Here is a 72,089-nt window from a genome sequence, read left to right as displayed (position 1 = left end):
ACAGGGAATAGATTCTGGCAGGTCAAAATAGTAGCTGTCCATTACTATCATGCTGGCTTTTATTCCTTCCATCACTAAGTCCATTTTGCCCCATGAGTAAATATACCTTCTACAAAAGATTTTTGCTGCCATCAATTAAAATGACACTTTGTTTTCACTTTTGCTTTTTTTCTCCCTAGAATATCCTATATCCTATCTTCACTTGACCTAGTCATTCCCATCTTACAAGGCTTAAGAGTGGCTTTTTTTTTTTTTTCTAACCTGTGATCTCCCTAGCCTAGGGTTTTCAAAATCTGTTCCTTTGAACATTAGCTCTTTGAGATGCTCTGTTGTTTTTTTTTTTTCTTTAAGTATTCTATGGTCAAACAGATTTGGGAATAGTTGCATGATTTCTTTTTTTATATTTCTCACAGTTGAATTTTATTGTTTTTAAAAAAACTGAAGTACGGTTGGTTTACAATGTTGTGTACATCAAAGTGATTCAGATATATATTATATATATATATATATATGTATTCATTTTCAGATTCTTTTCCCTTACACCTTATTGCAAAGTGCTGAGTACAGTTCCCTCTGCTATAGAGTAGGTCCTTGTTGATTATCTATTTTATATGCAGTAGTGTATATATACCGAAGAAGGCAATGGCACCCCACTCCAATACTCTTGCCTGGAAAATCCCATGGACGGAGGAGCCTGGTAGGCTGCAGTCCATGGGGTCACGAAGAGTCGGACACAACTGAGTGACTTCACTTTCACTTTGGAGAAGGAAATGTCAACCCACTCCAGTGTTCTTGCCTAGAGAATCCCAGGGACAGAGGAGCCTGTTGGGCTGCCATCTATGGGGTCACACAGAGTCGGACACAACTGAAGCGACTTAGCAGCAGCAGCAGCAGCAGTGTGTATATGTTAATCTCAAACTCCTAACTTATCTCTCTTCCTTCCCCATCCCTTTTGGTAACCATGTTTGTTTTCTATCACATCTGTCAGTCTCTTTCTGCTTTGCTAAAAAGTTCATTTGTGTCATTTTTCTAGATTCCACCTAAGTGATATTACATGGTACTTGTCTTTGCCTGGCTTACTTCACTTAGTGTGATACTCTATGTCCATCCATGTTGCTGCAAAAGGCACTACTTCCTTCTTTTTATGGCTGAGTAATATTTCATTCTATGTATATGCTGTTGTTGTTCAGCTGCTCAGTCATGTCCAACTCTTTATGAAATGGGCTGCAGCATGCCAGGCTTCCCTGTCCTTCACCATCTCTCTGAGTTTGTTCAAATTCATGTCCATTGAGTTGGTGACGCCGTCCAACTGTCTCATCCTCTGTCATCCCCTTCTCCTCCTACCTTCAATCTTTCCTACCATCAGTATATACCACATCTTTTTAATCTATTTATCTGTCAATATTCCTATTATTACTTCTGGAGTTGGGAAGTTCCACTGTGTGAAAATAATCGTTATTACACCAGGCTGTTTAATTGCTATATGTATCTTATGTTTACCTTTGCTACAAACTCTACAGAATATATTGATTTTACAGATGAGGAAACTCTAAGTTAAATAATTCAACAAAAATTTCACTATAGATAAGAGAGTTTTGAGCTCAGACACTCTTACCTAGACCTCAGACACTCTTACCTAGGTAAGAGAGAGAGTTTTAAGCTCAGACACTCTTACCTATCTAATTTTATTTAAACCAGAGCTTGCTAATATATTCCCAGGCCCAGGTCCAGGCCTCCTTTCTGCAAAACCCTTATGAGTTGAGTTCAGTTCAGTTGCTCAGTCATGTCCAACTCTTGGTGACCCCATGGACTGCAGCACGCCAGGCCCCCCTGTCCATCATGAACTCCCAGAGTTTACTCAAACTCATGTCCATTGAGTTCATGATGCCATCCAACCATCTCATCTTCTGTCATCCCCTTCTCCTCCCGCCTTCAATCTTTCCCAGCATCAGGGTCTTTTCAAATAAGTCAGTTCTTTGCATCAGGTAGCCAAAGTATTGGAGTTTCAGCTTCAGCATCAATCCTTCCAATGAATATTCAGGATTGATTTCTTTTAGGATGGACTGGTTGGATCTCCTTGCAGTCCAAGGGACTCTCAAGAGTCTTCTCCAGCACCACAGTTCAAAAGCATCAATTCTTCATCACTCAGGTTTCTTTATAGTCCAACTCTCACCTGCATACATGACTACTGGAAAAACCATAGCTTTGACTAGACAGAACTTTGTTAACAAAGTAGTGTCTCTGCTTTTTAACATGCTGTCTAGGTCAGTCATAACTTTTCTTCCAAGGAGTAAGCATCTTTTAATTTCATGGCTGCAGTCACCATCTGCAGTGATTTTGGAGCCCCCCAAAATAATCTGACACTGTTTCCACTGTTTCCCCATCTGTTTGGTATGCAGTGACGAGGCCAGATGCCATGAGCTTAGTTTTCTGAATTTTGAGTTTTAAGTAAACTTTTTCACTCTCCTCTTTCACTTTCATCAGAGGCTCTTTAGTTTTTCTTTGCTTTCTGCCATAACGGTGATGTCATCTGCATACCTGAGGTTATTGATATTTCTTCCGGCAATCTTGATTCCAGCTTGTGTTTCCTCCAGCCTAGTGTTTCTCATGATGTACTCTGCATATAAGTTAAATAAGCAGGGTGACAATATACAGTCTTGACGTACTCCTTTCCCAATTTGGAACCAGTCTGTCGTTCCATGTCCAGTTCTAACTGGTTTTTTGTTTGTTTGTTTGTTTTGTTTTTTGTTTTTTGTTTTTTTTTCCAGAAAAACATCTATTTCTGCTTTATTGACTATGCCAAAGCCTTTGACTGTGTGGATCACAACAAATTGTGGAAAATTCTTTTTTTTTTTTTTAATTTTAAAATCTTTAATTCTTACATGCGTTCCTAAACATGAACCCCCCCCCACCTCCCTCCCCATAACATCTCTCTGGGTCATCCCCATGCACCAGCTCCAGTTCTAACTGTTGCTTCTTGACTTGCATACAGATTTCTCAGGAGGCAGGTCAGGTAGTCTGGTATGCCCATCTCTTGAAGAATTTTCCATAGTTTGTTGTAATCGACATAGTCAAAGGCTTTGGCATAATCAATAAAACAGAAATAGATGTTCTTCTGGAACTCTCTTGCTTTTTCAATGATCCAGCGGATGTTGGCAATTTGATCTCTGGTTCCTCTGCCTTTTCTAAAATCAGCTTGAACATCAGGAGGTTCATGGTTCACGTATTGCTGAAGCCTAGCTTGGAGAATTTTGAGCATTACTTTACTAGTGTGAGATGAGTGCAATTGTGTGGTAGTTTGAACATTCTTTGGCATGGCCTTTCTTTGGGATTGGAATGAAAACTGACCTTTTCCAGTCCTATGACCACTGCTGAGTTTTCCAAATTTGCTGGCATATTGAGTGCAGCATGTTCACAGCATCATCTTGTAGGATTTGAAATAGCTCAACTGGAATTCCATCACCTCCACTAGCTTTGTTTATAGTGATGCTTCCTAAGGCCCAGTTGGCTTTGCATTCTAGGATGTCTGGCTCTGGGTGACTGATCATACCAAATAGTTATCTGAATCATGAGGATCTTTTTTGTATAGTTCTGTGTATTCTTGCCACCTCTTCTTAATATCTCTGCTTCTATTAGGTCCATACCATTTCTGTCCTTTATTGTGCCCATCCTTGCATGAAATGTTCCCCTGGTATCTCTAATTTTCTTGAAGAGATCTCTCGTTTTTCCCATTCTATTGTTTTCCTCTATTTCTTTGCATTCATCAAACCCTTATGAAATCATCCATATAAATAGCAAACTTCACGCACTTCAGTTGCCCCACTCCTGAGGCCTATTCCCTTCTGCCTCCTAGCAGAGCCATTTGTGTAGCTCTACCGTGTCTTGCAGTAGGTTGTAAACACCTCTAAAGAAATCTTTATCTTAGTCATCTTATCCCCCAAACCTGTCATGGTATCTGACACACAATAAGCATTCAATACATATTTGTGGACCTAATACTTATTGATAGCATTTTAACCTTCCCCAACTTGCATTTAGTTTCAAAAAGGAGAAATCAAATCCAATAAATTAAATGCCAGAAAGCAGAAACTAGGAGGCTTTATACAACTTTTCTAAATTCTTCAGGTGTTTACCAAGTGAATAAGGAAATTTAAAAAGCAGCTACAAGCTGTTTTAATAGTCAGACTTGAATTCAATTTGGAATCAGGACAGAGATATATTATTTTTGAAGATCCTTAACTGAAAAAGAATGGAAAATATGTTAAATAAAACTCAGAATCAATTATAGTCTGATATGTGCAGCTTTGAAAGAGAAAACAAACAACAGCATCTTAATAATGTCTAATGATTCCCACAGCACAGGGACATAAAAAAATATTCATTCTGATAGACAACATTTCAATTCAGGTTCTTGTCCTTCAACGTGATAAACAAAGAGCACCCTCTGAATATCCTATTTTTAAGAGTGAACTGTGCAAAAGGGATCTTAATTTCAGAATACTCAAGTTCAAATCATGAGTCATCTTCTCCATTTCAATCACAATTCTGGTACACTTTTTGTTGGCTAAAATGAATATTTCTTACTGTAGGGAAAAAAAAATAATCTAAGCAAATTGGCACACTCACTTTCAAAAATTTAAACCAAACACATTTTGGTACCAACATAAACAGGCCTTACCCAATTTTGCAGTGTCTTTCAAGACAACAAAATGGCTTTTCTTAAAACTTCCTTAACCATATTATGAATATATCACATATCACAAATCCATACTACATTATTTTGATTGTAAGAATCCAGTTCAAATATTTAATGTGGATAATTCTGAAGAGCAAAGTTCTCTGCAGAGAGCAACATGATGACCATAGCTGCCTGCCAGGTAGGATCCCAGCTGTGAAACTAAATCCAATCCCCACGTGACCGCCAGAATGTCCTTGCCCCTTTCAGCTTTCAGTTGTTCAGCGGCTCTCTAGTACCTTCAGAAGAAAGGACAGACCAACAAACCCTTTCAAGGCCTGAATTCCTCTTTTCTCATTAGCTTTATGTTTATCTCCACATAGAACTACTCCAAATTTCCTGTATATGCCTTTTCATTTTATATTGGGTTGAACAAAAAAATTGACATTTCCTTGTGGAAAAACCTGAACCCAGTATTGCCATGGTTTTGGTCAAAATGCAAAATAGCCTCCCAATTCTCACCCATTCTTTCTCCCTCCTCTGATTCTCTCTGCCTCTTCAAAACAAGGCGTAGTCACACAATTCCGCTCCCAGGTATACACACCTGAATGTTTATAGCAGCTTTATTCATAATAGCCAAAAAGTGAAAACAAACCATTTCTACATAGGCTGATAAATAGATCCACTAAATGGGAAATGCCCATGCAAAGGGATATTACTTGATACTGAAAAGGAATGAAATACTAACACATGCTACAACATGGATGAATCTTGAAAACACTACACAAAGCAAAAGAAGCCAGATACAAACATTGTAAGATTTCATTTACATTAAATAGTCGGAACAGGCAAACCTATCGAGACAGAAAGCATATCAGTGACTGCACAGGGATGGAGGAGTTGGGGGAAATAGGAAGTAACTGCTAATATTTACAGAATTGGGGGTAAGGGAACAAAAATATTCTAAAATTGATTGCAGCAATGGCTGCATATCTCTATGAGTATACTAAAAGCCGTTGGATTGTATAGTTTAAATGAGTGAATTGTGTGGTATATAAATTGCCTCTCAATAAAGCTGTTATTAAAACAATGCTCACAGAAGGATAAACTAGGACTTTGGAATTAACACTACTGTAATAAAAAACAGATAATTAACAAGAACTTACTGTATAGCACAGGGAACTCTACTCAATACTCTGTGATAACTTACATGGGAAAAGAATCTGAAAAAGAATAGATATGGGTATGTTGTTATTGTTGTTGTAGCTAAGTCATGTCTGACTCTTTGGTGACCCCATGGATTGTAGCCCACCAGGCTCCTCTGTCCATGGAATTTTCCAGGCAAGAATACTGGAGTAAGTTGCCATTTCCTTCTCTACGGCACCTTTCCAACCCAGGGACTGAACCCCTGCATTTCCTGCATTGGCAGGCAGAATTTTTACCACTGAGCCACCAGGAAAGCCCAGGTATATGGAGATGGATAATGAAATCACTTAGCTATATTTCTGAAAATAACACAACATTGTAAATCAACTATCCTCCAATATAAAATAAAAACTTTTTAAAATAAAACAATGTTCAAGGAAACTCCAACATATCCCTGAACAATCTGTAACTCCATCCTCTGATTACCTCTATCCCTGGCACATGAATTTTCATCACTAATTTATAACAACTAAGAGCTGTCATTTTTCCAAGTAATTCATAGCCAATATCTTACTTAGTATTTCTAATAAATCTAAGATAAGTATATTATCATATGACTTTGCAATTAGACACATTTTTAAGTGCTATGTCATTCAGTAGAACTGTTTCTTAAAGACATAAGCTGCACATATGTGTCTCACTATGATCAAGCGGAATTTTTTTGTTTCGTCCAAAGTCACAATGTTCTTAAAAAGCTTTAAATTAGTTGATGACATTTTAAAAATCTGGATATTTTATATAAAAATCCATTTTGCTAACCTATCTTACAGAAATTCATACAGCCTAATTATGAGATTTGACCAAAGCCTTTAAATCTGGAGAGCCCTCTCCAACTTGCCACAGTCTTTAGCCCTCCTTATTGTCTTATATTTATCTCACTTTACTAATTAATGCTACCTGCATACGGTATCATAATGAATTTATAAACCACAACTACCGCTGGGCACAGACTTTGCATTCCTTCTATTCATCTGTGCATTCCTGTGGTGCCTGAACAGTACCTGATAAGTAGTATGGGCACAGTAAATAACCCTGAAATGTTACCTCTCTAACATTATAAGTGAGTGGTGTTCTAGAGCATGATTCTGCACCTCCTCTGCTCTTTTTTCTTCATTTTACCAGCTAATAAATTCTCAGAGCACCGCCTTGCATTGGACTCTCGGTTGAAATCAGTTCTACCAAGTTCAAATTCTAGCCTTCCAGGGAAACAAAGAGAAGTAAGATCTTACTCACAAAACCATCAGCGAATGGTACCAAACACTATTAACAAAATGCAAGCATGGTATACAGATTATAGAGACAGATTTCTCTGCCCCCATCCCAAATAGATTCAAGCTGAATAGCTTTAGAAAAAGTACATATATATGAACTCTTAAGATCTTACTAACTTTGATTACCTAACAAAGACTGGAATGGTCCAGTCTGAAACTGATATATGAATTTTCTAGGAGGGTATATTTTGCCAAGTAATTTAACAGCATAAACAAAACTTATAGTAGTTTGTTTAACCTACTTATCAGGAAAGAAAAAAAAATTAAAGGTTTATTAACACTATTATTGTTTATATGCAAATTATACTGACTAAAATGAATGTTCAGTTACTTAAAATACTTTCAATAAGACCCCCTGAAGCATTTTATTAGCACCTGGTACTGACTACAGTGACAATATACTGAACTCTGAGTCAAGCTTTCACTGGTTCACTGGTGGTGCAGAAAAGTAGCCCACTTTTATATACAGTTATATTAATCATATACACAGTTAGTCATGTATGTACTATATATAAATATAAGCTAAATCTTTCATCTGCTAATAATGTAATAATGCTTTATTTATCTTTCTAATTTTTAAATATTCATACTCACAGAAAATTAGAAGAAATAAATATTAAATGTTTAATAATACCAACAACCCAAAGACTAATATTTAATATTTTAGTATCTTTCCATAGTCTTTTTTGTTTATTTTTGCATAATTTTAATGATAAATTGCTTTTGCACATTGCTTCTGATTCTAAATTATCACTCAAAATTATTTTTCTTTTTAAAAAAATTTTTACTTTATTTTGCTTTACAATACTGTATTGGTTTTGCCATACATTGACATGAATCTTCATTGTGTGTATGTATCCAGATTCACAATAACTATTTCCCTATTATTAAACATTTAAGTTATATCTAATTTTTCTGATTTATTAAGAATGCTGCAATCATCATTCAGTAAAAAATGTTTTTTCATATTTCAAGTTATGTCCTGAGACTAGATTCCCCCAAAGTAGAATTACATTGTTAGCATCTTCATCTGTATTTACCTAAGTTCCATGAAGGTTGGATTGATTTCCCTTCCTAACAGTTGTGTAGGTTCACCAACCCCTTCTCGGCGAAGACTGTTTTCTTCTGCAGTCGTCTCAATTGTGACGGATAGGGCTGGCCGCAGACAATCTGCAGAAGTCAGAGGAGAATGTCCTTGGGGCCGCATCATTTGCTTTTCACCCCTGTTCATGCAGCCGCCTTGATCCATCTCTGTACTGCTCCCTGTGTCCCCTCCCCTTCAGGCCTATAGTGCCTCTGCTTCTCCACCTGATTTCCAGTGGGGAGTTAATTGTTGGAGCCACATTTTTTTTTTAATCTAGAAATACATACAAGGGAAGGTATGCTCATCTTAAAGAGCATCTGCATCTGCCACAAGGAGCTACAAGGCTGATGGAAGACCTTTAGGGTAGCCAGGAACTTCCTGGGGCCCTTGAATCTGACCTTGCAGAAGCTGCTCGCCTGTTTTGAAAGAATTGTTTTGGAGGAAAAAGAAAGAAAGAAAGAACTGCTTTAGTTTCAATGACCTTTATTTATTTGTCCTGGCTGTAAAAGTAATATGTGCTCCCTATTAAAAATCTGAAAAATACTATCTACAAAAGAATTAAGAAAAAAAACAAAAAAACAAAATTACCAGGATCGCATCACCAGCTCAGTGCATTTAGTTAGAAGCCTCTGTACCCTCATCTTGTGCCCCCAGGGCATCTGCAGCCCAAGGGAGAAGCTAGTTCCTGCCTGTTCCTTTTTGATCAGCTCCCAGAAATTTGTACTTAAACAAGTCTCCAGAATTGGAACCAGAAATGGTGGTTTTATCTCATCTTAGCTCAGAGGGCTTTTGACAGCTCAGACTAGCAGTTTCTCTCCCTTGTCACCTAGAGGATAGCACGCTTCCTGTCTGTGTTCCAAATCGAGTGGCGTTTCCTGGAATTCAATTGCCTTCCTCTCTCTGCAGAGGAAGTGAACAGCTTAGAAACCCAGGCTGTCCAGAAAGGGAACTCAATTATTGGCATAAACATCTTTATACTACTTCCCATGAGTGTAATTATCAAATGCCTTCCGTTTTGCTTCTTATTTTTAGTACTTCTTGTCAGACATTTGACTCAGGTTAACTTTCTGACCTTTTTTTAAATTTTTATTGGAGTATAGTTGTTTTACAATGTTGTGTTAGTTTCTGCTGTACAGCAAAGTGAATCAGTTATATGCATACATGTATCCACTCTTTTTGAGATATTTTTCCCATATAGGTCATTGCAGAATATTGAGAAGTACTCACTGTGCTATATAGTAGGTTCTCATTAGTTATCTATTTTGTATATACATTGTATATATAACAGTGTGCATATGCCAATCTCAACCTTTCTGACCTTTTTGTTTGTGACTTAGTTTTCCTTGGACTCAGCTTTCAAAGTAATTTGTCCTTGGGAGACAGTATGGTGCAGTGGTTAAGGTGGGTCTAATGACAGCACCCTGAGTGCCACCATAGAGAAACAGGCACTTGGCACATAGCTGGTGGGGATGGTAAGGGGTCCAGGTTCCTTGGAAGGCATTCTGGCACTAGCTTCAAAGTAAAAAAATGCATATAGCCTTCAATTCAGTAATCCCATTTCTGGGAATGTATACCACAGATAGATCTACACACATAGGAAATTACTATGTGCCCAATCCTTAGTGTAGCATTTATATTATCATGTTATTCACGATAATCATATATTATAGTACAATGGTATATTTTAATTAAGGATCATAATAGAACAAAGTAAGCATATATTATTATACTCTTTTTATTGACATTATTGATACTATAGTATTTATTTTATTTTGTTATAATTATATATGACAATGGTATATTATGGTATGTTATATATATGTATTTATTGGTATGTTAACATAAGTATAATTTAATTATATATGTTATATATATGCTTATATATATGTTATATATATAAGCATATATTATTCTAGTCTATATTATTATTCTTACTACAGCAACAGATTTAGAAATAACCAAAATATCCATTAGTAAAAGACTGGTTAAATAATTACATGAACATAATGGAATATTATATAGATGTTTCAGAAGTGAGAAAGTCCTCTACATACTGATATACTATTTAACACTATACAGAAGATACATAATTCATATTATATGAAAGTGAATGGATTTTTTTATAACATGTGATCTATATTATATATTCATAATGTACCATATATAAGTGTTTTATATATATATATATATACATATATGAGTAAGGCAGCTTGGAGAGAGGTTAAAAGCACAGACTCTGGAACTAGACTACCTAAGTCAGAAGCCTGTCTCCACCTCTTTCTATCTGTGTGATCTTGGGCAAGTCACTTAACCTCTCTGTGCCTTGATATAATCATCTATCAAACAGAAATAATAATAGTACTTATCTCATAGAGTTGGTGAGAGTATTAAATGAGTTAATATGCACAAATGCTTAGAAATGGGCCTGGCACACAGCAGAGAAGAACCATATGTGTTGCTGCTGCTGCTGCTGCTAAGTCGCTTCAGTCATGTCTGACTCTGTGCGACCCCATAGACAGCAGCCCACCAGGCTCCCCCGTCCCTAGGATTCTCCAGGCAAGAACACTGGAGTGGGTTGCCATTTCCTTCTCCAGTGCATGAAAGTGAAAAGTGAAAGTGAAGTCCATAGTTGTGTCTGACCCTCAGCGACCCCATGGACTGCAGCCTACCAGGCTCCTCTGTCCATGGGATTTTCCAGGCAAGAGTACTAGAGTGGGTTGCCATTGCCATAGTTATTTTTATATTCCACTAAGCAAAAACAAGCCTAGGAGCTGATTGTGGCTCAGATCATGAACTCCTTATTGCCACATTGAGACTTAAATTGAAGAAAGTAGGGAAAACCACTAGACCATTCAGGTATTACCTAAATCAAATCCCTTATGATTATACAGTGGAAGTGAGAAATAGATTTAAGGGACTAGATCTGATAGACAGAGTGTCTGATGAACTATGGACAGAGATTCGTGACATTGTACAGGAGACAGGGATCAAGACCATCCCCATGGAAAAGAAATGCAAAAAAGCAAAATAGCTGTCTGAGGAGGCCTTACAAATAGCTGTGAAAAGAAGAGAAGTGAAAAGCAAAGGAGAAAAAGAAAGATATACCCATTTGAATGCAGTGTTCCAAAGAAGAGCAAGAAGAGATAAGGAAGCCTTCCTCAGTAATCAGTGCAAAGAAATAGAGGAAAACAACAGAATGGGAAAGACTAGAGATCTCGTCAAGAAAATTAGAGATACCAAGGGAACATTTCATGAAAAGATGGGCTTGATAAAGGACAGAAATGGCATAGACCTAACAGAAGCAGAAGATATTAAGAAGAGGTGGCAAGAATACACAGAAGAACTGTACAAAAAAGATCTTCACGACCAAGATAATCACAATGGTATGATCACTCACCTAGAGCCAGACATCCTGGAATCTGAAGTCAAGAGCTGGTTTTAGAAAAGGCAGAAGAACCAGAGATCAAATTGCCAACATCCACTGGATCGTGGAAAAAGCAAGAGAGTTCCAGAAAAACATCTATTTCTGCTTTATTGACTATGCCAAAGCCTTTGACTGTGTGGATCACAATAAACTGTGGAAAATTCTGAAAGGGATGGGAATACCAGACCACCTGAACTGCCTCTTATCTGTATGCAGGTCAGGAAGCAACAGTTAGAACTGGACATGGAACAACAGACTGGTTCCAAATAGGAAAAGAGTACATCAAGACTGTATATTGTCACCCTGCTTATTTAACTTATATGCAGAGTACATCATGAGAAACGCTGGACTGGAAGAAGCACAAGCTGGAATCAAGATTGCTGGGAGAAATATCAATAACCTCAGGTATGCAGATGACACCACCCTTATGGCAGAAAGTGAAGAGGAGCTAAAAAGCCTCTTGATGAAAGTGAAAGAGGAGAGTGAAAAAGTTGGCTTAAAGCTCAACATTCAGAAAACGAAGATCATGGCATCCGGTCCCATCGCTTCATGGGAAATAGATGGGGAAACAGTGGAAACAGTGTCAGACTTTATTTTTGGGGGCTCCAAAATCACTGCAGATGGTGACTGCAGCCATGAAATTAAAAGACACTTACTCCTTGAAAGAAAAGTTGTGACCAACCTAGATAGTATATTCAAAAGCAGAGACATTACTTTGCCAAATAAGGTCCGTATAGTCAAGGCTATGGTTTTTCCAGTGGTCATGTATGGATGTGAGAGTTGGACTGTGAAGAAGGCTGAGCGCCAAAGAATTGATGCTTTTGAACTGTGGTGTTGGAGAAGACTCTTGAGGGTCCCTTGGACTGCAAGGAGATCCAACCAGTCCATTCTGAAGGAGATCAACCCTGGGTGTTCTTTGGAAGGAATGATGCTAAAGCTGAAGTACTTTGGCCACCTCATGGGAAGAGTTGACTCACTGGAAAAGACTCTGATGCTGGGAAGGATTGGGGGCAGGAGAAGAAGGGGATGACCAAGGATGAGATGGCTGGATGGCATCACGGACTCGATGGACGTGAGTCTGAGTGAACTCTGGGAGATGGTGATGGACAGGGAGGCCTGGCGTGCTGCGATTCATGGGGTCGCAGAGTCGGTGACTGAGCAACTGAACTGAACTCAAGTGAAAACAGCAAAGTTTGGAGGTGTGTAATATGCTACATCTAGCATATTATAAAGAAATGAGAGAATATAAGAAGCCCTATTTGCATTTGCTTTTCTTTGCACAGAGCAGCATCAGAAAGATACTTATGGGAGGAAGGGGAGTGGTGTTAGACATAGATAGGAGAAACTTTTTAAGTGCAGATCTTTGAATGTCCTTCTGACTTTTTGAGCCTCATGGATTCAATGCCTATTCAAAAAAAAAAAAAATACATTGTTAGTTTCTGGGTTTTTTTTAAGGAGTATGAACCTCAGAGTCATGATATTCTGAACTCTGCCTCCACCACTCACTACCTCCAAAGCCTGGAACAAAATTACAAAAGTTATGACTTCACCAAGGCTGAGATTTTTTCCTCCATAAAAATCATACCCATCAGTAATTGAGATATACCAGTAACATGTCTGATGTAAGGCAGGCCCATGACATGTGTTCAGAAAGTGTTAAAGGCCCCTGATTACACTTGCTCTTCACTTCCACTTTCTTCCAGGTGCCCCCAAAGACGCTGATTCTCCTTCTCCAGCTGCTGGCATTCCAGAACTAGAGACCAAATTACATGGGGATGGAAGAAGAAGGCCAGACTTGGGGGTGAAATTAGAGCAGAGTTCAAATCCCAGCTAAGCGTATTATTACCAACAGCATGGACTTGAGCAAGTGGCCTCAGTTTCTTCACTTGTGAAACAGAAAGCATAAGGATGTCTCCATCTTGCAGGGTTGTTGGGAGAACTAAAAATGATATTTGTGAAGCACCCAGCTTCGCACGGAGGAGGCACTGCATCCATGGACGTGATTGTGAAGTGGAGGGTCGGAGAGGCTGGGAGAGATGGGGAATGACTTTTATTCCCAGCTCCTGTTCTTCCAGTGTTGACAGTGGCTTAAGCATTGAAGGTGGATTACTAAATCTTGCCCTCTTCAGCCTCCTGGGGAACCAAGAGCATCTGGGTTAAGTGGTCACATTATCATTCTCAGTGATGCTAACAAGGCAGATGAGGCCCCAGTTCTCAAAAAGCCTATACTCTGGTGAACCACAAACAAGCAAGCACAGAGGATTAGGATCGTGTTTCTGGGGTAATGTCAGAGTGCGATGATCACGAAGGTAAACTGGGGAGCTCAGGTCATTGGTTCAGGGCTTGACTATGCTTTTTTCATTGGAGAAGGCAATGGCACCCCTCTCCAGTACACTTGCCTGGAAAATCCCATGGGTAGAGGAGCCTGGTGGGCTGCAGTCCATGGGGTCAAGAAGAGTCGGACACAACTGAGCGACTTGACTTTCATGTTTCACTTTCATGCATTGGAGAAGGAAATGGCAACCCACTCCAGTGTTCCTGCCTGGAGAATCCCAGGGATGGCGGACCCTGGTGGGCTGCCGTCTATGGGGTCGCACAGAGTCGGACATGACTGAAGTGACTTAGCAGTATGCTTTTTTCATACTGAAGATGTGTTAGTCTCCAGTTTTTTGAAAGATTGAGGACTTCAGACATGATTTTCATCTGAGGGGGAAGGGAGAGGTCTGGTAGAAGGCCATTTAAATCTTGCCTCCAAAGAGAACATGAAAAGATGTTCAACATTGCTAATTATTACAGAAATACAAATCAAAACTGCAATGAGATATCACCTCACACTAGCCAGAATGGCTATCATCAAAAATTCACAAACAATTAACACTGGAGAGGGTGTGGAGAGAAGGGAATCCTCCTACACTGTTGGTGGGAATGTAAATTGGTACAACCACTATGGAGAACAGCATGGAGTTTCCTTAAAAATCTAACAATAGAACTTCCATATGAGCCTGCAATCCCACTCCTGGGCAAATATCTACAGACAAACATGTTCCGAAAGGATACATGCACCCCAGTGTTCACTGCAGCACTGTTTACGACAGCCAAGACATGGAAGCAACCTGAATGCCCGTCGTCCATCTACAGAGGAATGGATAAAGAAGATGTGGTATAGATATGTATACAAGGGAATGTTATTCAGCCATCAAAAAGAGTGAAATAAGGCCACTTACAGCAACATGGATAAGCCTAGAGACTGTCACACTGAGTGAAGTAAGACTGAGAAGGGGAAATATTGCATGACATCCCTTCTTTGAGGAAATCTAAAAAGACATGATAAAAATGATCTTACTCACAAAACAGAAAGAGACTCACAGACTTAGAGAACGAACCTATGATTACCAGGGTGGGTGGTTGGGGGAGGATGGAGAGAAAGGATAGTTAAGGCATTTAGGATGGACATGTACACAAAGGACCTACTAAAGGGCACATGAAACTCTGCTCAGTGTTACGTGGCAGCGTGGATAGGAGCGGAGTGCGGGGGAGAATGAATACAGGCATATGTATGGCTGAGTCCTTTTGGCACTGTTCACCTGAAACTATCATAACATTGTTTGTTAACAGCTACACCCGAATATAAAATAAAAAGTTAATAAATAAATAAATCCTGTCTCCAGCTTTTGCCTGGGCCAGGTCTCTCAATTGATGAAATAGCAATTGGGCTGCAAGGTGGCTACTTCTCAAAGTTCTGACACCGGGATCCCACTGCTCAACTTAACATTAACCATAATATTGATGTGATGTCATTGCACAATATGATTTTTATGTCTCTGTGGACTTTTTATTTTTTTTACTTCTCCTCTTGCTGAGAGCCATGTGCAGCTCCATGTATCACGGAGTCAGGTTTTTACTATCCTGAACGTGAAAGGTCACAATTTTGGCAAGATGTGGATAAGCAAAACCCCATGTGTGTCTATAAAACTAAATAGTAATTCCAAAGTATCTCTTAGCATGAGCCTGGGATGTTTCCCAGGTTTTAAAATATATAGTTTAAAATTCATGATCCTTTTGAGAAAAAGTGCAGGAAAGTCAAATAAATCTTCTCTTTTATATACACATACCTCAGGGAAAACAGAATTTTATGTAAATAACTGCAGGTGGTGATGTAACAGTACTACAATAGCCCCTATAAATTCTGGAGTTTTTCAACTGTGCTCTGAGCAAAGGCTCTGAGTCTCTGCAAATTCTGTTCCTTCTCCCTGGAGTACCCTTTCCCTTCCTCCCTACTTATACCTAATTCACCTGAAAATTTTCTAATTTTCTTTTAGTTACAAGGGAGACAACCCTTTCTCTGGGAAGAGGTCTTTCTGTAATCTAAGACTGGTTAGTTGCCCCTCCCCTGTGCTCTCAGCTACCTGAGTCTTTATGAAATGACTTAAATAATCTTCACCACACTATTTAAAGTTCTTTTTTGCCCTTGACTTCATAGGCACAGTAATGGTTGAAAAATAATCCTTGGTTTGTAATGCATTATCATTGCTGATTTGTACTTAACCCTGTTTTATAATCATGTTCTAATTTGTTTTATTTTTGGCCACACTGCATAGCCTATGCGGAGAAGGCAATGGCACCCCACTCCAGTACTCTTGCCTGGAAAATCCCATGGACGGAGGAGCCTGGTAGGCTGCAGTCCATGGGGTTGTGAAGAGTTGAACACCACTAAGCGACTTCACTTTCACTTTTCACTTTCATGCACTGGAGAAGGAAATGGCAACCCACTCCAGTGTTCTTGCCTGGAGAATCCCAGGGACGGGGGAGCCTGGTGGGCTGCCATCTGTGGGGTCGCACAGAGTGGACGTGACTGAAGTGACTTAGCAGCAGCAGCAGCAGCATAGCATATGAGATCTTAGCTCTTGGACCAAGGATCTAACTCATGCCCCTTGTAGTGGAAGCCCAGAGTCCCAATACTGGACCACCAGGGAAGTCCAATATGTGTTTTGTTTTATTTCTTTACTTATTTGTAACCATACCACCTAGTATAAATATAATGGAAGTTACATATGTAGCTTTAAATTTTCTAGTAGCTCTATTTTTAAAAGTATAAAGTAACAACTGAAATTAATTTTAATAATAAATTTAACCTAATACAGCCAAAAGATTATTACTCCAACAAATAATCAACACAAACATTACTAATGAGATATTTAAATTTGTGTTTTTTTCCCATATGAAGCCTTCAAAACTTGGTATTTTACATTTAGAGCATATATTAACTGTTTCTAGTCATATTTCAGATGATCAGTAGTTACACATGGCCAGTGGCTACCATATTAGACAGCACAGATTTATAATATAGCCAAATTCCACACACACATGACCAAAAACAAGAACTAAAATACTGCCAATAACTTATATCTACCTCGGAGAAGGCAATGGCACCCCGCTCCAGTACTCTCGCCAGGAAAATCCCATGGACGGAGGAGCCTGGTAGGCTGCAGTCCATGGGGTCACTAGGAGTTGGACACAACTGAGCGACTTCCCTTTCACTTTACACTTTCATGCATTGGAGAAGGAAATGGCAACCCACTCCAGTGTTCTTGCCTGGAGAATCCCAGGGACAGAGGAGCCTGGTGGGTATAGATGCTTCCTGCATCTTGATTTTTGTCAACTGCTCTGTTGACCCAACTAGAGGTTAAGTTCATGGAGGACAGAATATGTATTAATATATTATATAGATGTTTATGTTTCATGGTCTTCTCAAAGTGTGATCTCTAGACACAGAATTCCCGAGACACTTTCAGTTCAAAGTGTTTTTATAATAATATTAAGATGTCATTTGCCTTTTTCATAGGCTGACATTTGCACAAATCATGAAAGCAACGGTGTGTAAAACTGCTGGCACCTTAGCATAAATCAACGTAGTAGCCTGATATAGTATAGTATTACTATACCATACTGGTAGTCCTTGTAATCATCAATGTCACGCACTGTTGGTTTTTTTAAAAAAAGAAAAGTTTCACTTTAAAAGTCCTTAAGCATTAAAATGTATTTAATTTCATTAAATCCTGACCCTTTAACGATCATCTTTTTAATATTTTGTGTGAGTGATGATATGCATAAAGCACTTCTGCTGCACATCAACGTTCAAGTGCTGTCCCAAAAAAGCATTTGTGCAATTGTTTGAGCTGTGATCTGAGCTAGTGGCTTTTTTTCCTGTAACACCATTTTGATCTGAAACAACTGACAAATCATGATCATTCAGAATTGAGACTTCAGTGGACATTTTGTCAAAATAAACAAAGTAAACCTATCACTTCAGAGAAAACAACTTGCAATATTTATTGCCAATAATTTAAATTTGAGTTTTCAAATGAAGACTCAAATTTTGGAAAATTTGTATCTACCACTGTGAACTTCACAGCTTCTCAATATCTAAACACTTTTCAGAAGAAGTTAGGGGGGATATCGACAAATGTGAAAATTTTTTTGGTTGTTATATAAAGAAGTGGCAACATTAGGAAGACAGGTATAGCTCAGGGTGCCAATATTTTCCAAATGACCAGCGTATAATGTTAACAAAATCATGCATGGGTAACAGATCCAATCAAAGTACACGATAAACCAGAATTTTAACCTAACAGAGAACAAAATGTTCATTGATGTGGTTTCAGGTTTTATACTGCAAATACCTTTAAGAAATTATACTCATTGAGTTTTAGTACAGTATCAAAGATTATCCAAAATCAACTGAAAAGGTTACTAAGATACTTCTTCCTTTCCCAACTGTGTACATATGTTTTTCTTTTCCTTCATATACTTTAAGCAAAAAACATACTGCAAAAAATTGAATCCATATTGCAAGGAGATATGAAAATTCAGCTGCTCTCTATTAGGCCAGACATTAAAAAGGTTTGCAAAAATGTATAAGAGTGACACTCTATTCATTTTTATGCTTGGGAAAATATAGTTCTTCTCATAAAATATATATTATTCATGTTTCCATGTACCAGGTGCATTATTATTTTAAAATAATAAGTCAATATTTTGAAATTTCTGTTTTAATTTCTACTACAGTAAGTATTGATAGACATAATGAAAATAAACAAAAGCTCTTTGAGACTCTCAATAAATTTTAAGACTGTGAACTATTTCTGAGATGAGACCAGAAGTTTAAGAACCACTAGCCTAGCACATGTCTTATATTATACTATACTATATTTTGCTTACATATTATATTTTACTCAGATATTATATAGTATATGTGTTAATATATATTTTATAGTTTTCATATTATGTTTACTGTTATCTTAACAAGTTATCGAAGTTACCACCCCCAGTGATGGGACAAACCAACATCATGTGCTTTCCATGTAATGTACGGAGAAAGACACAACATCATTTTACGGTATTCTTAACACAAATGCACATCCTGAATCTAATCATAAAGTAACATCAGACAAACCCAAACACTGACATTCTACCAAATATTTTACTTGTATTTTTAAAAAATATGTCAATATAAAAACATAAAGCTAACAACAACAAAGCAAAACCAAGAAATGGTTTCAGTTAAAACTAGCCTAAATAGATATGACAACAGAAATGCCATCTAAATCTGGGGGTAATATTAACAGCAATTGGAAAAACCTGAACAAGTCTGAGATAAGAAAATAATAGTCAATGTTAATTTCTTGATCTAGCTCATCGCACAGCAATTATGTCAGAGAATGTTCTTGTTTTTAGGAAATACACAGTTAAAGGGGGAAAGGTATAATTTCTCTTATTGACTCAGATGGTTCAGAAAACAATATGAGAGGGTGGAGAAGAGAAAAGAGCAAACGTGGTAAAATATTAATATTTGGAATTTGGGAAAAGGAAGTTCAGAAATTCCTTGCCTATTTTTGTCATCTGGTGGCTCAGATGGTAATCTGCCTGCAATGTGGAAGACCCTGATTCGATCCCTGGGTCAGGAAGATCCCCTGGAGAAGAAACTGGCAACCCACTCTGGTATTCTTGCCTATAGAGTCCCATGGACAGAGGAGCCTGGCGGGCTATATATAGCCCATGGGGCCGTAAAGAGTCGAACACGACTGAGCAACTAACACACACATGGTTGTTGTTCAGTCACTCAGTCGTGTCTGACTCTGCAACCCTACGGACTACAGCACGCCAGGCTTCCCTGTCCTTCGCCATCTCCAGCAGCTTGCTCAAACTCAAGTCCATTGAGTGGGTGATGCCATCCAACCATCCTCTCTCAGTCGTCCCTTTCTCCTCCTGCCTTCAGTCTTTCCCAGCATCAGGGTCTTTTCCAATGAGTCAGTTCTTCACATCAGGTGGCCAAGGTATTAGAGCTTCAGCATCCTTCCAATGAATATTCAGGACTGATTTCCTTCGTGTTGACTGGTTTGACCTCCTTGCTGTCCAAGGGACTCTCAAGAGTCTTCTCCAACACCGCAGTTCCAAATCATCAATTCTTTAGTGCTCAGCCTTCTTTATGCTCCAACTTTAGTTCAACTTTTCTGTTAGTCCAAAATTATGTCAAAACAAGGAGTTAAACGGAAAAGGTTTACTTGACAAATACACGAGTGGATCATTTTCTAGATACTCTACTTTCTTTAGTTTCTGGATTTAGATGTAAGAAGGATTATATGGAGGAAAAATTAAAAGTCTCTTACAGATACAGAGAACAGACTTGCGGTTGCCACAGGGGGTGGGAATTAGGGGAGGGAGGGATTGGGAGTTTGGGATTAGCAGATGCAAACTAGTATATATAGGATGGATAAACAACAAGGTCATACTGTATAGCACAGTATTCAATATCCTGTGATAAACTGTAATGGAAATAATATGAAAATGAATATATATATAACTGAGTCATTTTGCTATTCAGCAGAAATTAAAACATTGCAAATCGAATATATTCCATAAAAACGTTTTAAAAAACAACAAAAGTCAAAAAGTCTCTTAATGATTATTATATCGTTAATTTGCTTTAACAATGTGTGCTAAAACTACCTCTCAAATTTACCTCCTTTTGTCATTTTTTCTTAAAAGGGCCTTTGGATCCCAGAAATTGAGGTTTTCATTACATGAACTGCAAGTCATTTTGCTCCTACTTTGACGTGGAGGGAAAGAGGATCGTTTGCCAGCCTTTAACACAAAATGAAGAGGAAAGAGTAATTAGAAAATTACTCTTGGAATAAACTAGAAAGGCGCTTGGGTCCCATTTTAGCTTCGGCCACCAGGAGTTAGTACAGCTGAGAGCGAAGTTGATCATCAGCGGCTCTCAGTTTCAGGAGGCTCTGGACAGCAGGGCCAGGGGGCGGGACGAGGGAATCTGTGAATCTTCGTTCCGCTCCTCTGGTCTGAAAGTGCATCTCCTGTGGCTTGACTGCTGGGAGGGTGAAAAAGGAGTCTAGGCCGTCTAGGATTGGCTGAAACGTGTGTGGTTAAGAGTCTAGCCCAACGGATAATTAGAAGCGGATTCTGGGAATGAGCAGAGGATTTTTTTCTTTTTAAAACAACACACCCTCCGTCTTTTCTTAATTCAATTCTGCACAGGTTGCCTCGCCCGACTCCCTCTAGTGGCCCCGAGGAGGATAGTCACGGCAGGAGCAGCCTTTGTGTTTCTGACCGTGGCTTCCCTGTTCAGACAAGAGTCATGAGAAGTGGTTTCTTGTTTTAAGAGGAAGAGCCTTATAAATTAGTTAATTCAACCTTAGTTAAGGATGTTAAAATCTAGAGAGGTTAAAGAAATGTCCTGAGGGCACAGCAAATTAAAGGGGCAACCCAGGACAGGAACAGCAGTCAACTGACGGCAGTCCCTAGCCTTTCCCAGGATAACCTGAAGAGGAGCCCCACTGGCTTCCCACATGCACGGAGAATCTCCAAAGCCATACTTAGAAGAAAATACAAAGCCCTTATCTCCTTATCGGAGTCCTGCAGACCTTGCCCAACTTCTTTTCTGCCCTTCTCCCAGGTTCCATGGGCTCCCACCAGTTGCTTTAGTGTCGAGCCCGCAGAACTCTGACATTAGATTGTGCATCCATGTATCTGTTCATAATCTGTGTTCCAAGGTAGAGTAACCTCTACAAAGGCTGCTTTTTCTTTCTTGCTGTTTCCCCAACACCAATCACAGGATAGGTGTATTAGATTCCCATGACTGACCTAACAAATCACCACAGCCTTGGTAGCCTAAGGCAAGCCTATGTGCTTACCTTTCTGGAGGCCAGAAGTCTAAAATCAATTTCCCTGAGCCAAAGTCAAGGTTTTGGCAAAGGCCACACTCCCTTCCAGGGGCTGTATGGGAGAATCAGTTCTTTTTCTTGCAGTCTCTGGTGGCTGGTGGCAGTTCTTAGCTTGCGACTCTATCATCCAATCTTCAAGGCCATCTTTAACTCTCTCTTTGTCCTTCTCATAAGGATACTTGTGATGACATTCAGGACCCACCCAGTCCCTTTGCAAGGCAGGAAATTGCGGTTCCTGAAGACTTAAGTGATCGTCCTAGTCAGACAAGTAGGAGGTCGCAGACATAGGTTTGAACCCAGGCAGTCTGACTCCAGGGCCCCTCCACTACCCTGTCGGGGAGTCTGATGACACTTGTGCTTTTATAGTTCCTACTTTACAGTTAAGCCCAGTTAACTACCCTACGTCCCATTCTAGACTGCAGGGATACAAGGAGATCTAGGGTCGATCCTTATTCTCCAGGATATATCCATTTATGTGGAAAGAAAAGGCATTAAGTCAGAGAGTGGTTACCCTTGCGTGGCAAACTGACTAAAGGAGCATGAAAGGGCTTCTGGGAGCCTGTAATGTCATTTCTTGCCCTGGTGCTGGCTACAATAGTGTGTGAAACAGTTTGGAAAAGTTCATTACTGTACACTTGTAATTTATGCACTTTTGTCAGTGGGTACTATATTTTGAAAAAGACCAAAGAGAGCATAAAGTCAGGGCTCTAGGAAATGTCAAGAGAGGCCATAAGGCAGTCTCTCCCACAGCGCTGAATGTCTAGGCCATTTCTTAGCCTTCTCACTAACTACCTGACTAATAAAGGGCTGTGAGGTAGGAGGTAAAGAAGTGAGGATTTTCCAGGGTCTTTCCTATCAAAATTCCCAAAGAATTCAGTTCGGCTGTAAAGCAGAAATGAACAGACATTTTAAAGTAACATTTAAAATGTTGCCAATAAGGATTAACTCCTCTCCCCAGAGAAATCTGTTAATATTATGACATAAACTTTGAAAATCCTAGGCTAAACAAATTTTGATCCCTTTTTGACTGCAGGACTTACCAGAGCCTTTAATATATTAACATGAAATGTAAGACTATCCCTGGGTCAGGAAGATACCCTGGAGTAGGAAATGGCAACCCACTCCAGTATTCTTGCCTGGAAAATTCCATGGACACAAGAGCCTGGCGGGCTACAGTCCATGGGGTCATAAAGAGTAGGATATGACCGAGTGACTGAGTACACGTGCACACACAATGTTCAGCCGCTCAGTCGTGTCCATCTCTTTGCGACCCCATGGACTGCAGCACGCCAGGCCTCCCCGTCCATCAACAACTCCTGGAGCTTGCTCAAGCTCATGTCCATCAAGTCAGTGATGCCATCCAGCCATCTCATCCTCTGTCATGCCCTTCTCCTCCCTCCTTCAATCTTTCCCAGCATCAGGGTATTTTCCAATGAGTCAGTTCTTCACATCAGGTGGCCAAAATATTGGAGTTTCAGCTTCAGCATCAGTCCTTCCAATGAATATTCAGGACTGATTTCCTTTAGGATGGACTGGTTGGATCTCCTTGCAGTCCAAGGGACTCCCCAATGCCACAGTTCAAAAGTATTAATTCTTTGGCACTCAGCTTTCTTTATAGTCCAACTCTCACATCCATACACAACTACTGGAAAAACCATAGCTTTGACTAGACATACCTTTGTTGGCAAAGTAATGTCTCTGCTTTTTAATATGCTGTCTAGGTTGGTCATAGCTTTTCTTCCAAGGAGCAAGCGTCTTTTGGCTGCAGTCACCATCTGCACTGATTTTGGAGCCCAAGGAAATAAAGTCTGTCACTGTTTCCATTGTTTTCCCATCTATTTTCCATGAAGTGATGGGACCAGATGCCATGATCTTAGTTTTTTGAAGACTGAGTTTTAAGCCAACTTTTTCACTCTCCTCTTTCACTTTCATCAAGAGGATCTTTAGTCCCTCTCTTGTGCACATGCAAGAGGGAGATATATTTTGCTTTTTTTCACAGACTTATTTTACTATGGAATACTTTATTTGTATTCTTAAGACTTTCATGATTAATGTTCTAAGGGACAAATTTTGGGAAGTGCTATTGTAGAATCCTAATTCATAGATCCATTTCACCCAAAGATTGTGCAGACTGATGTTTCAAAGTATTCCCTGAGGCCTGTCTAGATTACTCTCACTGTCCCTCCACAAGCCATAAGTGTTGCTTCAAGTGACCAAATAAAATATCCGATAACCTAAATGTCTGGATGGGGGGCAGAAGACAGCTGGAGAACAGAGAAGGATTGGAGAGCAAAGAGAAAGAATTACAATGACTTGAGCTCCAGATTATCCTGAAGAGTCATAAGAGTATTTTGGTTGAACAAAATGATCATTTACTATGAAGATGCATTGTGTTTTCTCATTAAAAAAAAAGGAAAAAAGGGTGGACTCTGGACTCAAGGACAAGATGGAACTGGAATCCTGGATGCCACCAAGGCTTCCTCTCTGTCAGTGGTCCTCAGGATCCCCTTCATCATTCTCTCTCTCTGTAGACTTCTGATTTTGCTTCTTGGCTGGCAAGATGAAAAATATGGTGACCAACATTTCCAGAGTTTGTCTGTCATTGTCCAGTCATTAGGAAAAAGGGTCAACTGACTTAATCCCAAATTCTTAAGAAAGAGATATTGGTCAGGTTGCTAGCTACTGGTGAGAACACTGGGTGGGTCACAGAACATGCCAGTCATACAGTGATTGTGGGGTATAAGGGTACAGTATGGTTGCCCATATACAGGTGTGGAGCTGGGCAGACCACCTAAAAGATGGCTGTTCGAATACAAGATGTGTTCTGGGTACAGCTGGTTTTTAAAAGCACTTTCTCGCTTTCTATAAATAAATAAACAGGATTTTTTTTTTGTTTGTTTATGATTTTCAGTTCTTCAGAATCATGATCCAAAGCAGTGGCTCTCCTCTGCTGACCTGTAAATGTGTCCTATGGAGGGGATGCTACAGTCTGTGCTAGCCATTTCTGAAAACCATTTCAGCCAAGAAACATGAGAGACTGCATTTTTTAAAAAATGATTTGTTTCTTTCCTCTAAAATCTGAGTCCATGGAGGGAAATTTGGTTAATTAACAATATTTGTTTTGAGAAACTGGTTATTTAAAGCTTCACTGGGCGGAATTTCAGTTGTTTTAGACTATTACATCCTCCATATTTAATGCCATCGTTTCGAAAATGGATTGACTTCAGAAGTACTTTTCTCTTGCTTTGGAGATTTTGCACATTGGCCCAAATGGGTTTTTATTTTCCATTTTAATTTATACAGTATAAATACAATGCTGGACTTCTTCGGAGTTAACAGTTTCACTGTGCAGATGTTTCTTGAAAGCCTTTTCAATTCATGCACTGGTTTAAAAAAAAATTTTTTTTATTAGCCTGGCAGGCAGCCAGAAAAAAGAAAATTCCATTTTGCATAAACTGTAAGATTTTCTTCCTTGTTCTTTCCCTACCCCCAGCCAGCTACAGGATTATTAGGATTAAAGATGCCATAGTGACATCTTGTGGTCAACTGCCAGAGACACAGCCAAAAGCGGTGGGATGACAAAAGTGATCTAGTTCATTCTCCCACAAGTATTTCTTGATTTATGTTATTTGCTTTTTATTTACCAGTTGGCTGAAATCACTCTAGAGTTCCAGGTTGTTTTGCTCTACAGGAACTACTCAAATTTACCCCATAGAAAGGATAAACATGCTGTGTTCTGGAAAGGAAAAGAAGGACATAACTTTTGTTTTGCCTTTTTGTTGGACTCTCTCCTGCAAACAGTATTGCACAAGCTACTCAGTAATAACTCTGAAAAATACTGAAATCTTTTCACTAAAAACAGACAAGGAACAGTGATTCTAAATGAGCTCTCATTCTTTATAATTCTAAGCTTTTAGCAACTAACAGATTGTTTATTTAGCTTGTTTAGTATTTAGATGAAATGTATAAATAATAACCCTGCAAACTTTATTTCTTCACCCAAACTAGTGTCAGTTCAGTTCAGTTCAGTTCAGTTGCTCAGTCGTGTCCGACTCTTTGCGACCCCATGAATCGCAGCACGCCAGGCCTCCCGTTCCATCACCAACTCCCGGAGTTCACTCAGACTCACGTCCATCGAGTCCGTGATGCCATCCAGCCATCTCATCCTCTATCATCCCCTTTTCCTCCTGCTCCCAATCCCTCCCAGCATAACAGTCTTTTCCAATGAGTCAACTCTTCACATGAGGTGGCCAAAATACTGGAGTTTCAGCTTTAGCATCATTCCTTCCAAAGAAATCGCAGGGCTGATCTCCTTCAGAATGGACCGGTTGGATCTCCTTGCAGTCCAAGGGACTCTCAAGAGTCTTCTCCAACACCACAGTTCAAAAGCATCAATTCTTCGGCGCTCAGCTTTCTTCACAGTCCAACTCTCACATCCATACATGACCACTGGAAAAACCATAGCCTGGACTAGACGGATCTTTGTTGTCAAAGTAATGTCTCTGCTTTTGAATATGCTATCTAGGTTGGTCATAACTTTCCTTCCAAGGAGTAAGCGGCTTTTAATTTCATGGCTGCAATCACCATCTGCAGTGATTTTGGAGCCCAAAAAAATGAAGCCTGACACTGTTTCCTCTGTTTCCCCATCTATTTGCCATGAAGTGATGGAACTAGATGCTATGATCTTCGTTTTCTGAATGTTGAGCTTTAAGCCAACTTTTTCACTCTCCTCTTTCACTTTCATCAAGAGGCTTTTTAGTTCCTCTTCACTTTCTGCCATAAGGGTGGTGTCATCTGCATACCTGAGGTTATTGATATTTCTCCCAGCAATCTTGATTCCAGCTTGTGATTCTTCCAGCCCAGTGTTTCTCATGATGTATTCTGCATAGAAGTTAAATAAGCAGGGTGACAATATACAGCCTTGACATACTCCTTTTCCTATTTGGAACCAGTCTGTTGTTCCATGTCCAGTTCTAACTGTTGCTTCTTAACCGGCATATAGGTTTCTCAAGAGGCAGTTCAGGTGGTCTGGTACTCCCATCTCTTTCAAAAGTTTCCACAGTTTATTGTGATCCACACAGTCAAAGGCTTTGGCATAGTCAATAAAGCAGAAGTAGATGTTTTTCTGGAACTCTCTTGCTTTTTTGATGATCCAGCGGATACTGGCAATTTGTTCTCTGGTTCCTCTGCCTTTTCTAAAACCACCTTGAACATATGGAAGTTCACGGTTCACTTATTGCTGAAGCCTGGCTTGGAGAATTTTGAGCATTACTTTACTAGCGTGTGAGATGAGTGCAATTGTGCGGTAGTTTGAGCATTCTTTGGCATTGCCTTTCTTTGGGATTGGAATGAAAACTGACCTTTTCCAGTCCTGTGACCTGACTAGTGTCAATGGAGATTAAAAACCTGCTTGCATAATTCTTGATTTTTAAAAAATAAATATAGTAAATAATATATAACAAAAAAATATTATTGGAAGCTTTGTAAAATATACAAAAAAGATGTGGTATAGTGTTAAAAAAGCACAACACCAAATTATATATCAGCTGTGATCCTATATGCACACCAGTGTGACAATCTATACAGTGTAGAAGTCTACACAAGTATGGATGCAAATGTCAATATCAAGGCCTACATGGAGAAGGGTGTAGACACAGAAATAAGCCCAGAAAAAAACACTGATACTAATAAGCATTTTCTGTTTCATTATACTATTGTTGTTGCTGTTCAGTCACTAAGTTGTGTCCAAATATTTGAGGCTGTATGGACTGCAGCAAGACAGGCTTCTCTGTCCTCCACTGTCTCCTGGAGTTTGTTCAAATTCATGTCCATTGAGTTCACATACTGCTGAAGCCTAGCTTGTAGGATTTTGAGCATTATCTTGCTGTGAAATGAGTGCAATTGTATAATAGTTTGAACGTTCTTTGACATTGCCCTTCTTTGGGATTGGAACAAAAACTGACCTTTTCCAGTTCTATGTGAAAAAAAATAATAATTACCAAATTTCTTCCAAAGCAGAAATTAAAGCATATTATAAAACTATAGTGATAGGCTTCGCAGAGAGTCGCCAGTTTGTTGCTTCAACAGTGCTTGAACCGAACCGGCTGCTCATCCCCCGCGCCTGCTGGCCACTCAGAGCCAGCCCTCCTCACCACCTGACAGGGCCCTCCGACCGCCCAAGGTCCCTGCCGCCACGCCACCGCCGGTCACCGCTGCCTCTTGTCAGCCACCCGCCGTGACGACCGCACCCCCCTTGCAGGTGCGCTAGAACTACCGCCAGTACTTGGAGGCCTCCATCAACGGCCAGATCAACCTGGAGCTCTACACCTCCTACGCCTACCTGCCCATGTCATACTATTTTGACCACAATGATGTGGCTTTGAAGAACTTTGCCAAATACTTTCTTCACCAATCTCATGAGGAGAGGGAACATACTGAGAAACCGATGAAGCTGCAGAACCAAGGAGGTGGCCGAATCTTCCTTCAGGATATCAAGAAGCCAGACCACGATGACAGGGAGAATGGGCTGAATGCAAGGGAATGTGCGCTGTGCTTGGAAAGAAGTGTGGATCAGTCACTACTGGAACTGAGCACGCTGGCCACTGAAAAAAATGACCCCCATCTGTGTCACTTCACTGAGACTCAGTACCTAAATGAGCAGGTAGAAGCCATCAAAGAACTGGGTAACCACATAATCGCATTGTGCAAGCTGTGGGCCCCTGGATCTGGCCAAGCAGAGTACCGCTTTGACAAGCACACCCTCGGACACGGTGAGAACTAAGCCTCAGGCTGCCTTCCCACAGCCACAGGGGTGACTTTCCTGGGCACCAAGGCGGTACATGCATATTTAGGTTACCTTCACCTTTCTATAAGTTATACTGAAACAACTACTTAACTTCTTTCTTTAGCACCATTCCTTCAAACAAAGTAATTTGGTACCCCCCCCAAAAAAATAAATAAACAATAAAACTATCGTGATTAAAAACATATAGCGCTGACACATGAATAGATTGAGAGACCAATGAAAAAGAATAGAAAGTCTAGAAGAGACCTAAGAACACATGGGAATTTAGTATGTGATAAATTTAATGTATCTTAAAGAGCAATATCGCAAATCCATAGAGAAAAGATAGGTTACTCAGTTAAAGACTTTAGGATAGCTGCATGGCCATCTAAAAAGAAAGTTGGATCCCATACCTCACACCTTACACCCAGAAAAATTCAAAGAGGTATGAAAATTTGAATATAAAAAAGAATAGTGTATTACAAGTGATGTAAGAAACCATGAGAGAACTATTTAATAATCTCGGAGTGCAGATACCTTCACATCTATGACACACACGAAACAGAAGCCACAACATTGTGCAGAAAAAAAATCAAAGACAAGCGACAAAACTGGAAGGAAGAAATATCTGTAATAGATGTCATGCTGATTTCTCTAAATATATAATGGATTTCTAAAAATCAATAAGGAGCAAACCAATGGCCCAATTAAAACATAGGCAGTGATTCGCAGCAACATGGATGGACCTAGAGACTATCATACTAAGTGAAATAAGTCAGAAAGAGAAAGACAAATATCTTATGATATCACTTATATGTGGAATTTTTTTAAGTGATACAAATGAACTGATTTACAAAACAAAAACGTACTCACAGACATAGAAAACCAACTTATGGTCACCAACGTGGAAAGGTGGTGAGGGATAAATTAGGAGTTTGTGATTAACAGATACACAATACTATATATAAAATAGAGACACAATAAGGACCTACTATATAGCAGAGAGAACTATATTCAATATCTGGTAATAACTTATAATGGAAAAGAATCTGAAAAGGAATGTGTATATATATACATATGTATAACTGAATCACTTTGCTGTACACCAGAAACTAACACAACATTGTAAATCAACTGTACTTTAATAAAATTAATTTAAAAAATAGACAAATGTTATGAACCAACTCTTCTCAGCAAAGAAAACTCAAGTAAGTCTTAAAACATGTGAAATGGAATTCAACATCACTCACAATTGGAGAAATGTACTTTACAGCTATCAGAAAATGCCATTTTGCATCTAGCCCATTGGCAGAAATCAAACTTTGATAGGAGACTGTATTGGTGGGGGTGTGGGGATAAAGGCCTTCTCCAACATCACTGGTGCAAGTGGAAATTAGAACAATCCTTGTGAAGAACAATCTGTGAATGAACATATCCTTTGACATAGCTATTCCGCTCCCAGGAATTTATAGAACAGAAGATGCTCCCATATGCAAAATGACTTATGTACATGGTCATTCACTGCAGCAATGTTTAAACAAAAAGTTTAAACAGCAGTGTTTCAGCAAAATGCTGAAAACATCAGCAGAATATTGGTTAAGGAAATCATAATACATCCACATAAAAGAATACTGTGCAGCTCTAAAACAAGACAAGGGTGACATTCTTTATGGATGGATGCAGATCACCTCTAAGATATATTGTTAAGGTGAAATTCAGGGCTTAAAAATGTATAGATTGTGCCATCGTTTATCTTACAAATCAAAAAAGAAATACACTGAATATACATATCTGCTGATGTTTACAAAATCTGTCACTTGAAGAAATCCTAACAATGTTTAGCTAAAAATCCAGAATGAATGACCTCTGAATGTCCAGACTCACTCAACATGCTGTGACCTTGGTTATGCTCAGGGCTATATACTCTTCACTGGAAGGTCAGGAAAGACTAACAGCAGAGATGTGACGAGAACCCTCAGGGAGGCCTGAGAGCTCCCTAAAGGTGTCCTCCCCAAAATGGGATTGTTTTCAAACCATGTGAATTTTTATGTTTTTCTTAATCAATTGATATAAATCTGACATTCTCATCAACAACATATTTACATTTATTTTAAGATAACAATGATTTCTTTTCCTGCAAGGAAGATGCGCTGTATCGGTCTGAGGTCTCAGACACCCACAGATACATAGTGGCCTTCACTCACCTTTGGCAGCACCAGAGATTTACCTAGGATCATACTCACATCTTTAACTATCCAACTTATTATGCTTGATCTTTCCTCCAGAATTCCAAATAACAACACAAATAACAGATTTGTTGCACACTTGGCATTCTATTTAAATGCTCACAGTAATCCTAGAATATGAAGATGATTAATACCCTCATTTTAAAAATGAGGGTTAAATGGCTTGTCTAGCATGACACAAGCTAAAAAGTAGAAAGGCTAACATTGCGCCACAAATGAATCAGACACCAGCATTATTTCTCTTTCTCTATATCAAGCAATTTCCAATTTTCTCTGCACTCTTCTTCAACACCCTCTTTATTTGGTTATCTTTCTAGTGTGCCTCCTCGATTTATTAAACATTATAATTTCCCCTGGTTTCAGAGTCTACAAATTCTAGTGATCTCAATCCTAGCTGCACATTGGACTCTCTTGAAGGGATTTTAAAATACACCCATGACCAGAGAATTCCTGGTGGTCTAGTGGTTAGGATTCAGCACTTTCACTGCTGTGGCCAGGGTTCAGTTCCTGGCTGGGGAACTAAGATCCTGCAAGCCACCCAGCAGGATATATACATATCTCCATACCCATGACCAGAACTCACCCCTAGACAGTTTGTTCTCATTAGTCTGGGATGAGATCTAGGAAACAGTGTTTTCAACCACTTATCTCCACTCCTAGCGTCTAGTAGACATTCACTAAATATTTGTTACCTGAATGAATGAATGGATGATGAAAGAATAAATGATGAATGAACGAACGCTTGAGAGTCCCTTGGACTGAAAGGAGATCAAACAAGTCAGTCCTAAATGAATTGAATATTCATTGGAAAGACTGCTGCTGAAGCTGAAGCTCTAATACTTTGGCCACCTGATGCAAAGAGCTGACTCATTGGAAAAGACCCTGATGCTGGGAAAGACTGAATGCAAAAGAAGCAGGTGGCAGAGGAGGAGATGGTTAGATAGCATCACCAACTTAATGGACATGAATTTGAGCAAACTCCAGGAGACAGTGGAGGACAGAGAAGCCTGGCATGCGGCAGTCCATGGGGTCGCAAAGAAGTGGACACAACTTAGCGACTGAACAACAAGATGCCAAAATTGTTTTGGACCATAAAGCAAGAGCAGTTTTGAAAGCCCTAGGCTAGGTGATAAATACAGAATTGTTTTCCCATCTCCTTCTGGGATGCTGGGATAGAAGGAAGCTGCATCCCTGTAACCCACTCCCTTTCCACACAAAGGAAAACTATAAATAGCAGCTCTGAATCACATGAGGGTTATGTAATACAAAGTTCACAGAGCAGGCTGCCTTTATCACTCAGGCTTAAGTTGCACTGAAATGGAAACTCAGCTGATGCCCTATGTATTAGTTTCTCCAAATGAAGAAAGTCTGCAACATTTGTCCAGATCATCTATTTCCATCGCCCAGGTTTGAGGCTAGTTGCCAGGACCCTTCTTGCCAAAGAATTCCTCCTGTCTTTCCAGATAACAAGTAGGCAATTTCAGCAGAATTATTTTTATTTGCAAAGATAAGACCAGGAATTTCCCCTGGTCAAATGCAAAGGCCATGAACATTAGCTCTTCAGAGGGGGTAGATATAATACACTTCTGATTATGGTTCCAGAGAGGTCACCCCTGCTTGTTTCTGTAGAGATATACTGATCATCTGAAATCCTTTGGTGAAACTCAAATCCACTGTGTACCATTTAGAAGGGGTTTGGCATTCTCTAACAATAGGGTTACCAGCCTGCCTAGGGAACGGATTCTACTACCTCTGAACACACAATTGACTCTCACTGGCTGATAAGGGGGACTTTGGAATAAATGTTTCCATGAGTCAAAGGGCAAGTATTCAGTGGCAGAGATGGGTATCCACATTCTCCTTTTCTTTTTAAATGCCCAACTAGCCCTTATTTCCCAGCCTGGCTTGCAGTTAGCCATGGCCATGTGACAGTGTCCTCGCTGATGCAATGTGAGAACTGAGGTGTACTATGTTCAGACCTCTCCAGGCACTTTGCTCTGATTTTATCTACCTTCTGGACAGTTGGTATGGAGATGCCATACCAACTAGGAAACTCTGGAAGCCATGGGTTGAAGATGCTAGAGCATCACCAGTCTTGGAATTGAGAAGCTCAGAATTCTTGTGTGAAATTAGGTGAGGATGTTTGCAAGGGTCACCTGGCTTACCTTTACAAGGATGGGCAATTTTTCCAAATTTCATCTCAAAACACAGACACTCTGTTACAAGCCAAGGCCTGAACTGGAGGAAAGGGATACTTCAAGTAAAATTCACATTATACTCTGGATGGGTCTCTGGAACAGTTGATCAAAATTGAAATCTTTATCAAACTGTAAGTCAAGAAGATAAAAAAGAATCTTTTAAGACCTTTCTGTAATTCAAATCATAATCCACATTCCCGACCTAAGTACTTTTAAAAATCAATTTATATTTTTCAGAAGCTGTAATGACTTCCATGATATCACTGAAGTGAGAGCAAAGGCAGAATGGGGAAAGAAGAAAATATTAATTGAACACTTAAATGAAAATGAAAAATAATCCTCAGCCTAGAAATCGACTGTGGTACAGCCGAAAGGATTCCTGGGCAGAAAGCAGGCAGTGTTCAATGCACAGACAGTGAGTAAATAAGCAGAACTTGTTGGTGAAGTTGGTAGAATGCTCTGGAATTCTATTCCAGAGACAAAATGATCACGATAGATGATGCTTGCTTGGCATCTACTGTCAAATGTAGATGTCTGGCAACAGAAGACAGGGGAAGTCTGTTCCCAGTTCATGCCCTTCCAACTCATATCAGGGGCAAGGAGTGAAGGGGTTAATAAAGCACGGTGCTTATTTGGGAAAATAAGTGAAAAGTCACTCTGGAGAAGAGCTCCAACATCAAATAAAAGAATTCTTCAAGTATGAGGGGGGAAAGTAAGCTCTTAAAACTTAAGATCTTGGCAGGAAGGAAGGGCTGATTGAACTAAGAAGAAATCTATCCTTCCTTTGTCTGCATTAGAGAGATTTGGCACAGACTGAAGGACCTTACTCAAATTTTACCACTCGCTCTAGAAACCTTGTATGAAGTCCCTCCTCAGCCATCAGGCCAAATCTGAATGCAATGACTTTAAAACGCTTCCCAAATGAGCCTTTCAGCAGTTTCTGTTGAGAAAGGAGAGCGAGAATAGCTACTATGGCTAGAGAACAAGGAAAACCAAGTTCCTGACTGCCCACTCCATAGATAAAACACTATCCAGCATATGTACAGCTATGAATTAAGAAGGTATATATGTGCACTACTGTATGTAATACTAACCCATTAATGTTTTCTCCTTGCACTCTATATGGGTTGTCTTACATATGCTGGATACCACCACCTTCGATCTTACTACTTGAAGAGACCTTATCTTCATAAAAGTGGCTGTAGTATCAAAAAAAGATGAAAACCAATTCTTGGCTTGGGCTTTAGCTACGTGATACTTCTACAGAGCTGTCCCTTAGTCGTGTCTAGGTTGAAAGTACAGACCGTGTATTATCTAATAATGCTACACTCAAGTCTTATTGCCTGAGTAACCAGAAGAATCATGTGGAAATGGAGCTCCTTAAGGGTATAACTCGTGTTTTATTTATCTTGTTCTCCACTAGGGTTAGCAGGGTGCCCTAGGACACCAAGGATATGCTGGGTCCTCAGTGATGCTTGTTGAATTCAAACATGAGTGAGTAAATGATTGAACAATCAAATGAATGCATGACAATATTTTTAAGCTACAGAAAAAGCACAATATTAAGTGTAACTCTCACTTGTCAGTGAAAAATCTCCATTGCTGGAGGAATGCACATTTTCTGCCTGGCCTACAGTCTGAAAATCCCACGACCGGAATTTAGCTAAAGTTCTTTCCAATTTCTCAACAGGAGCTCTTCTTCAAAGGCCTCTGCAGTCTAGGTAGGTACCACAGAGTCCAGAAGACCAAATAAAGCAACAAGGAGAAGTGATGGAAAGTGGCAAAATGGAGGATGATGCATAGGGCCTGATGAGGGTGACCATTTTTGCCTCCACTAGGCCAGGTGTTGTCTTCTCTGGGTGTCTAATGGTTTTGTGACTTGTCTCATCAACTACTTTGTAAACCTAAAGATGTCTGGGAACATGAGGTGTTTCTCATTTCTTCTGTCCCCACCACGGTCTGGCAGGATAAGACCTAGACTTGGAATCCAAACTTGCAAGTCTTCAATTCAATAAGCTAGACAGCCTTAGATAAGGAACTTAACTCCTGTGACCCTCAGTTTACTTATCTAGCCAATAAGAATAGTACTACCTCACTCAACAGGCTGTTCAAAGAGCAGACAAACTTTTGCCAACTGCAATACTGTACACAAAAGAGCAGACAAACTTTTGCCAACTGTAATACTGTATACAAATGTAAGGATTACTATTAATTTTATCATTAAAGTATAGAATGAACACTTGTTGAAACCCATTGAACTGAATAGAGAGGTGATGCAATTTCTATATACTTGGCAAAAAAATCAATATCTGCCTCTACTTAACTCCTTTTGAAAACAACATGTATAGCAAATATTAAAAAATATATGTAGAGAAGGCCAGCTAACACATGTATCAACACATCACATTATTGTTACTGAAAAGTTGGAAATAGTGAACACTTGTGATTTTATGGTAAATAAACAAGTATTGGGCTTCCCTGGTGGGAGTCCATCTTGCAATTCAGGGGATGCAGGTTCAAACCCAAGTCCGGGAGGATCCCATATGCCTTGAAGCAACTAAGCCAGACTGCCACAATTACTGAGCCTGCTCTCTAGAGCCCCAAGCCACAACTATTAAGCCCATGCACTGCACTACTGAAGCCTGAGGACCTAGAGGCCATGCTCTGCAACAAGAGAAGCCACCGAAACGAGAAGCCTGCACACCACAACCAGAAAGTAGCCCCCACTTGCTGCTACTAGAGAAAGCCCATGCATAGCAATGAAGACCCAGCACAGCCAAAAATAAAATATTTTTTAAAGTATTGATAAATGCTTTCCCACTTTACAGTTTAAAATATATGTTAATTGTGCATGTGCTTTATTGGGACATGCACTATATCCATTATAAAATGTATCCTAAGCACTATAATTCTTATCACTTGAATATTTCTGTGTAGTAGAATTACTGTTAAATTTCATTTTCTTCTGCTTTTCTCTATTCTTCAAATTGTCTTTAATAAACACATCACACAACATTTTTTCTGACTCTGAAATATTTAAAAAGAAAAAAATTGCCCAGTTCATTCCTGACTTACTTCTGTCTTGGATTGGTGGGTAACCACCGATGTTTGTTTGTTTGTTTGTTTTAGTTTTTTATTTTTTAAATTTTAAAATCTTTAATTCTTACATGCGTTCCCAAACATGAACCCCCCTCCCACCTCCCTCCCCACAGCATCTCTCTGGGTCATCCCCATGCACCAGCCCCAAGCATGCTGCACCCTGCGTCAGACATAGACTGGCGATTCAATTCTTACATGATAGTATACATGTTAGAATGCCATTCTCCCAAATCAACCACAGATGTTTGTAAGAACATTTTTAAACTATGGTAGGAGATTAGGAAAAATTTATCAAAATAACACAGTCATTCATAGGAAGGATATAATTAAATAAAATCTAATTTTAAAATTCTTTATCTAATGTCTCTTAGATCTGTGGTTTAAAAGAAAAATCTGTCTGTATATGCTATTTTTGTATAAAAATGGAGACGTATAAGAGCATACATTCACACCTGCTTATTTGTATAAAGAAAACATTAGCAGGGAGAGATGGAGACCAGAGTGAAAGGTAGGAATTCAGATGATGAGAACAAGAAACAGGACTTTGTGTACTTTTTGTTATATTGTTTGAATTTTGTAAATGTTATGTATCATTGTAAATCAACTATATTCCAATAAAATTAATTTTTAAAAATAAAATTAAAGTAATAAAAACATCATGTGCAAGTAATAACAAATCTAGTATGCAAATGTTACAAGTGCTCCTGACCTTTGCTCTACGGTGTCAGGCCTCACACTGGGTCTGGGCTAGAGGCCGCCCTCACCAGTGGAGAGGTGGATATGGAGGCTTATGTGGCTGGGGAAGCACTAGGCTGGTCCTGGGCTCACTCTCCTCAGCCTGCTGTGTCGTCCTCCTTAGATTTATCTGCTTCCTCCGGCAGCATGAAACCCTGGCTGCACACTGCCTATGTTCTCTGCTCTAATCCAGGAGGGTTCTTGGTTGTCAATTGGTCACATTGAACATAGCTGGCTGTTTCAGGGGCTCTCTCTGTTCAATAAACTTTATAAACCAGGCTCAGTACAGCCTGAAAACAACACATGCCCATTATAGACTTGCGTTCAGTGGAGTCTGAGATACAGTTGGCCGAGAAAAGCCCAGGAGGTGTCCCCTAGTGCAACCAGGCCCACTCCATGCTCCCAGCTAGGATCTGCATCAAATGGAGCCTCAGATGGCCTCTCTTGACTCCATCCATTTATTCTACTGGGAAATGCTGACATATGGTTCCTTGATTAGCCAACTGCAAGCTGCCTCATGCACATGTTCTGTGGAAGGGATCTGGGTTGCAGAAGTTTGTCAATACAGGTAGTCTAGTCACATAACTTGGCTCACAACTAGCCTGATCTGATTAGCAATGTTCCATGCAGCTCAGGGAAATGTTAAAACTTCATGAGAACTACCTTTAGATGAGAAACTTCAGCTCACCAGAACATACTATTGAAAAAATGACAACACAAGGAATGGAAGCAGATATTTACTGCACATTTAATCAACAAAGAATTAGTATGTATAACATAAGTAACTCCTATAAATCAATAAGAACCAACCAATCAATAATAAACAGGCAGTGTGCTCTGCAGTTCTGCAGATCTGTCTCTTCAACAGTATTTGGATGGCACAGACCCAGAGACACCCCTTGCTCCAACCTCCCACCACCCTCCAACCCTTTTAACAGTCAAAACCTTCAGAATGAGCCACTGAGGTATCCCCAGCCACTGGGACAAGTCAACACCATTTTTTGAGTTAAACTCCTTAATAATGATCAACCATGAGCTCCCAGATCCATCAGAATTATTCCTGAGGTGGAGGCTGTCATCAGCTGCCTGGTTAATATGCATCTGTGGGCTTCCTACACCTACCTCTTTCTGGGTAAGTGTGTGTGTCTGCATGAGTGTCTATTTCCACTGTGAGGATATGGCTCTGGAGGGTGTGAGCCACATTTTCTGCGAATGGGACCAGGAGAAGCAGGAAGGCTCCAAGTGTCTCTTGAAATGCAAAACCAGTGCTGCAGCTGAGCTCCTTCCAGGATATGCAGAAACCATCTCAAGAATGAGTGGGTAGGGACTTCCCTGACAGTCCAGTGATTAAGAATCTGCCTTCCAATGCAGGGGGCATGAGTTCAAGCCCTGGTTTGGGAAACTAAGATTCCACATGCTGCAGGACAACTAAGCCCAGTCTGCAACTACTGAGCCCCCTCACCACAACTAGAGAGACACCAATGTGCCACAGTGAAAATCCTGCACCCCAGAGCTAAGACCTGATGCAACCAAAAATAAATAAATATTTAGGGAGGGGAAAAAAAACAAGTGGGGTAAAACCCAGGATGCTATGGAAGCCGCCATTCTCAAGGAGAACCTGAGCCAGGCCTTTTGGATCTGCATGCGCTGGGCTCTGCCCACACAGACCCCCACCTCTGTGACTTCCAGGAGAGTCACTTCCTAGATAAGCAGGTGAAACTCATCAAGAAGATGGGCAACCCCCAAACCAACCTCCACAGGCTGGCGGGTTCCCAGGCTGGACTGAGTGAGTGTCTCTTCCAAAGGCTCAACTCCAACACAACCAGGAGCCTCTGCAGCCCGGCGGCCTTGGAGGTGCCCCTCTGGTGTCAGGGCTTCTGCCTGAAGCCCCTCTCTGCAGCCACCAGGCAGCTTTTTAACCGCCCTGGAATCCTTGCCAAACCTTGGACCAAATGGAAACAATAAAGCTTTTTGAAGAAAAATAGGCAAATAATTTTATACCTCTTGGGTAGTTAGACATGGTGTTACTAAAACACAAGTCCAGAAAAGAAAAAAAAAACACAAGTCCATGTGCCCGATGCACACTGAGGCCAAACAATACCAAAACATCAAAGTTTGGAGCAGAAAAAGGTTTATTTAGGGCCATGCAAGGAGACAGGTGGCTCCTGCCTTAAAATCCCTAAACTCCCAAAAGCTCTCAGCAAAGCCCTATTTTAGGAAAGGTGAGGGAGGGATGTGCTTAGTTGTTGCAAACTTCTTGGTGTCAGATCCTTTGTTTCAGAGGTCAATTCACAGTTCCTGTAAACCTCCACCAAAAAAAAAAAAAAATGTTATTCTCTGTTCTGAGAAGAAAGGGAAAGGTCCCAAGGCTCAACTTTCACCCTGTGAGGTCCAGGTCCTGGCTAAGAGCAAGCAGGTCTGTTGGCAGCTCCCTCAGGGCCGGGTCCCCAGCCCCCCGCCCAGCTGTCATCCCTGAGGAAGCCAGGAGCCCAGGGCCCAAGTGGCCCTCAGGCTCCTCAGGCCACCCAAATCGCAGAGGCTGGTCCAGCAGACTGCGTGCCAGGCAGACTACTGCTGCGTTTGGTCACAGAGGCAGGGATGGGGGAGAGCTTCACCGCTGCCTCAAGGCCTGGACCTGGCCAGAGGGCAGCCTTGGTGAGGGCTCTGGAGCCCTGAAGGGCACAGCCCCCAGCCTGCTCCCCTGACCCCAGCCCAACTCATCCACTGGCCAGAGGCGGGGTGAGCTGGAGGGTCCCAGGGAGAAAGCCTAGACCTGCCTCTTACCTCACCTCCACCTGAGGACCTCCATCCGCGAACAGTTGGCCGCCTGTCGCACCAATGGTCGCTCATTGACTGCTGCTTGGGGGAGGGGCCCACTGGAGCGCCAGCCAATGGCTTAGCAGAACCACCAATGGTCGGCGGTAACCCTGCCTGGTATCCGGGTTGGAGGGTAATGCAGCGCAGGAATGCATACTAAGGGTCGCGCAGAGCGGCCGCACTGGCGTCTTGTGGGTTGAAAAAACTGAGAAGTAAAACCGCAGACAGTGAGACAACCAATGACCTGCCGCTTCAGGAGCCCACTCTCACCCCAGTCTATAGGGACAGAAGAGTGAGGCTGTCAGAAGACCAGGAGTCAGTTGAAGCATCTAGGTAGAAGCTAGAACCAGGGTGGACCTGTGAGGTGGGAGCTGGAGGTGCAGAGGCAACATCATCTGAGTGACAGAGAGATGGGCACTCTGACCTCTCTCTCCCCTCTTTCCTGCCAATGCCTCCCATTGGCTAAGCCCAGAAGCGAGAGAGGGAACACAGGAATCTGGGAAATGCAACCTGAGATACAGAATGAGCAGGGGAAGGACACGGAATGGGTCTGTCCCCACCGCAGTGCCCCCAAAAAGCCCTTGCACGGGAGCAGATGGAGACACACATAACAAAACTTATAGCACCACTGTTCATAACAGCAAGATAAGAGAAACAAGTGTCTATTAATAGGAAACGTGAATAAATTACAGAAGAGTCTAACAATGGAATATTCTACTACGGTGAAAGCAAATGAACAATAGCTACATTTATCAACATGGATGAGCCTCACAAAGCCAAACAAAATAAATGTTAGAATTTTATATATTTATATAAAGCATAAAGGCATGCAGTGATGATGATGATGAAGAAGATAGATATGTTGTAAAAGTACACAGAGAATTTGAAAAAAGTATAAAGGAATACATCTTTTGGGAAAAGAAAGGGAGTTGTGAACAGAAACAGACATGCCGAGAGTTTCAAATGTGGTAAAAATGATGCTGGGTGATGGGTACACAGGACCCATCAATATACAGGACCACTGTGTATTGCTATTGATAGTTCATACAAAATTTTTTCATAGTATGCTTAACTTTACAAAGGAACCTGAAGGACTGTGAGTCAGAGTGGGCTATTCTAAATGTCAGGAAAAGACTCCATTCTTTGTCTGGAGACAGAACTTGATGCCATCTGGCAAGATTGGCCCAAGAAACCCCCTCCCAGCTTCTCCCCCTTGGACCCAATCCAGTTAGGCAAACAACACTTGCCCCACGAGTTCTAGACATGCAGGTGGATACCATCCCAGTGGCATTCTCCTGACTGTTCTGCAGATATCGTGGGTAGGAGTTATGCACCTGGTCAGTCTTCAATGTTAGTTTCTCAGGCCTCCAAGAGGCACTGGGTCTGTGTCTCTTCATGACAAGAAACACATTTCAAAGCTCTTCAAGGGTCCCTTTGAACCACTTCCCCACTAGACTTGGGTGAGTTAGATAGTAGCATTCCCAAAGCACAGCACAGTTTTCGGAAGATCACAATCCCCCAAATCTCTCTTCTCTACTCTAAGCTTTTCTACTTTTATTTTTTGGCTAAAGGATCTAAGCAGGGCCAACTTCATAGGCATGTGACCTGTCAGACAGGCCCCCACACTTGGAAAGGCCCTGCGCCTGATTTAATGTTCTGTTGCTGTTGTCTGGAATTCAACACTTTAACAGGAGGTCCCACATTTTCATTCCATTTTGTACTAGGCCCTGGAAATTGTGTAGCTTATCCTGGACCTAAGACTTGTGGGACAGGTTCTTAGAGTCATTTCCTTGTAAATCTGCATACCAGGTATGGAATTCTGAGAACTACTCTAACAACTACCTTAACGGCCAAAGTAAAAACAGGAAGAGTCCCTTCCTAATATCCCATTACATGTATTTACTTGTTTGTAACCTGTCTTCCCAACAAGGGGTTGTAAAGTCCACCAAGATAAGATTATTTAGCTGAACACTGTCCTCATGACATAGTATCTGGCTTATAATACCTCTCAATAAATACCTATTGGAAGAATAAACATTTACAGAATCATTAAAACTGTGTCTGTCCTAGACTTGTTTTCTAAGAACTGTTTATATGAAAAGCATATACCATATATTTTAGAGGATATGTTCTTAACATACATAACTCAATACTGATTTTTCCACAGAATGGGGCATGCTTGCTCAAAATCTGCGACTATAGTACATTTTGGCTTTTATGCTGCTTTCTGTTTTCTCAAGACTAACACTAACATTTCACTCTAACTAGAGACTTGCTCTAAAATGTGTCACAGGCACTGTTTGGCCTTCAAGACCATTAAAGCCCATCTAAAGCTCATTTCAAAAACCAAAGTTTCAGTTTGTTTTTCAGCCCTAACATTGTCACCCCCATTTAATGAATGCTCAGGTAAGACTGCCTCAGAGTGTAAAAATATCTAAAATTATAAAATGGCCAATGTGAGGGACCTCCCTGGTGGTCCAATGGATAAGAATCTGCCTTCCAATGCAGGGAATGCAGGTTCAATCCCCAGTCCAGGAACTAGGATCCCACATGCCTTAGGGCCGCTAAGCCCTCATGCACAACTAAGGTACTGGGCACTGCAACTAAAACCTGATACAGTCAAAAATAAATATAAAATTTTCTTTAAAAAAAAAAGGCAAAGAAAACAACTTCCCAAAGTCTCATCCATTACTAGTTAAGTACAACTGCACAATCAAAATACAACTATACAAGGAAATACTATGCAGCCATTAAAAAACTGACGAGGTATATATTAATGATATGGAATATATAATTAAGTTTTAAAAATGGTCAATGTTGAAAATAAGCAAAGTCCTCACCATAGGCACCTACCTACAGAAGCTCTAACTCAGGAAAGCCACAGCCTGGTTGACACAACACTGACAAAGGGCTGCAGGCCTGTTTTTCCTGCCAAACTGCCCAACAGCAATGCATATACCAGTGCTACCGTTCACATGGCTTGCCAACCTCAAACGAATTTTCAAAATCTGGTGGTATTTCCATTACTTCTGATTTTACATGTGAGAGCAAACACACTTATATTACCTGACATTTGCATAATTTAACTCCCACAAATGCCACCACTCCCTGTATCACTAGGTCACCTGTGTTTCTGTGTGTCTATAAACACACTGCTTTACACCAAACACAACAACTCGTGGATGGTGAAGCAAGAAAGCAATGGAGGCTCTGCAGCACCAGATGACCTGAAGTGGTTCTGGCAGCAAAATCAAACACAGGGATACTTTAATGTAATTTGCTCCACATGGCAAATGAGTGAGGAAGTGAAATATCTGACTAATACCTAATATTTAAATCCTAGACAAAACATTTCTGTGCAAATAGGGAAGTGCTTTGTTTACTCTGATCCAAGTCAAAGGTAGCTGGATAATTAGTTTTCTTTAAACAACATTCAGCTTTGCTGACATCTCATTTTCCAAAAGCAGCTGTTAGCCAAATATAGTATTGTTTATTCACTCCCTGGAAGGCTGTTTTTAAAAAGCACTTCTTCTGGTAAAAATATTGCATCACATAATTGGAGATAACAGGAAAAGTAGGAGTTGCTGTTTGTATTTAAATAAACATTTGCTCAAAAGTCCAGTTTTCTGTTTGTGAATAACTCCTTTATTTTGTGCCATTAGGCACACTGAATTATTGCTGTTTATTCCCTGCTTTTCAGCCTTGCTAGGAGATATTCCAAACATGGTAACACATGAGATATTTCCCTTAAAAAAAATATAAGAGATAAGGCAGAAGTTCTTTGCCTTTTTCCTTTATACATGAGCCAGCTATTCCATTGACAGAGACTTATGAATATATAATATTAACATCACAATGTTTATTATCTGATACATACTTTTATACAATTGTATTTGGATAAAGTTTACTTTTTGGTTATTTTTCAGACTGTGACTATTAAAAATACCTGTAGATCTGAGTTAAACTCCCTATTACCCTCTGAGGCGAAGTGAAGAATGAACATCACCATTGCTCTTCCAAAGAAAACACTCCATACATCTTACAATGTGCTTGGCTTGCATGTGCTGCATCCACTGTTGGCTATTACACTTTTAATTTCTAGGAACTGAAAATCTATGCAGCATTCTCTGATCTGACTTCTATTTTCTCTTCACTGATCACTTGGGTTCTCTCTTATATGAACATTTTATAGTTGGAGTGGTTTGCCATTTCCTCCTTCACGGGGCTTCCCAGCCCAGGGACCAAACCTGCATCCCCCATGTCTCCTACATTGTTCTGTTCAGTTCAGTTGCTCTGTCGTGTCCGGCTCTTTGCAACCCCACAAACTGCAACACGCCAAAACTCTCTGTTCATCACCAACTCCCGGAGTTTACTCAAACTCATGTCCATTGAGTCGGTGATGCCATCCAACCATCTCATTCTCTGTCATCCCCTTCTCCTCCTGCCTTCAATCTTTCCCAGCATCAGGGTCTTTTCTAATGAGTCGGCTCTTTGCGTCAGGTGGCAAAAGTATTGGAGTTTCAACTTCAGCATCAGTCCTTCCAATGAATATTCAAGACTGATTTCCTTTAGGATTGACTGGTTTGATATCCTTGCAGTCCAAATCTCAAGAGTCTTCTCCAACCCTGCAGTCCAAAAGCATCAGTTCTTTGGCACTCAGCTTTCATTATGGTCCAACTCTCACATGCATACATGACTAGCAAAGCTTTGACTAGATGGACCTTTGTGGGTCATAATGAATGCCAAAATCTGGGGTGAGAGAGGTGAGATGTTTGCCCTTAATGGTTAATGGCAACCCACTCCAGTGTTCTTGCCTGGAGAATCCCAGGGACAGCGGAGCCTCGTGGGCTGCTGTCTATGCGGTCGCACAGAGTCAGACACGACTGAAGCGATTTAGCAGCAGCAGCAGCAGCAGCAGCAAGCTGCTAGAACTTTCTGTTAGCATGGGTAAGAGCTCCCAAAATATAAATAACATCGCATTTGTCATCCAGTCCCTGAGGCTTCAGATTGATGTTGACTACTCTAAAAAGTTTTGTGCTCACCTGGGAAATCACAAGCCTTTTATGTTCTGAACCATTTTCCATTAGTGCCTGTGCATGAGAAGTAATTCAAACAAGAAGCCAAAAAGCATTTCTAAAACTATGTTCAAATTTTAGCAAGATTTAAGATAAAGCAAATGTTTGGCTTCCCATTTGGATCCTTGAAGCAGTGAACACAGTTCATGAAGAATAGATTTATATTTTCTTGCACATAAATATGTTTGTCATGATCACCAGAACCATTGAGACAAATGGCTGTGTTCAGTTGGGAAATCTACTTTTTCTGTCCTTTATAATAAGTATATATTGTGGTATAATTATTCTTGTGGTTTTATAGTTAAGGGCATTTTTATAGTATAGGAAGCTTCTATTGAAATAGCACAGGCTATTTAGTTACTACAAAGTTCTTTACAAAAGCTAATGCTCATTAGGAAATAAATTCTCCCCATTCTGCTTCTGTTATTCCATCATTTCCTTAACAGAAGAGAATAGCATGGTTTTGAAATTTTATCTCAAGAGAAGAAACAACTGCCTGTGGAAGTGTATTTTACAGATTTCTACTCCTAACTGGTAAGAGTAGGTACATATACATAAACATTCCTCAAGTTTGTAGGTTCTTTGAAACAATAGGGATACATTTCTATCAGTACCATTTTACACAACCAAAACTAGAAGCTGCAGTTAAAACAATGATTATGAACAATAGAGCTTTTAAAGGGAAGATATTTAATTATGTAAGGATTTATAACTGTAAGGGTGCTTAAGTTGGAGGTTCTTTTAAAAGCATACGATTGTTATTTTAGTATGGATGGCTGTGACTCTTCGGGGTTGGAATGACAGAACCCCAACTCAAACTAAATTAAGCAAAAACAAAAAACCCACAACTCTACACCTACAAGGGATACTGAGTAGCTCCAAACGTTAAGGTAGCTCTGCCAGAACCAGGCTTGAGGACCAGAGTCCAGGGACATCAAACCCCCAAGAATCTTTCTCTATTTATCACTTTCTTGGCAGAATGTGGGAGATGCCTCAGGCTCCTAGCCCTGTCATCCCAGTTTAGCAGTGTCAGCAGAAAGACTTCACTCTCTCAGGGTTTCCATAGCAAAATGGACCCTTGTCGGTCTTATAAGTCATTTGCCCACCCCTTGAACCAATTATTGCTGCTGGGTTATGGTTTACCACTCTGATCCAATCTGGGTCATCTGAGTGAAAAAGGAGCCAGGATTAGGAAGCTCAAGAGGACCATATGCAGCGTCGTAAAAGTGGGACAGGAAAATGAGCACTGAAAACTATCTCACCTTGGTCCTTTCAACCTTGAAGTAGAGGTCTCAGGAGCTTTGGGGCTCTATGGGGAAGCCTGAAACCTGGGGGGCTGGTTTGGACCCTGAGCTGGGAGGGAACTCCTTGGCACCTGGGCGGCACTGGCTTTACTATTTGCCTGCCTTCTTCTTAAACTTTAGAAACTAAATACATGTTCTATCAATTTATCTTGGGAACCAACCCAATGCCAAGAAAAGAGAACATTGTGAAGTCAGAAAGCTCCCAAGTCCTTGCTCCTCCTTTTAACTAGCCTTGCAACCCTTGGCAAATTACTTAAGCTCTATGAATCTTAGTTTCACCATTTCTAAGATGAAGATGCCCGCTCCCTTACAAGATTGCTGGGAAAATCAGGAAGTGTATGTGAAGCACAGTGCTGCTCAGAGATGTTCAGCTATTGTTGAATGGTATCATAACCTATGAGCGACCTTAAAGGCCTGGGATTAGTCTAGCACTTGAGGTTCTAGACAGAGGGCTGTGGGGACGAAAGAACAGGACATGGCCCCAGCCCTCAGTAAGGGAAAAAATAAAATTGCTGAGTAATGTAAGAAAAAAGTGGGAGACTTCAAAGGAGAAAGGAATTACCATGTACCAGGAACTTGACCCATATCCCGCATCTAGTGCACCTTGTAATGCCATTGTTAAATGCCATCTGTTAAGATTTAAGAACCAATTACTGTGACAGAAAAATAGCTTACTGCCCAATTTTTGCAATGTATTGAAGAGAACATTAGGGGATCCTGATAAAGAGACATGTACTATATCTGTATGCGTACGTCTGTGTGTGTGTGTGTATGCATGACGCCTGGCCGCCCCATCTATATCCCTAACGATTTTACAATCCTACTTATGTATTTATATAAATAAATGCCATTTATTATCTCTATTGTGCAGTTAAGGAAATAGATTCAGAGACTCTGAATGACTTACCCAAAGCCACAGATGGAACTGGCAGAACTGGGAACCAAGCCCTAACATGGCTCTAAAACTGGAATCTTTATATTACGCCGTTCACTTTTCTCAATTCTCAATAATGACAATGTAAGATGGAGAAATATCAATAACCTCAGACATGCAGGTGATACCACCCTTATGGCAGAAAGTGAAGAGGAACTCAAAAGCCTCTTGATGAAAGTGAAAGAGGAGAGTGAAAAAGTTGGCTTAAAGCTCAACATTCAGAAAACTAAGCTCATGGCATCTGGTCCCATCACTTCATGGGAAACAGATGGGGCAACAGTGGAAATAGTGGCAGACTTTATTTTGGGGGGCTCCAAAATCACTGCAGATGGTGACTGCAGCCATGAAATTAAAAAGACGCTTACTCCTTGGAAGAAAAGTTATGACCAACCTAGATAGCATATTCAAAAGCAGACACATTACTTTGTCGACTAAGGTCCGTCTAGTCAAGGCTATGGTTTTTCCTGTGGTCATGTATGGATGTGAGAGTTAGATTGTGAAGAAGGCTGAGCGCCGAAGAATTGATGCTTTTGAACTGTGGTGTTGGAGAAGACTCTTGAGAGTCTCTTGGACTGCAAGGAGATTCAACCAGTCCATTCTGAAGGAGATCAGCCCTGCGATTTCTTTGGGAGGAATGATGCTAAAGCTGAAAGTCCAGTACTTTGGCCACCTCATGCGAAGAGATGACTCATTGGAAAAGACTCTGATGCTGGGAGGGATTGGGGGCAGGAGAAGGGGATGACAGAGGATGAGATGGCTGGATGGCATCACTGACTCAATGGACATGAATCTGAGTGAACTCCAGGAGTTGGTGATGGACAGGGAGGCCTGGCGTGCTGTGATTCATGGGGTCGCAAAGAGTCGGACACGACTGAGCAGCTGAACTGAACTGAACTGAAGATTTAGGTTTAAATTCCAATTCAACTTCTACATGTATGCTAACTCTGGGTCAGTTTCTCCTTCTGCACCATGCTTCCTCAGGTAACAAGATGACTAGGTTTCTGTTCGGTTCTCCAGATTTCTGAGAACTACCCATGCAGTGATTCTCAAACTGGTCCTTGGACCATCATATCACCACCTGGAACTTGCTAAGAAAGTGTATTCATGGCTATGCAGGACGTACTTAATCTGGGGATGCACAAGAAATCTCTTAACAAGCTCTCCAGATCCTAATTCAAGTTTGAAAACCGGACATTTCAGTATTCTAAGGAATGCAGGTGTTATGATACCTTTTTTCCCTTCTCAACAAACAAGTCTATGATTCTTAACACATTTCTCCTAAAGTTTTTAAGGCATCTTAGAAACTCAATATTCAAACTACTAAATAAATATCCAAACATTCAGTATGGGACTGAAAAGGTCTACTCTTGCTTCCAATTATAATTCCTTTCTCCAAAGGTCAAAAGTTAAATCCTTGTCACTACCATTTCTGTCCCAGCTGAGCCGTTTCCTAGATGTTATTTCTAAGTCAGGAGTCTCTCCCTCTTCAAGGACTTTCACACTTTATCCCTCCATCCTTTGCTTTCTCTTTAGTCTCTCAATACTCTATCCATCTTGCCCCAGACCTATTCAAACAATGCCTACTACTCTCAAACTCTACAGCCCACAGACATATCTAAATGTCTCTGTTTTGTCCACAAAATGCAAAATGACCCTAGGGTCCTAGGAATATGGCAACTATTTAAATAGGGATGGGGCTGAAGTTGACCTGTTATTAAGTACAGTTTGCTAGAAGCACTAATGTAGTATATTTCACCAACAACTTTCAAGTTCCCTTTTTTTACTAATTAAAAATTATTTTATTGTAAATCCAAGTCCCCAAAAGACCTTTTATTCACTAAAAAATGGTTTTTTTCAAACATTTAATTCACACAGGCCATGTCCACATATAAATTAATGATTTTATTATACATTATGTATTAACTTCTTTGCGTCATTACTGCCTTTATATTTTATGTTTAACAACAACAACAAATCCTTCTCTAAAGCCTACAGACAATAAGATACAGCATTAGTCACAGTATATGGAAGTCTCCTATTGGTGATAAAATACACAAACCTCTCCCCTCACCAAAGAACTTTGTACAGCCTAAAACAGAAATAGAAAAAGTTAGAGATAATGCAGGATAACATAGTTTTCAGACAACTAAAACTAGATGTTGGTCCAAAGTTGTTAAAGTCACCACCAACTGGTGGTAACTGGCTACATCAGAATCATCTTGGGGGACTTTTAACTGTTCAGGGTAGGAAGAGAGTTAGTCACAGGTGTTTCTAGCACAGAACAGATTTAAGAGCTACTGACCCACAGACAAGATCCACTTTAAAATCAATCAGAAGTGCCATTGCACAAGCCAATTTAAAAATATGTATGAGATGAGGACCCAATTCAGTGGCTTTTCAACTAGTCACTGAAGCTGACATAAACACTTTACTTAGGACTACACAGAGAGCTGGAGCAGAACAAAAAGTATGTCTCATTACAGCAACTGATGGCAGAGTTGTTCCATCTCATTTCCCTGGTCCACCAAGTTGGTTCTAAACTGATGAATTACTGACTTTTCAAACAATTAGACTGCACGGAACAACAGCAATAAGCATGCAGGCAGGCTGCTGCTACCAAATCCACAAGGCCCCAAACATCGGTGACACCAGTGCATCTACATATTATCGAAATAGAAGGACCAAGAAATAATTATATAAGACACACTGATAGCCTGTGGGGGCAGAGGGGTAGCGGTATCAGTTATCAATGCTGATTCTACACTGCTGAAGTTCTGTAATGCACAATTGAAAAGCAGACCCATTTCAATACTTCATAGACAGTCTGCAGATACTCCATTTCACCACCTCAATTACCTCTTTTGCGTGACCTTTCACTTAAATTCCTACCATGAAATCTCTCAACAGTGTGACCTCAAACGACTTCCATCTCTAGTTGCATTCCCTTACTGCAGGCTGGCTTCCACCAAAAGACCTAGAAGGTGGCCACCAAACCTCTCACCTTATGCCCTGTTGCGAAAGAAAGTGACCCATACTTTCTCCTCAAGTGAAAAAATTAGAAGACAACAAGATTAGGTAGATCACCCATTACATACTCAACTGGATCAGCCACACAAGAAGGCTCATTCCGGTCATGGGTAACCAGCATGAAAAACAGAGCATATGGGCAGCCAATGGATAAATGTACACTAAAAACGATGAAAATTATTTTTAGAGACACTTCTTTTGGTTCTAACAAACAATCTAAATTAGGCTACGTACAGGTAAAAATCACAATGAGCAGCATTATTAAACAATTCCAAAAGCTAGTGATCTTGGCTAAATAATTATACATTAGAACCTTCTAAGAAGGCTGCTAATAAACTAAACTATGTCAAAATTTGCAAAGAGTTTTAGTCAGACTTGAAAGCCAAGATAAGCAACTCCTTTGTATGGTTATTACCTCTGACCAAAGCACAAGAATTCACTCAGACAAAGAACTTTCATAACCTACCTAAAAATAGGATAGCTCATAAATTTTCTAAACTGTTCTTTCCTGCTGTGGACAGCCCTTGATCTCTGACTGTAAAACTTAGCAAGCTTTGACATATACTAATGTTAGTTTTACAAGTTACTAAAAACCTCTATAAATTAAGCATCATCTCTCAAATCTGGATAGTTCTCTCATTCTGAATGCCTAAACATTTAGGTCACAAATTGAAATACCAGTAGAAAAATATTCATCTTTAGGCAGGTTGTATAGTTACCACATAACAAGAAACTGACAAGAAAATTTAAACAGAGTATAAAAATACTTCAAAGCATTATGAACTTTGAATTTAGCACACTTTCCTAAATTTTAGTATTTCCAACAAGAAAAGAAGACTGGGGTAGCATTTTAGATGGTTTAAGCTAACTCAAAAATTTCCTGATTCCTGACATCAATACTAGATTTATATAGTTTTATTATAGTAACAAACAGCTGTTACAGTGGGATCTACAAACATATACAGAATTATTATATTTAAATTCATATAGAACAGTATTTACATTTTTTAAGTTACTTTTGAAATCAGAAGATGAAGTACAGATTAAGTTTTACAACGAAGAAAAGAAAAATACACAGGACAAAAACAGATAGGAACAGTAAAAATACAATTATCTGCTCTTGACACAACACAGGAAAATTGTCAGAAAGCTACATCTTCTTAATTTGACTGTCCAAATCATTAAAGTACGGATGATTCAGTGCCATTTTGCCAGAAATTCGTTTGGCAGGATCATAGATTAACATTTTCTGTGTGAAGGAAAGATATTTTAAAAGGTTATTTATTTAAGAAAAAAAAAAAAATCCCCCAAAAGCCTTATTTTTCTACCAATAAGCCATATGCTAATAATTTTAAAGAAAAACTACTAAATGAACATTCCCATTAGTTTAACACCAAACCACATGAATGTTTTACCTCACCCTCTAGCTCTAAAATGATCTAGTCTTTAAATCACAAATATCTTGATAACCTTTTTGCTATAAATTACATTTTAAGACACAAGCATTCATGGATAACTTTAAAACCAAAGCATAAATTTAAGAAAGATTATCTAGTTAATTATATTTACTTCGAGAATTAAAAGGCCCTCTGAGTTATTTACAACACTCCTGAAATTGTGCTAATTAACTATAGAGGTTTCTAATGTAGCTTCCAGCAAGTTCCTAATAAAAACAAAACCAGCATGCACTATGCTATAAACAGAGTTAAAATGAGTCACTACCTGAACTATGGTCAGAAAACTTAAGTGCTAACGTTTATCTACACATCAGCAGAAAAGGCTGGATAAAGTTAAAATGTATCTTAAAGAAATCTTAAAACTAAATCAATAAGCCAACCTAGAGATATTTTTACTATCTTGTTACCACTTAAGCTCTTATTCTATAGCTAGCACTCTACTTTGTTCATTTCATGTTATTTAATCCTGACAACAAAAGGTAGGAATTAGTCCCACTTTACAAATGAGAATACTGAGGCTCAAAGAGGTTAAGGAACTTGCCGAAGTTCAGAGAGCTTACAAGTGAGAAAGATGAAATTTGAAACCAAGACTAACATATGGTTTACAGTAGGAATTATCAACCTGGTGAGACTGCCCCTAACGGGATACTTGGCAATGTGTAGGTACATTTGGGGTTGTCACAAGTGGGATAAAAACGTGTTAGTGGCATCTAGAGGACACAGAAACAGGATGCTGTTAAGTATCTTAACGATGTACAGGACTGCCTCCAGCAGCAAAAGCTGATCCAGGCCGAGATGTCAATACTGGCGAGACTAAGGAACCGTGATTGACAACACGATTTTCATTTGGTTAACTAAAGTGACATTCTTTGATATGTTCAAGAATCCCAGACTGGGCCAGGAATACAGAGGGACTTTTACATCACATCATCAATACTAATGCACAGAATATCTGAGAGGCAGTAAAGGACCCTGGACTGCACTGTAAGCATCTGGGAAATCTGAGCTGGAGTTGGCGGCATGATTGTAACCTGTCAAAGAGGCCCAAAGATCAATTAGAACACATGTATGACGATACAGCAATAGATGTTTTCCCTTTGTTTAGTAACCTACCAAAATTTCTTTTTTGGAATTACATTACCTGAGAGTCATAAGATTTAGTTCCTTCTAACACCTCAGTATTTAAATACTGTTCTAGAATAAATTTCCTGGGGCAGGTCTAGGACAATTTATTTTATCCTAACAAATTATTTTTGTCTTATTTTTAAAGAACACAGCTGTTTAGTTGGAACAGCAACGTAATACAGGCGAAAGTTTTAAGAACTACATTTATCCCTTTGCTAACCTATCTGATGTGGAAATGAGGCACAAGGTGAGAAATGGAAATTCATGCAGCAAAGGCTTAAATAACTAAAAATATGAAAAAATAAGGAAGATACCTATGTCGAAAAACTAAAAACCAGTAAATACTAAGACAAAAAAGCTGGAAAGAAGGGCCACTCCAAGTCAGTCACTTACAGTGTTATTATTAACCCTGTCCTCTCCTTCAGAGTACCTATAGCTATCTATCAGATTAAAAACAAATCAACAAGGACAACAAAAAAAATGCCAAATTCTCCTCTCAAAACCACTAGAGGTTTTCATATCTAAAATGGAACTAGTAATGTGCTTGCTTCAGCAGCACACATATTAAAATGGAGCTAGTAATAAACATAACAGACATAACAGCTATGTGTCTAGCTCAACAAATGTTGGTTTCATTCCTATTTCCTAGGTAAAGACAAAATTAAGTACATTCAGAATTAATTATCCAAGGTGTTAAAACCAATATAAAGGGCATTCCTTACCGAGAGCAGATCCAAGCCATTTTCATCCAAGTTTTTGACATGGGATGCTAAGCTTCCTGGTTTCCACTTGGGAAATGTACTCTTGTAGTCCTGTAAAGATTCCACTTCTGGCCACACTTCATTATTAGGCGTGCCCAAAGCTCTAAAAAGCCAGAGCAAAACAAAAACTTACAAGTTAAAGCATCAACATAATTCTTGCTATCTACATGTTAATTTTAAAGTTCTTAACAGCTCAAGCGTAAATAAAAAATACCTGAAAATTCTGAAGAGTTGATCAATTTCTGAATCCCCATGAAACAGTGGTTTCTTTGTTGCTAATTCAGCAAATATGGTACCTATACTCCAAATGTCCACTGGAGTTGAGTAGCGAGCTGACCCCAGCAACACTTCTGGAGATCTATACCAGAGTGTCACTACCTATTACAAAGAAAATACCTTACTTGGAATAAATGTGGCACATTAAATTACCTAAATGTAAACATTTATATTAGGACTGTCCTTTAGAATGCTGCACGATTATCTCTGATAGTGTTTGAAAGTCAATTAACTATATACAATACTAAATGTTAGATAAATACTTCATTTGTAAGTTATATTCACTAAGGAGGAAAAGATAAAAGCATACCAAGTCTTTTCAAATCAGTAAAAGGCAAGGATCAAAACAGTCAAGACAGCTTTCAGTTAAAAACAAAAGCACAATGACACTGGATTTGGGCTGACACTAAACGGTACAAGTGCCTGCATTGCTTACAAGATAAAACCACAACCAAGGCAAACAACAGCTTATTAGTGGTCTAGCACCGATCTGCTGTTTTAGCATATCCAATTTATCACAATGGAGGGCAACAGCGTCTACTTAAACCAGTGGAAACCAAATAATATATATTTACAGATCCATGGGAAAAATTATAAAAAGGAATGATTAAAAAGGAGCCAAGACATCTGACCAGAGGAGCAGTCACAAGTTTTGATCTAGAGGAAGTCTTTGAGCACAAGGGTAGACAACTCCACAGAAGACAAGGCTTCCCAATAATCCTTAACTGTGATTCAGCATTCCCTTTCCCTCCAGAAACAGCAAACAAAAAGCCAAGTCATCAATATATCAGGGACAAAATGTGGTTATACCTTTTAACTAGTCTTTCTCAAGACAGGAAGAGACAGAAATCACATGTAATTTGAACAGGGAACCTTTACTATACAGGACTAGTAACTGTAACAGAGGATTGTAATAATCGGAGACTGACTTGTAAGAATAAATGACTCCTTCCTGCAATGCCTCTCTAGCACCCTCTACTGTCAAAGGTAACATCCCAGCAAAGGAAAAAACACTCAAAAGTTTCAGATGCATTTTCACACAGCGGACAATGAAGGGTTACTTTAGACTAGAGAGGCAATAAACCGATACTGGCACAGATTGGAAATGTTTCTGAGTATTTTTTCTTGTCTTAAAGAATACAGAAAACAATCCCTCAATCACACATAACAAAAGCACCAAAAAACATACCTCATGTGTATACACTCTAATAGGAATTCCAAAAGCTCTGGCAAGGCCAAAATCTGCCAGTTTAATTGTTCCTTTATCATCAATCAATAGATTCTGAGGTTTTAAGTCCCTGTGGAGAACTCTTCTAGAGTGACAAAACACAATCCCTTGTAGGATTTGGTACAAATAACTCTGAAGAAGGAAATATAAATTAGAAACTTAGCCATATGATGAAATGATTTTCTAAATAATCTTGGCAGCCTTCTTTCAAAGACATTAGAAATTATATTGCAGAGAAATAAACAATTTACCAAAAAAGTTCTCAGGCCACTTGAGACTAATGGGACGTATCTGGGGGGAGAGAAGCATTTATATCAAGTATTATGTTTATACAAATAAGACAAAGATATTCACCTTATGGGAACATCTATAGACACTCATTTCATTTTCTTTTACTTATTCTGGTCCCGAATTCTTAAGTAATAAGGTAATGTTCTATATTGAGAGTTTCTTAAACTTTTGTTTTATATACTTATAGCAACTCTAGTTCTGCCCTGAGTAAGTTTAGTCTTTTCCATTTCTATCTTTTATCTTTATATATTCATTTCCTCTTTGGAAACACTGGTCACACATTTTTTAAAAGAACAGAATATTAAGACTGTATTTAAATAGATATAATTATGGCAAAACGTTGTTTAGCAGTTCAGAGAAGTGTTTTGTAAGATACTTGTTGCCAACACAATGTAACTGACATTTGAAGCAACATGGGTACTACAGAAATATAAAATATAGTATTGACTATAAAGTTCAATATTATAAAATACATAAAACCAATCAGTTGGAACAACTGGCTAGCATTTGGAAAAAAAATTAAGAACTCTAGTTCTTACATCAAAATAAATCTTTGATCCACCTAGAATTTAAGACAAAAGGAGAAACGGTAATCTACTGAAACCACTAGAAAAACACTGTCATGTACTGTTCCAATACATGTGATCTTTGCATGAGGAAGACTTAAATAAGACATTAAAAAGTCATGTACTGATTTGTAGAAGTATGTTAAATTATAAAAATAACTAATGGTATATACACACCATTAACAAAAGACAAAAAAAAAGGAATAAAAGAATTATTATTAACACATTACCAATAAAAGGCTCTTAGAAACCAGTGAAAAAAGTATCCTAACAGAATCATCAGTGAAAAATATGTAGTGTTTATAAGACGGCTAAGAAATAAAAAATGTTAAACAAAAGGCAAAATGATGTTAATGCATCTTTCACATAGTATCATTATCAAAAAGATTAATGACAGTGATGTGCTAAAAAATATACATACACCATGATGTTGGTCTAATTTTTTAGAGGGTTAACTGGCACTATCAAGATTTTAAGTGTAAATAAACATCCTCAACCCACTGATTTCAGTGGTGAGACTCCTGTAAAGATACACAGGAATATCAAGATAGTCCTTGCAGCACTGACCGTAAGGACATGAGTCACCAAGCTGGAAAACAACTTCAGCGTCCGCCAGCGGGGAACCGGTTTATGCAATTATATCAGACATTAGAAAGATGGGCAGACCTACGTAGACTAACATTTTACACAGTAAAAGGGAAAGTAATGCATATATCCTAATATATATAAAATCCCATTTTTATAAAAAGTTTATGTATATACACATACAAAGTTGACATACAAGTTATCTCTAAGATTGCTAATAAAACAAAGGCTACATCTGAGAAGTGGTTTGGTAGAGATGGTATAAGGATAATTATTTTAAATTTAAATGAAACTTAATCTCTACAATAAATTAACCAAAACATATACTCAAATCCAGAATAAAATGAAACTGCCTGCTAGCATCACTCTGTCGCAGGCTTTTGTTCTTTTATTTTACACATATCTGACTGACAGAGAACAGAATATCGGAGTTTCCAACAACACACGTTAGTTCTTTCATGTTTTTTCAGGCAGCACTTTTCACTTTACAACCAGAAGCACTATCCAGTAACGAAATGGGTAACTGTTAACAACCTAACCTGTAGACCATGTGAGAAAAAACAAACTATTCTTTAATGAAACATCCTTTTCTTCCTTGTTCTGCTAACATTTTTTCCATGTATATTCTCATGAAACACAGGCACTTCTAAAGCGTAGACTCTTTACATTCACAGTAGATAAACACTAACAAAATTAGGCAAGATTCTTACCTTAACAAGTGAAGAATCCATGAACTGACCAGGAGGGATAGAATCCAAGTATTTCTTGAGATCCATGGAAAGGAATTCAAAGATGAGATACAACCTAGAATCCTGCATAAGCACATCTTGAAGACTGAAAAATAAAACAATTACAAATCTCAACATTTTTGATCTCTCACAAAATAAAATGGCTTCTTATACACATCATAGATGCTATTAGAAAAAGCAGGCCATAAGAAATTTCTACAGTAACAAATTCATGCTATACTGTTTTGGAATAGAAGAGGTGGTACCTTCCCTAGTAGTGAAACCGTAGTATTAAACTAGAATTTGAGAAAGGAATCTCAGGGCAGCAACTGAAAATTAAGTGATATTACAGGTACTAACTTGGTAAATGGCCTGTAGTCCAGAAGAATATTTCTAGGCTGACTACTTGTTGCTTAGAGTTTGTCTTTCCATTGAGGCAAATCATAGAAATTAACTTTTTAAAGTATTATCTAACCCTACCAGTTGTTCAATCTCAAACTCCCAAAATGCAATTAAATCCTAACTTTCACCTGATCTAGCTACCTATCTCAGGTCGCTGATTAAGGAATCCTTAAAGACCAGAGCTCTCAGAGTTGGAACAGTGACAAAGCTTTGTGAAAAGAGACTTCCTTGTCTCCCTTGACCAGTTTATCCTGATTTTCCAGCCCCCACTACTAATCTCTATCACCAAGCCCCTCTAACTCTATTCCTGCTTTAAAAGCCTAGGTTTTTCTATGTCCAGCATTCTCAGTGAACAAAAATAGGATTCTATTCCACTCAGAAAGGTTCAATCAGAAATTAATCAACTGTAAAAATTTTCACAATGAAATTCACTTGTGAAATAGCATGCGTAAAATGATTCAAATTCAGATATTATACCATACCTGACTATATTTGGATGACGAAGCTCTTTTAATAGAGATATTTCCCGAATTGCAGTACTAGGAACCCCTTCCTCTTCACTTTCTAGTCTGATTTTCTTCATGGCTACCACTTGACCTGTAGTTTTGTGTCTACCCTTATACACAACTCCATAGGTACCTGAAATAGACAAAGTAAGTGTCTGCTATGTGACAACCTCCACAAACTAAAAAAATTTTTAAAAAGATGATTGAATTCCATAAGGTGTCACATGATAGAAACATCTGCTGCGGCCACAAAGGAAGCATCTCACTCATAATTACACTCTCATCACTTCTGAAAGAAGAGGCTAATTACAACCTAACCTATCTGCAGTTTAGAAAATCCATATAGTCATCACAGGTTCCCCACACAATTCAAATTACTAGTAATTTTCCAGCACATTTTAGAGAAAAAGGATCATCTGCAAATTGGAGTATATGTCCTGTCAAATATCCTACCCAAGGTAGGCATAAAATAAATGCAGGAAGCCTCACATCCATTTGGAAGTTGAGAACATGGATTCCGATGTATGGGCTTTAGCTAATGAGCAGCAATTTCAATATAAGGGATCCTGGGGTGGTTGGGCACCGAATGGAAAAGGCAGTAAGGGAGATGGACTAGTCAGCTAAACACAAGTTCGCATGCATGATATGCTGAATCCCCCAGCTAAGTGATTTTTAATCTGGGGTTGGACAATTTAAGGGAGGTCTTGACTCCCTTAATTATATGAAAATTTTCTTAAATAGCTTTACTATTTTTCCTATGATATCAGTGTAACTTCAAAAGCGATTAGGAGGGACTTATTTATATCTAGGGAAGTCTATTTTATAGTTTTTTAAGAGTTTCTCCAAAACTAGTAGTATTTCAAAAAAGGATAAGAACCACTAACAAATAAATGATCTACTTGTTTGATCAGAGTATTAAGGATGGTTTGCTCAGTGACAAACAGATGCTATATAAACTCTTTTGAAATAGAGAAATTCTATCCAATTGTCTGTGTCACAGTGTCATTTTAAAAACCTAACTTAACATAAAATCCATTGTATATTATTTTGATGAAATTTGGAGTAGTTGTGCTTTGGGTAACCAGTTGATCTGGGAATTCCCTGATGGTCCAGTGGTTAGGACTCAGCACTTTCACTCCTAAGTGCCTGGGTTCAATCCCTGATTCAAGGAACTAAAATCCCACAAGCTGCGCTGTGAGGTCAAAAAAAATAAAGGAGAACTGATCTTATTTGATCTTCACCACCATCCTTCGTGGGTGGACCTTCTGTACACTTAAAATCTGTACATTTTTCAGATGTAAATTATACTTGCATTAAACACAAAAGTAGGTAAGCCAGTAGCACCCTCACCCAGCACACTGTTAAGACTCAGGAAGATCAGTCATTTACATAATATGGTCAAATAAGTAGTTAATGGTAAATTCAAACTTTTTAAAGTATTCTTACCTCTCACTCAATTGTACAACATTCACCTGGTCCTAAAATTTACTCATAATAGCCACTGGTTAACTTATAGTGAACACTCAGTATATACTGAATTGAGTTTTAGACATCGCAAGTGCTCTTTGTCTCTCCTGACTCACACTTTGAAATGAACTAAGCATTATAAGGAATGATGCTGAAGCTGAAGCTCCAGCACACTGTGGCCACCTCATGTGAAGAGTTAACTCACTGGAAAAGACTCTGATGCTGGGAGGGATTGGGGGCAGGAGGAGAAGGGGACGACAGAGGATGAGATGGCTGGATGGCATCACCGACTCGATGGAAGTGAGTCTGAGTGAACTCCGGGAGATTGACAGGGAGGCCTGGCGTGATGCGATTCATGGGGTCGCAAAGAGTCGGACACGACTGAGCGACTGAACTGAAGCATTATAAAATTTAAAAATCTTCAATATAGGCAAATTATGGAGACTGAACAATAAACAGAAAAACTGTTAATCAACAAATGGTTATAGCGTATCTGCTAAATGCCAACTAAGGTTCCACATCATGCATATAGTTACGTTCTCTGTGATCTAAAAAGGCAAAAGGGGTTCAAATTATTGCCTGAGTTCAATGAATTATTTTTGTTAACTTAGAAGGAAATCACAGAACAACTTGGTAATGACTGAAATAAGAGCTGATATATTTAAGAAATGAACTAGGTAGTCAAAAACTCAATGTCGAGGGGGAAAAAGACAAGAGGACTATTTTAATCAAAAGACATGAAGACATTAACCACTAAATGAAATACATGACCCTGACTAGTACTTCAGAGAGTATATGCAGACGTACTTAAAACTAAAGCACATAATTTCACTGCCCTAACACTCTCAACACACCTACAAAATAGCAATAGTGTTTTTTTAAAAATACACAGATGTATTGCTTTAAGTGTTTAGTATTAGAAGAATGTAAGATTATTGGAGGGATGCTGGTAGGGAGACATGTCAGAATAATTTCAGTGCTCTTGAAAGGTTAACTTTTTTTTTTTGCTTATGCTACTATATATAGCATATATATATGAGAACATATATATTAATGTACTAATGACTGTTGGATACTTTAAAAACTGAATTTGAATATTTACATGTCAAACCATTAAATCATTTTTAAAATTCCTTGTATATTATTAAAGCCACTCACCTTCTCCAATTTTCTCTATTTTGGTATAGTCTTCCATAGTTAATCAGTGGGTACGGTAGATCCTAAAATGAGAAGAAAAGCTTATTTGATCACATGTCACTAATTCAAAGGGTGCTTTTAAGTTATTGATAAGATATTACAAGTAAAGAATTTCCCACTGTGCCTAGAGCAGTACTAACTTTCCATAATAGGACTTCCCTCACGGTGCAGTGGATAGGAATCCACCTGTCAATGCAGGGAACACAGGTTCAATCCCTGGTCCAGGAAGATTCCACATGCCACAGGGCAACTAAGCCCAAGCATCACAACTACTGAAGCCTATGCACCTTGCTGGTGCACCGCAACAGAGGGTAGCATCCACTTGCCTCAACTAGAGAAAGTCACTTGTGGCAATGAACATCCAGTGCAGCCAAATGCAAATAAATTTTTGAAAATTTTTCCATAATATTAGCTATTCTATTAAAACAATATTTACAAGGGGAAGAGCTCAAGACTCTCCCACCTTTCTTAGCTTCTGAAACATTGGAAATATTTGTCTATCCTATACCTGGATAACTTTGGTATACTAAGTCGCTTCAGTGTCCGACTCTGTGTGATCCTATGGAGCCTGCCAGGCTCCTCTGCCATAGGATTCTCCAAGCGAGAATACTGGAGTGGATTGCCATGCCCTCCTCCAAGGTACCTTCCCGACCCAGGGATGGAAACCACTGTCTGTTATGTTCCCTGCACTGGCAGGCAGGTTCTTTACCACTAGAGCCACCTGGGGGCTTCTTTCAAAATTAACTTTCAAATTCAGACATCAACATCTATCCGTCCCAAAGAAAACCCTGATGTTCTTTACATAAGACTTCCAAGGCTCATCAATGTGCGCCAGTTATACCCAAATAGTTTAGCAATGACTGCTACTTGAATTTGTAGCTTCATGATACTTTTATGAAGTTAATAAACAATTTTTAAAGACATGAGTAGGGAGCTAAAATGTGGTCACACTGTTCAACCATTAGAAAATATTTAAAGCAGCAAAAGTATATTCATTTCAACTTGCTCAAATGACAGTTTTTATCTTTCTCTTGTTGTCAGGAGTCACGTAACACAAACATGATAAAAAAAAACTTTCAAGATACCTTTTGTAAAGTAGGAAATATCACTAAGCACTCTAAAAGAAAATGGGCAATTCCATACATAAAGTCTAATTATATCCCATGCAATGCCAAGAACAAAGAATGTCCATATACTTGAATCACACACAAAAAAAAATGGTTAAGAAAAAAAAGCCCAAATGACAACCAGATACTCAAGACTTCCTGGTAAGTTTGCCATGGAAACATCAACTTCAGAAGCCCAAACCATCATTTTATATCACTGATAAAATCATAAAGGTCACTGAACCTTAAGTTATATTGACCCTTGAGTTAAATTTCTCACATTCTTTTTCAAAATCATTCCAGACACAAGCAGAGATAAACTTTTTTAAATAAACAAAATTGCACTACTCTGGCCATCTTAAAAACGTTCAATTTTACAAATGGCAATGGATTAGGACCAACTATCTTTTCTTCAATATCCAGCTGTAATATGCCCAAATCACAATGAAACTGTGGAGCTTATTTTAAACAAAATAACTGAAAACTAACTCAATTTCAAAGCTGGGTTCAATTACTCTTCCACCTTTTCCTGGTTGCAACTATTTTAAATAAAGGATGTGGCTTCGTAATGCCTTTTGAATGCCTCCTCTATTCCTAGTGGCAGGATGTAAAATACCAATGGCTTCATCCACCCAGACACCTCCAGGTCTTTAAAGAAAGCAAGACCTGCACGTTAAAACTGATTAAAGGATTTTAAATGACACGTTTCTAACTCTCGGCGTTTCTTAGATTTCCAGTTTTTGCCAATTCCACTGTATGTAACAACCACCAAGCATAAAATAAAATCCAAAAACTCCAAGTTCTCTCGGGGTCTATGCCCAGGATAAGTGTTCTTAAAAGCTCCAGGTAGGCTAGGGTCATGGGAGCAGAGAGGCAAGCTGAGAAGGCCCACAAGTTAGTTCTTCCGGTCGGTTTCCCGTGACCACCTGGGATTAGAAGCAGGCGCGAGCACCGGGCTGAGCTGCAGTCTTGCTTTCCACTCCCGGAGGCGAAGCTAGGAGCTGCAGGGCAGAGCCTGGCACTCCACAAGCGCTTGGTGTCGGCGAACGAAGGCACAAATCTGCCTTCCATCAACCCCAGAAAGCCTCCTCAGCCGCCCGCGACCCCAGATTGCAATTCAGAGGCCACAGCAATGCTAACCCTGCCTGGCCGGGCTGGGCTCCCCCACGCCTCCCACTGAAGCCGAGGTTGGGCGTCGCTCCATGCGCAGGCCCGGGGCCTCCGGTTAAGGCCGGGCTTGGCGGTACGCAGAACCCCACTGCCCAGAGCCCAGCCTCCCAATTATCACCTGCTTCACTAATACTCCCCCTCCAAGGTCCGCGAGCCAGCCCTTCCGAGTCGACACCCCATAGGCAACACCCTGACCTCACCAACGCTACCCGGCTTTATCCCGCGGCGAAAGCTGCGGCGGCTACCAAGTCGGCGACGCTCTCCCTAACTTCCAAGCGCCAGCTTTGGAGCTAAGTGCGAGCAGTTTCAAACTCACCGCGCTAAAGGGTCCTGGATTCACCAATCAGATAGCCCGTAGACTTTTAAAGGAGCCAATCAGAGCCTAGCTTCCCTTAACGCTGACCTCCCCGGGTGGCTAGAGCGCGAAAGGTGGAGGAAACGGCGGCTGGAGAAAAAGCAGAAGGGCGGGGGCCAACTGAGTCTGAGCGCAAGCGCGTTCCAAGATAGGGTCGTCTTATTGTTTCTAGTCATAAGAAATCTACTGTCCTCTCAGGGTTGGGTTTTTTCTCTCCCAATATTGGCACAATAAAAATTTGAGGTATTCAAATAGTTCATCACAGAAGTGGTGCTACACGTAATCCAGATCCCATTACTTTCATTTCTGATACTGAAAGCTAATGTATATTTATGCTTTTCTAAAATAATGAATCTCAGTCTGGGTCAAAGGAGCACGATTCTGCATGTCCCAAGGGGAAGATCCCTCATGCTCAACTTAATAAAGTTTGTTTTAATAGAAAGAGGTAATAGAAAACTAGGAAAGATGTCCTCAACAGGGTAAAGAAACTTTTCATATATATATAAATATATATATGAATATGAGTTAGATACATTTTTGTCACGTTTCACACACATATATGGCTGAGCTGTTTTCACCTCACTGTTTTAAATTTCATTTTTTAAATCTATGTAACATTTTGACTTAAAAATTAAAAAGCAAAATTTTTCTTTTCTTAAATGTTAAAATATTCTCACATCAGAATTTTAAATGTTCTTAAAAAGACAAAAATTCACACTTCTGTGGGAGAAGAAAAAGATCTAAATTACACTTTAAATAATCCCGTATCCCCAAACTCTTTCATTGCCCTCCACCATATCCTAAACAGATTTCTGCACCTGAACATCATTCTTAAGTCTTTAAGAAAATAAAAAAGCAAAATAGAACTGAGGATAGTAAGAGTCTTTCCACTGACTGTATCGGGATCTGGAACAAATACTGATTACCATGCCCTCTACAACTATGTGTTTGATGATCCAGATTAGGATAAGGAATGGAATAAGTTTATCACATGGCCCCCTATATGTGGCACAAACACTCAACCTTGGCAATTTTGTGCTCCTGGGTGACAGAATATTTTAAATTCATAGTAGAAGTACGAGATTTGGGAAAACTTGGCCTGAACCTAATAACTTTTAAAACTTATTTTTAAAATCTCAAATTCACATTTTAAATGAAAACTGCCTTAAATTGCCTTAAATAAAATGAAAACTGTGTTCTAGAGAAGACTATTCTCTGCTAGTTTAGGGTACTAATTTTAAAGAATAAATATATATAGCTTTCCCTCTGAGAGGCTTAAGCAAAGGATTTAATTTATATCATCTAAAAACAGCTAGTAATTCATTATATACATTTGACATTCAGCATAAAGAAGACCACAAGCTTCCACACTTTCATGCTAGATTTTTATTTAAATTTAACTCAGTTATCTTTCTCTATTTTTGCAGCTTGTTTTTATTTGTTTTTAGTTATCTTTTAAAGTTTCAGGTGGGATGAAGCGAAGTGCAAGTCACTCAGTCATGTTTAACTCTTTGCCACCCCATGGACTATACAGTCCATGGAATTTTCCAGGCCAGAATACTGGAGTGGGTAGCCTTTCCGTTCTCCAGAGGAATCTTCCCAATGCAGGGATCGAACCCAGGTCTTCCGCACTGAGGGGAAATCTTTACCAGCTGAGCCACAAGGGTTCAGGGGTTATTCTAAATTTAGGCTCTCATCTTGGCAAATACAATTGACTGTTCATTGGGTCAACTTCTATACAATGTCACAAAGATCAGTCAGGTATTTTCCTGCTTGAGATGTTGGGAGTCGGAGAACACAACCATTACTTGTAACTTGCTTCTGGCACTTACGCTGTAACTTATGCTCTAAGGTGACATGAGAACATAGAGGAGGAAATTATTAATTCAAAAAGAGGATGTGACATTTGAAGAAACATTGGATATGACATTCTCCAGGAACACTGGAGAAGGAATGGTGAGGCAGGCCTTCCAGGCAGAAGTTGTACGAGTAAACCCTGAAGTCTGCCCATATAATTTAGGGTGCCTTGATCAGAGGGTAGAGGGCCCCTTAGGTGTTAAGCAGGGAAGGGAATTTGGAGTCAGAATCTAAAAGAGCCCTGAATGCTCTTCTGAGAGGCTGCTCGGAAGAGGTTCAGCTTTGCAACAGTATTTTAGAACTAGGGAACTTTCTTGGTGTTTCAGCGATTGATTCCTTGTTTCCACTGCAAGAGGCGCAGGTTTGATCCCTGGTCAGGGAACATGCCGCAGGGAGGAACCTGAAAAGTAAAAAATTTTAAATGTATATAAAGTGGCATGGGAAAAAAAAAAAAACACAACTAAAACAGAGAGAATAAGAAGGTATATGCTCCCCAAACTTTCATATTCATATTTTGGTGACCTCCATTTAGAAGAGGGGGTGTGCAGAGATCCATTGCCATTGCACAGAAGTTTTGTTTGGCTTTGAGATACAAGTGTTGCTATGGACTGAACTATGTTTTTCCTCACCCCCAACCCTTTCATTTGTGCATTGCAGCCCTCTGGTGTTAACACACCTCTATGTATGGTGTTTTTTAAAATGGGCCCTTGGAAGAGTAATTACTTTTAAATAAGATCATGTGAGTGGAGAACTTGCTGTGGGATGAGCATTCTTATAAGAAGGCCTTATAAGACCTCGATCACTCTGTTTCCTCCGCGTGAGGACACAGAACAAGTCACCATCTGCAAAGCAGTAAGAGAGCTCTCACCAGATCCCACCCTGCCAACACTGTGACCCAGCCTCCAGAATGGTATGGAAATAAATTTCTGTTGTTTATCCCACCCAGTCTGTGGTATTTTGTTATGGAAGCCCAAGCAAACACAAGTATTTTTTCAGATAAAAACGTTTCAGAAACATTTGCTTGTAAATACGTAAAATACCTGGAAGGAGATGCAGGAAACTAATAACAGTGTGCCTGTATGGAGTTGGAGAATGCCTGGGGCACAGAGATGGGAGGAAGGCTTCGGAGCTTTTGAATTTTGAACCATTTGGGTGTGTTGCTGCTGCTGCTGCTGCTGCTAAATCGCTTCAGTCGTGTCCGACTGTGCGACACCATAGACGGCAGCCCACCAGGCTCCCCTGTCCCTAGGATTCTCCAGGCAAGAACACTGGAGTGAGTTGCCATTTCCTCCTCCAATGCATGAAAGTGGAAAGTGAAAGTGAAGTCACTCAGTCGTGTCCGACTCTTCGTGACCCCATGGACTGCAGCCCACCAGGCTCCTCCATCCATGGGTTTCCAGGCAAGAGTACTGGAGTGGGGTGCCATTGCCTTTTCCGTTTGGGTGTATTACCTAGGTCAAAAATGAATAAATGGATAAATGGATGAATGTATGAAGAAATGCACATATGAGGAAATGAATCTTGCCAAGGCCTCTTTTGCTATGGGATAAAATTCAGAGCAGTTTTTTAAAAAGTATCCAAAAGGAAAAGACTGTTCCTTTTCATTAATTCAGAAAGTAAAATAGTAGAAAAAGTACGACACACAGTTTTGAAACCTTTTTTTTAAAACTTCTTGGCCACACTGCACAGCATGTGGGATCTTAATTCCCTGACCAGGGACTGAACCCATGCCCCCTGCATTGGAAGAATTGAGAGTTAACCACCAGACCACCAGGATGTCCCCCACCCCCTTTCCCCTGCCCCTCTTACCGAGAAAGATCCCAAGACCTTTTAATCATGACTGAAAACACTGAATTATCATGACTGTTTCTCAGTTAGGCATTTCTCTGATAACAAAAGTAATGTGTTTTTTGGAAGTGTTAGATACAACTCATCTTAAACTACCTGTATCTTCAATTTAGCATCTCCTGAGCTGAATCTCAACAGTGTTCATGGACAGGTCACTGGACAGGTGGGAAAGTGTGACTGACTGGGAATTGAAGTAGGAAAAAAAACAGCAGTGTGAACAAACTGTTTAAAATATCTTGTTATACATTTTACAAAGACATGCCCCTGTGAAAACCTCTTTCAGAGACCAGAAGGGGCTGTGCAAAGGCAGAATCCTGATACATAAGTTTCATGAGCTTCATGGAAAACTGAACTCTGAAACTAGCAAGCATTTTCATACATATTTGGAGCCAGGAGAAACTATCAGGGCTGTTGTTTTAGCTGAATATCTGAGATTCTTTTACTAATTTGAATGAATTAGTAATGTCTCTTAAATTTTATCACAATACCATTAATGCCTAGTATAGGGCTTTCTGCCAGAGCTAAAAATTTATAGTGAGAAGTAATTCTTTTTTCTTTTTAGAAGTAATTCTTTTAATCATTCTCTTTGAAAAGTCACTTTGATAAACCAGGGCAGTGGATTGTAACTATGTCTCTAATCAGTAAGTTAAGGGATTAATGTAAAAGTCTCTTTTCTAGTGGTGTTAACGAAATGAGGTTCTATTTTACCTAAATAAACTGTCATCTGGATTGATACAGACCTGCGATTTCATACCATGAAATATTCTGCTTCAAGCAAAATGTTTACTATAATTGGCAAGTTTCAAAGAGCAAAGTTAGAGTAACATCCTCTTACTGCTAAGATGTTATGAAACATAATTTACTCTATCCTTCAAAATGAGATAGGCACTTGAGAGCCTTGTAGCACCCGAGGCTTTCCTCTCTACCATGAACATTAGTTGTTTGGCTCTTGGCTGTGCATCAGTTTATACCAGTGATGTGAGAGTGAAATATGACAACAAACCAAACTCTATCAGCTCCACTCACCAAATATTTGAGTTTCTTCAGTTTATCTCGTATTATTTGGTGGCAACCAAATATCCAAAGATGAATTAGATATCTATTCTCATTGAGCTTGACAGGAGAGGCCCAGATAAGAAAAACGCAGCAAGTGATCATACTTCTTTTGTGCTAATTAAATATCTTCCTTTAGCTGGTACCTTGTGCCAAGTACTGAGGAAATACAAGGTAAAGTGATGTTATTAATACATTCAGATAAGACAAAGAGGCTGTACTCAATATGCCAGCAAACTTGGAAAACTCAGCAGTGGTCACAGGACTGGAAAAGGTCAGTTTTCATTCCAATCCCAAAGAAAGGCAATGCCAAAGAATGTTCAAACTACTGCACAATTGCACTCATCTCACACACTAGCAAAGTAACTCTTCAAATTCTCCAAGCCAGGCTTCAACAGTATGTGAACTGAGAACTTCCAGATGTTCAAGCTGGATTTAGAAAAGGCAGAGAAACGAGAGATCAAATTGTCAACATCCACTGGAACATTGAAAAAGCAAGAGAGTTCCAGAACATCTACTTCTGCTATATTGACTATGCCAAAGCCTTTGTGTAGATCACAGCAAAATGTGGAAAATTCTTAAAAAGATGGGAATACCAGACCATCTTACCTGCCTCCTGAGAAATATGTATGCAGGTCAAGAAGCAACAGTTAGAACCGGACATGGAACAACAGACTGGTTTCAAATTGGCAAAGGAGTATGTCAAGGCTGTATATTGTCACCCTGCTTATTTAACTTATATGCAGAGTACATCATGCAAAATGCCGGGCTGCATGAAGCACAAGCTGGAATCAAGATTGCTGAGAGAAATATCAATAACTTCAGATATGCAGATGACACCACCCTTATGGCAGAAGGCAAAGAAGAACTAAAGAGCCTCTTGATGAAAGTAAAAGAGGAGGTGAAAAAGTTAACTTAAAACTCAACATTCAGAAAGTGAAAGAGGAGAGTGAAAAAGTTGGCTTAAAACTCAACATTCAAAAAACAAGATTATGGCATCCAGTCCCATCACTTCATGGCAAATAGATGGGGAAACAGTGGAAACAATGACAGACTTTATTTGTGGGGGGGGGGCGCTCCAAAATCACTGCAGATGGTGACTGCAGCCATGAAATTAAGATGCTTGCTCCTTTGAAGAAAAGCTATGACCAACCTAGACAGCATAGGTAAAGCAGAGACACTACTTTGGCAACAAAGGTCCACCTAGTCAAAGCTGTGGTTTTTCCACTAGTAATGTATGGGTGTGAGAGTTGGACTGTAAATAAAGCTGAGCACCGAAGAATTGATACTTGTGAACTGTGGGGTTGGAGAAGACTCTTGAGTTTCCCTTGACTGCAAGGAGATCTAACCAGTTCATCCTAAAGGAAATCAGTCCTGAATATTCATTGGAAGGACTGATGATGAAGCTAAAACTCCAATACTTTGGCCACAAGATGTGAAAACTTGACTCATTGGAAAAGACCCTCATGCTGGGAAAGATTGAAGGCAGGAGGAGAAGTGGACAACAGAGGGTGAGATTGTTGGATGGCGTTACCAACTTGATGAACATGAGTTTGAGCAAGCTCCGGGAGTTGGTGATGGACAGGGAAGCCTAGCCTGCTACAGCCCATGGGGTTGCAAAGAGTCAGACACGACTGAGAGGACTGAACTGAACTGAAGACAAAGAGAGAAAGATACCGGCTGTTTCAATAACATTTGATAACTTTATGAAGCCTTTATTATGCCCCAAGCGCTAACTTGAATAACTGGCCTACAAGCAAGAATCAAATGCAAGTCCCCAAACTTCAAAGTCCAGATGGGGAAACATAAAATGAAAAAGAGGGAAGTAGAGCTTTTCATTCAACAAGACAAGACAAATACCTTTTCCTACCCCGGAAATCGTTTTATATTTCTTCCCCAACCAATCCCAAACAGCACTCTCAAAACGAAAAGGAGGAGGAGAAGGCACTGTCTGACAAAAAGCCCCTCTGGAATGGCTAGCTATACCATCGCAGTTAAAGATCAGGCTCCCAGTGTTAATAGCAGCACTGTTCACAATAGCCAAGACAGGCGAGCAACCTAAAGGTCTTTCAACAGAGGAATGAATAAGGAAGATATGATACATGTATACAAAGGAGCATTACTCAGCCATAAAAAAGAATGAAATAATGCCATTTGCAATAACATAGATGGACCTAGAGAGAATCATACTAAGTGAAATAAGTCAGATGAAGACAAGTATCATACTCTATCACTTCTATGTGGAATCCAAAAATGATACACAGGAATTTATTTACAAAATAGAAATAGACTCACAGACAGAAAACAAACTTATGGTTAACAACAGGGATAGTGGGGAGGTAGTGGGAGGGGAGTTGAGATAAATTCAGAACTGGGGATTAATATATACTCAGTCCTATATATAAAATAGGCAAACAGTAAGGACCTACTGTTTAGTCTAGGGAACTGTACTCAGTAGTTTGCAATAGCCTATAATTTTTGGGGTCCCAAATCACTGCAGGTGGTGACTGCAGCCATGAAATTAAAAGACGCTTACTCCTTGGAAGAAAACTTATGACCAACCTAGATAGTATATTCAAAAGCAGAGACATTACTTTGCCGACTAAAGTCCGTCTAGTCAAGGCTATGGTTTTTCCAGTGGTCATGTATGGATGTGAGAGTTGGACTGTGAAGAAGGCTGAGCGCCGAAGAATTGATGCTTTTGAACTGCGGTGTTGGAGAAGACTCTTGAGAGTCCCTTGGACCGCAAGGAGATCCAACCAGTCCATTCTGAAGGAGATCAGCCCTGCGATTTCTTTGGAAGGAATGATGCTAAAGCTGAAACTCCAGTATTTTGGCCACCTCATGCGAAGAGTTGACTCATTGGAAAAGACTCTGATGCTGGGAGGGATTGGGGGCAGGAGGAAAAGGGGACGACAGAGAATGAGATGGCTGGATGGCATCACTGACTCGATGGACGTGAGTCTGAGTGTACTCCTGGAGTTGGTGATGGACAGGGAGGCCTGGTGTGCTGCAATTCATGGGGTCGCAAAGAGTTGGACACGACTGAGCGACTGAACTGAACTGATAATGGAAAAGAATCTGAGAAAGAAAAAATATGTATGTATGAAAAACTGAATCACTTTGCTATACATTTGAAACTAACACAATATTGTAAATTAACTATACTTTAATTAGAAAAAAAAACAAAAAACAAAAAAAAAAGCTCAAAGCCCAAAGATCACCTGGGGTCAAATCCTTTTAAATCTTGTTTCTTGGCCTTAACTTCTCTGTGGCTTTGGGCAAGTCACTTCATTTTCTGCGCCTCATTTACTCAAACGACAATAGTATTAGCAACCAACTGTGTTGCTTTGAGCATGACATGAGGTAATCCATTAAATGTTTACTTAGATCAATGCATCACCCCTAGTAAACGCTTCACATGCAGGATTTTTCCTGATTGTGTTGATCACAAAAATAGTTCTGGCAGTGGGTACTGAAACAGAGACTTGGGTGAATTGCTAAGGTCACAGAAGAGAAGCAAAAAAAATTGGGGGAGGCAGGTCAGGCTTCATTAAATGACCTGACCCTTGCATTGGGTTGGGAAGGAAAGCCAATTTCAGTTTAAATGGGAATTGAAGGAGACACCTGAGAAGAACAACCAGGCAAAGAGAATAGCATACATGACAGCTGGCATGGTGTCAGAGATGTATCTGGCTTGCATGAAATTGATGAAGGGAGCTTGATCACACTGAATGAAAGTGCACTTGAGGGACATCCCTGGGTGGTCCAGTGGCTAAGACTCCACACTCCCAATGTAGGCGGCCCAGGGTCGATCCTTGGTCAGGGAACTAGATCCCACATGCAGCAACCCAGACCCAGTGAAGTCAAATAAATGTTTTTTTTAAAGTAAGTAGTGACATTTGAACGGAGAAGGCACTGGGAACCCACGCCACTACCCTTGCCTGGACAATCCCATGAGCGGAGGAGCCTGGTAGGCTGCAGTTCATGGGGT

At 39.7% G+C, this 72,089-nt stretch overlaps 1 protein-coding gene and 1 pseudogene across 12 annotated transcripts; one reads left to right on the top strand and one right to left on the bottom strand.

Annotated features, from left to right (window-relative positions):
- Positions 1-24,247: 24,247 nt before the first annotated feature.
- Positions 24,248-63,614, bottom strand: CDK1 (cyclin dependent kinase 1). 12 transcript variants are annotated; one of them, XM_069571733.1, is made up of 8 exons: positions 63,183-63,280; positions 60,668-60,729; positions 58,019-58,175; positions 57,117-57,240; positions 54,926-55,096; positions 53,675-53,838; positions 53,422-53,563; positions 24,248-24,450 (listed from the first exon to the last, which is right to left on the bottom strand). In XM_069571733.1, exons 2-8 carry the CDS (start codon positions 60,702-60,704, stop codon positions 24,334-24,336), a joined length of 912 nt encoding a protein of 303 aa, XP_069427834.1. In that variant the 5' UTR covers positions 60,705-60,729; positions 63,183-63,280; the 3' UTR covers positions 24,248-24,333. The 12 variants fall into 12 exon arrangements, with proteins under 12 accessions (XP_069427834.1, XP_069427845.1, XP_069427843.1 ...); XM_069571742.1 differs by lacking the exon at positions 24,248-24,450 and adding an exon at positions 32,407-33,255; XM_069571740.1 differs by lacking the exon at positions 24,248-24,450 and adding an exon at positions 39,075-39,266.
- On the top strand, positions 24,697-28,679 carry LOC138430447 (ferritin heavy chain pseudogene; annotated as a pseudogene).
- Positions 63,615-72,089: the final 8,475 nt, after the last annotated feature.

The sequence above is a fragment of the Ovis canadensis genome, chromosome 25 (assembly GCF_042477335.2).
Source record: "Ovis canadensis isolate MfBH-ARS-UI-01 breed Bighorn chromosome 25, ARS-UI_OviCan_v2, whole genome shotgun sequence".
NCBI lineage: Eukaryota > Metazoa > Chordata > Mammalia > Artiodactyla > Bovidae > Ovis > Ovis canadensis.
This window is presented reverse-complemented; position numbering and strand designations above follow the sequence as displayed.

Excerpts from the sequence above, each read along its gene's own strand:
- CDK1 (XM_069571733.1), bottom strand. The coding sequence starts at position 60,704 with ATGGAAGACTATACCAAAATAGAGAAAATTGGAGAAG. Across the intron at positions 57,241-58,018 it reads CGTCATCCAAATATAGTCAG|TCTTCAAGATGTGCTTATGC; the intron begins GTATGGTATAAT and ends TTTATTTTTCAG. Across the intron at positions 55,097-57,116 it reads TGGATTCTTCACTTGTTAAG|AGTTATTTGTACCAAATCCT; the intron begins GTAAGAATCTTG and ends TTCCTTCTTCAG.